At 31.6% G+C, this 69902-nt stretch overlaps 10 protein-coding genes, 1 non-coding gene and 1 pseudogene across 14 annotated transcripts in view; 4 read left to right on the plus strand and 8 right to left on the minus strand.

Annotated features, from left to right (window-relative positions):
* Positions 1–3208: 3208 nt before the first annotated feature.
* LOC137813006 (1-aminocyclopropane-1-carboxylate oxidase) lies at positions 3209–4864 on the minus strand. The gene is given in 5 exon segments (XM_068615283.2): positions 3209–3384; positions 3386–3639; positions 3744–4077; positions 4362–4588; positions 4682–4864. Coding segments are annotated over 5 exon segments (957 nt in total). The 5' UTR covers positions 4787–4864; the 3' UTR covers positions 3209–3347.
* A 4476-nt stretch (positions 4865–9340) lies between these two features.
* On the plus strand, positions 9341–12421 carry LOC137813007 (protein DETOXIFICATION 16). The gene is made up of 8 exons (XM_068615284.2): positions 9341–9684; positions 9927–10471; positions 10570–10656; positions 10995–11051; positions 11311–11549; positions 11801–11919; positions 12006–12092; positions 12201–12421. Exons 1-8 carry the CDS (start codon positions 9388–9390, stop codon positions 12270–12272), a joined length of 1503 nt encoding a protein of 500 aa, XP_068471385.2. The 5' UTR covers positions 9341–9387; the 3' UTR covers positions 12273–12421.
* A 1231-nt stretch (positions 12422–13652) lies between these two features.
* Positions 13653–18060, minus strand: LOC137813008 (cyclin-dependent kinase D-3-like; annotated as a pseudogene). Its single transcript, XR_016518968.1, has 7 exons — positions 17670–18060; positions 16805–17103; positions 16612–16720; positions 15668–15793; positions 15053–15292; positions 14666–14975; positions 13653–14097 (listed from the first exon to the last, which is right to left on the minus strand). The product of XR_016518968.1 is annotated as a cyclin-dependent kinase D-3-like (transcript).
* A 1540-nt stretch (positions 18061–19600) lies between these two features.
* Positions 19601–22734, plus strand: LOC137813009 (protein PLASTID MOVEMENT IMPAIRED 1). The gene has a single exon (XM_068615285.2). It carries the CDS (start codon positions 19802–19804, stop codon positions 22349–22351), a length of 2550 nt encoding a protein of 849 aa, XP_068471386.2. The 5' UTR covers positions 19601–19801; the 3' UTR covers positions 22352–22734.
* Positions 22735–24228: 1494 nt separating this feature from the next.
* LOC137813010 (microbial collagenase) lies at positions 24229–27083 on the minus strand. Its single transcript, XM_068615286.2, has 4 exons — positions 26781–27083; positions 26158–26340; positions 25968–26027; positions 24229–24664 (listed from the first exon to the last, which is right to left on the minus strand). The coding sequence occupies exons 1-4, from the start codon at positions 27030–27032 to the stop codon at positions 24377–24379; spliced, it is 783 nt and encodes a 260-aa protein (XP_068471387.2). The 5' UTR covers positions 27033–27083; the 3' UTR covers positions 24229–24376.
* Positions 27084–30009: 2926 nt separating this feature from the next.
* On the minus strand, positions 30010–39636 carry LOC137813011 (Translation elongation factor EF1A/initiation factor IF2gamma family protein). 2 transcript variants are annotated; one of them, XR_016518970.1, is made up of 19 exons: positions 39463–39636; positions 38937–38978; positions 38759–38833; positions 37821–37868; positions 37584–37679; positions 36751–36862; positions 35540–35585; positions 35345–35416; positions 34788–34850; positions 34532–34686; positions 34376–34440; positions 33631–33781; positions 33421–33526; positions 33195–33330; positions 31700–31764; positions 31289–31600; positions 30970–31042; positions 30828–30887; positions 30010–30387 (listed from the first exon to the last, which is right to left on the minus strand). XR_016518970.1 is itself a non-coding variant. In XM_068615287.2 (19 exons), exons 1-18 carry the CDS (start codon positions 39464–39466, stop codon positions 30850–30852), a joined length of 1512 nt encoding a protein of 503 aa, XP_068471388.2. In that variant the 5' UTR covers positions 39467–39636; the 3' UTR covers positions 30010–30387; positions 30828–30849. The 2 variants fall into 2 exon arrangements, 1 of the variants encoding a protein (XP_068471388.2); XM_068615287.2 differs by having other exon boundaries at positions 31436–31600.
* A 3045-nt stretch (positions 39637–42681) lies between these two features.
* On the plus strand, positions 42682–46963 carry LOC137813012 (Glycosyltransferase family 29 (sialyltransferase) family protein). Its single transcript, XM_068615288.2, has 12 exons — positions 42682–42916; positions 43016–43089; positions 43640–43729; positions 43864–43941; positions 44156–44256; positions 44636–44828; positions 44918–45008; positions 45091–45155; positions 45266–45420; positions 45514–45595; positions 45846–45955; positions 46493–46963. Exons 1-12 carry the CDS (start codon positions 42823–42825, stop codon positions 46686–46688), a joined length of 1329 nt encoding a protein of 442 aa, XP_068471389.1. The 5' UTR covers positions 42682–42822; the 3' UTR covers positions 46689–46963.
* A 2128-nt stretch (positions 46964–49091) lies between these two features.
* MOS4 (modifier of snc1,4) lies at positions 49092–52205 on the minus strand. Its single transcript, XM_068615289.1, has 6 exons — positions 51749–52205; positions 51336–51511; positions 50675–50758; positions 49649–49718; positions 49434–49567; positions 49092–49359 (listed from the first exon to the last, which is right to left on the minus strand). Exons 1-6 carry the CDS (start codon positions 51983–51985, stop codon positions 49302–49304), a joined length of 759 nt encoding a protein of 252 aa, XP_068471390.1. The 5' UTR covers positions 51986–52205; the 3' UTR covers positions 49092–49301.
* A 1239-nt stretch (positions 52206–53444) lies between these two features.
* TRNAQ-UUG (transfer RNA glutamine (anticodon UUG)) lies at positions 53445–53516 on the minus strand. Its single transcript has one exon. It is a non-coding gene; the product is annotated as a tRNA-Gln (tRNA).
* A 1325-nt stretch (positions 53517–54841) lies between these two features.
* Positions 54842–59768, minus strand: LOC137813014 (peroxisome biogenesis protein 3-2). Of its 2 annotated transcripts, none has more exons than XR_016518969.1 (7): positions 59439–59741; positions 58978–59139; positions 58630–58826; positions 58379–58509; positions 57511–57638; positions 56766–57004; positions 54842–55453 (listed from the first exon to the last, which is right to left on the minus strand). XR_016518969.1 is itself a non-coding variant. In XM_068615290.2 (7 exons), exons 1-7 carry the CDS (start codon positions 59450–59452, stop codon positions 55198–55200), a joined length of 1110 nt encoding a protein of 369 aa, XP_068471391.1. In that variant the 5' UTR covers positions 59453–59768; the 3' UTR covers positions 54842–55197. The 2 variants fall into 2 exon arrangements, 1 of the variants encoding a protein (XP_068471391.1); XM_068615290.2 differs by having other exon boundaries at positions 56766–56987; positions 59439–59768.
* Positions 59769–64623: 4855 nt separating this feature from the next.
* On the plus strand, positions 64624–66500 carry LOC137813019 (small ribosomal subunit protein RACK1). Its single transcript, XM_068615294.2, has 2 exons — positions 64624–65643; positions 66194–66500. Exons 1-2 carry the CDS (start codon positions 64771–64773, stop codon positions 66293–66295), a joined length of 975 nt encoding a protein of 324 aa, XP_068471395.1. The 5' UTR covers positions 64624–64770; the 3' UTR covers positions 66296–66500.
* Positions 66501–68395: 1895 nt separating this feature from the next.
* LOC137813015 (actin-interacting protein 1-2) overlaps positions 68396–69902 on the minus strand; it is a 5008-nt gene continuing 3501 nt past the window's right edge. Inside the window, exons 5-6 of the mRNA XM_068615291.2 lie at positions 69217–69624; positions 68396–69073 (exon numbers count right to left, since the gene is read on the minus strand). Of these exons, the coding sequence (XP_068471392.2) occupies positions 68816–69073; positions 69217–69624 (666 nt within the window). The 3' untranslated portion in view covers positions 68396–68815. The remainder of the gene's footprint in view (positions 69074–69216; positions 69625–69902) is intronic.

Raw genomic sequence — 69902 nt, forward strand, 5'->3', positions numbered from 1 at the left:
ATTAGTCGATGATTTAAATCTCTAACACGTCACTTTTAAGTTCAACAAAATCTTATTATAATAAACTTTAATAAAAAGTGAAATTAGGATATACTCTGATTTTATCTAAAAAAGTAAATTTTTAAATTTAACTTAAGCTAACAAAATCGATTTAAAAAGTGAGGTTTACATTTACTTATATATTATAAAATATTATTCTTATCTACAGTCGGAAACTAATATATTCTTTTAAGTTTTAACTCACTTTATTCTTTTATGTTTTAACTCACATTTAAAGGTATTTGATTATTATTTTTTTATATTTTTTAAAAAATAAGTTTTTTTATAATTAAATTTAAACATATTAATGATTAGAACTCACCACCATAAACTATAATAATCCTTTCTAATTGTTAAGATAAAACATGCTGCATTAGTTAAATCCCACATGCTTTATTTTGTTAATTCCCAATATTTCATGTACCTAAAAAGAATTAAATTAAGGATATTTGAGTATCTAATAAATAAACACAATCGTAACATTTACGTATTCGCAACAAAATGTAAAATTTGTATAGATTGTAATTTAGAAATACATTTTTTTGGTGTGATGTTAATTAATTAAGAAATGTAGTACCTAACACGTTATTCACAATGTTGGTTTTAAAATTATTTAGTTAAATTAAACACGAGTGTACCTCATGAACTCCAATTCTATAATATGTCAGCGTGGTATAAGGAATTTTTAATCACACTTACTTTTTTTGTTTGGTGGTTTTTTTCTACAAATAGTGTAATTTCATTTTATATTTTTTTAAATGAGTAAAAAATTATTTTGAAATTGGATTATTGTATTTATATTATACAATTTCAGTTTTTATTTTAATTTGTATATTAAATTGGAGTTGTATTTTATATGTATGACTTCAGTTATATTAAATTTCAATAAATATCCTACATGTAATACTGGAGCAATTTTTTTTTATTTTACAAAATATCAAATGAAACTATACCATTTAAAAAAATTAAAAATTAAAAATGGATAAAAAATAAAATACGAAAGTTGTCTATTCAGTACTTTGATTTAGTTCCTGTGTATGTGGTAATTGCATTCTATTGTTAAAGTTTAAGAACATTTTGTTGTTGAAAATTTTCAAGGTTAAATTGATTCTAAATAAAAATAGTTATTTTGTTTTTGGAATTTATGAAATAAATATATATTTTTTGTTTTAATTCTTTTTTTTATATTTTTATCAATCCAAAAAATTGAAATTGTTTGAAGTTTCTAACTCTTTTTTAGACATATTAATAACATATATATTTTTGCATATTTTAAAATTTTCTTTGATTGCGTCATGTGTCAAAATTAAATGAAAAACCAAGTTATATAGATAAAGTGATTTTCAACTTTAAAAAGATAAAAACGAAAAAAACAAAAACTTTTAGCAAGATATTTCATTTTAATTATGTTTTTTATTCATTTAAAAGGTTAAGACTCAAAACCTTATTTAGAGAAATTAAATATAATAGGTTTTTATTTAAAAGAATCCTTATTTAGAGAAATTAAATCTAATAGGTTTTTATTTAAAAGAATCCTTATTTAGAGAAATTAAATCTAATAATAGCATTCTGACCAATAACTTGTGAATAAATTCAATGTAATATAACTGTATTTTACTACATTAGAAAAATAATTTTCAGAACATAAATTTATTTCTATATAAAGAGAACTAATTTCATGAATGTGAAATTGTATATTTTCTGGAAAAAAATACATTATGGATAATTTTTTAATTTAAAAAATTGTACTAAGAAAATTAATTCTGGAACACAATATATTTTCAAAATGTATTATTTTTAATGCTGGATTTTAATTTTCAGAATTAAGGACCTTTTCGGAAATTTGAAACCATGTAGGTGCTGGTTCAAAAAATTGGGTGTAGGAAGAACTTGGCAAGTTTAGAATAGCTTGGCTATTACGGGCCCAACTACATAGCCCATATTGTTTGGGTTCTCTCTACTCTGTAATATGACTTTTTTATGAATACAATCACATGCATTACACACACTTTCTCTCTGAAATTTTTCTGATGCATTAATCACAACCTTGTTCTTGCTTTGTAAACAATACTTAATTTGTCAAGAATAAACTCAAAGTAATTTGTGGCATGAACGTTTTGGCCACTGTAATGTTGGTACGCTTAAACAAATATTTCTGCAATGTAACATTCACTGCTCAAATGATATTCAATTCTGTTCTGCATGTGTTCTTGGTAAACCACCATCATGGATAAGACATCTCACTCGATCTTGGTGACTGACCGACCAAGTTAGAATACATTTTAAAAAGTTATAATAAATAACAGTTAAGATAATTGCAGAAACTCTCTAAGAATCAAGAATACATCCACCAAATCCAGGTAACCTCCAAAGAAATTAAGGAACCTTTTTAGAAATAAGTTAACACGATATTTGATAGATTTGGTCCATCATAATAGAGGGTTTATGACTAAATATTATAAATAAACTCTCTACAAATGAGTAAGGTATACTTTTATCAGTTTTACTTTACACTCTTTTAACACATAATACTTACTTGATCGGAGTTTTTTCAACCCCAACTAACTGAGCACTGAGAAATTAAGGAGATAGAGTCTTAAAGTCGGAAGGAAGGAGTAAAGTATTGTGGAACAATGGAGCGACACCTCTACAATTGTTACATCTAATATCGGATATTATTTAGAACCACTTTCTCTGTACAAATACAGTTTCATATTCAGAGAAGCAAGGCTACAACAGAGTCTATGAATCAATAACACCAGAGAACATAGTCTGATAAATATTTAGATGAAAGTTGGCAAGTTTTGTTACCACTAATTCTTTTGGTTGAAACATGTCTCAAAATACTGTTTCAATAATTTTTGTGATGAATTAAATACTGTTGTAATCTGATCTTGAGCATTATTAAGTTGGTGGACCAATATAAAAAATGCAGTTCTAGTAGTTACCATTTCTATTTTTGATGTGCTGGTGGTGAACTATCATATATTGAGTTAATGTTTACTGTACTTAGCTTTAAATTTTAAAGGAACATAGATACTATTATGAACTTCTGGGAATTCCTGTATTACATTCGAAATGAGTTATTTAATCATTTCTTTGAGTGCTCATGTCATAATCAATATTTACAAATTTAGTGAAGTGGACCCAGCAAGGTTAAGATAGAACGTGTAGAAAATGTTGCATATTATTTGAAATTGAATTGAATAATTAAACAACCAATATTTCCTGCTTAATAGCAGGTTATTTCCCCAATTTTTTCAAATCAATAAAATTTCTTCTAGCAGTATAGTATATCACAGCTCCAATTAAGCTGTTTGAGTTGGAACAAAACTAATATGTGTTCACACTTTTCATAGCTTCAAATCTTGGCTCCTTTGGTTGGAACTTCAGTGTAGTGTAGAGCCTCATGTAATCCTCAAACACAAATTTTGGGTACACTTTGTCTATCACTTCTGTTTTTGTCTCCAACAATGGTGGTGCAGGATAGATAACAGCATCACCTGCAGGGTTGTAGAATGAGGCTATGGACATTCTAGTCCCATCACTTTTAGCAATCACACGGTGCTCCACACTTTTGTATTTTCCATTGGTGATTACCTGTTACACCAAAAATGTTTTTAGATACGTGTATTTGACACGGACATACTATTTAAGAGGAGTGTCCGAGTCTCGTAACATATTACAGTAGTGAAAGAATGTACCTCAAGTTGGTCACCAAGGTTAACAACAATGGAGTGGCGCATTGGAGGCACATCCACCCACTGACCATCTTTGAGAAGCTGCAGGCCACTGACCTTGTCATCTTGCAAGAGAAGGATAATCCCACCTGCATCTGTGTGAGCACGAAGACCCTTCACCAGCTCTGGCTTTGGACATGGAGGGTAGTTTGCTACCTTTGTGCCAAAATTTGGACCCTTTGATCCATGGAAGGCTTTCTTCAGGTACCCCTTCTCTAATCCAAGATTTTCACACAAAAGGTCTAGCAACTCCTCTGCAAGTTTCTCTAATTTTTGTGCAAATTCCTTCATTGCCTTCCTGTATCATACCTCATCTAGTTAAAACCATGTCTTTGTGTTTTATGTAGACAGCATGAGTTATCACATTATCAATTTCGTCAGCCAAATCACACATTTACAAGCAGCATGGTTTTGTTACTTATGTTAGTTAAAATATTCTTATGCAGCACAAACACTGAAACAAACACTGATACGAGTGTCATATGAGTGTCGGTGTCTTACGAGTATCTGACACGGACACGTTACTAAGAAGAGTGTCCTGGCTTCATGCATGCATATATCTTAGTTTTGAATTTTCCTTACCTGTAATCTTCACTGAGATCAGGAATTTCAGAGATGTTGGAATCTGGAAGATGGCGCAAGAAGAAGGTGCTCTCCCAGTCCATGTCCTTCATTTCACCTTTGATACCCTCCAACCCCTTGCTTGCCACTGCCTCCTTGAACCTTTGCTCCATGCTTTTCCTATAATGCTCTTTTGTTAACTTTTCCACACTATCCAAAAGCTCAAGGGGTATTCCATGATTTACCAACTACAATCAGAAAAGCAACATCATTAGTTTGGTTAAAATGAACATGAAGAAAACTTCAGGCTGCAAATGTAGAGATATATTTTTGTGGGGTACCTCAAAAAATCCCCAGTTTTCACAAGCATCTTCAATCTTCTCTAGGGTAGCCTTTCTCTTCTCACCATTGATATTCTCAAAGTTGATCACTGGGAAGTTTGCCATCTCTTACTTCTTTCTCTTGTCCCTTTGAGTATATCTTACTGTTTGCAGTGTGAGTGTGTGTGTTTATGCATATTGAGAAGGTAGGTGTGTGGTATTTATAGTGGAAAGCAAAGAGTAGTAGGAGAAGTAAACTTTGGTGTGAGAATCATGAATCATGAGATGCTTGTTTTGTTTATTAGTTAGTAAGACCAATCATTATATTCCAAGAACAAAGAACAGTTTACGTGGTTGAATTGTCTACTTTGGTATACGTTGGACACTTGTGGTGGCTAATGCAAACCCAACTTTCCTAGCATTTTCCCATGACTTTTTTTGGAGTTATGCTGCTACTTTCTTAGAAGCTAGTGCAAGCTAATTAACCCCATGCACCACTTTTTCTCCTTTCAGTAAACACAAGTCAATCTCAAACACAGACTTTAGGTGAACTATGTCTAATCTGCAGTAACTAATGCACCTCTGAAGATTAAACATGACTGTTTCTGTAATATGAATTTATGTACAAAACATAAACTCCTAACCCTCTATAGTGAGTGTAGCAGTCAGTCCGTACGACCGAATCGAAGTCCAGCGTCCGGTCTAAGTCGACCAAGACCATCACACCCAAACAGAAAACTTATGAACTAATCATTAAATACTGCATTCTTAATTACATATTAAATCCTTAACCAGACTTAATAATGAAGGGTCCATAATAATTATATAAATAAACAAAGATCCCAAAGGATCAGGTACGTAATCATCTAGTACTAAACACTGAGGGCTGGAGTTTGACTTGAACGTTAGAGTGTCTTTTGTAGGTACCATCTGAGCCGGTAGTTCACGGAGACAAGAAGAAAAAGAAACGAGAATTTTAGAAGTTCGTTCGTGAGAAATGAGTGAGGTGCAAGCGGACCGACGGAAAAGAGTTTCAATAGTTCTCTTATTCCTAACCAATAGTGAGTTTAAAAGTATGGTTTCTTCTGTAATTAAATTTTAACAGTACCACAAATAAATTTGTTTCAACAATTTTTAAAAAAGGTGAGAAAATAGAAACATGTTAGTTTTGCATATGGAAAACATTCTGTTCAAAAAAATTCATTCAACTCTCTCCTAATTAGTTTTTCTTTTCATATTACATCATTCGTGAAAAACGTGAAAATAGATGTTATGCCTATACTATTCAATTTTAGTACTCGTTCATCATCAATTTAATAGTGCAGAATGATGAATTATTATTTTCTTAACAGTAATCATTAATACAAATTTAATGTACTAATACGACTTTCAGAAGTGACATTAAGATAAGCCAACTTAATGAGAGAATTAGTCAAATTAATCTGTTTAAGACATTTTTAACCATTAAAATTTGTTTTTTTTTATAAAATTCTGTTTTTCCATCTTAACTAATACAATTGATTAATAATAGGAGCCACTTGACTAATGACTAATAAATATCAAATCGTACAGTTGCAGATTGAATTATTGTGTGTATTCTTTGGTATAAGCCTTCAACAACTCAAAGTTTGTTGTTCTTCCATTAACTTTGAAGTCAAATATTTGTATATTTTTTGTGAGATGGCTGAAGAAAAATGTTGGATTGAGACTAGAAAATTTCATAATCTGCCAAATGTGCAGTATTATGATAATAAATCCATGACTATGTGTTTTAATTATGTTGAATCTGAGGTTGAATTTGGTTTTAGAGGAAGAAGAAAAATGAAGAAACTGTAATGAAAGTTGGTGCTTAGTTTGGTTTAAAAGAAAGAAAAAGAGCATATTGGAAAAGAAAAAGTTGTTTAACACTTGGTTTTGCATGAAAAATGAAGAAAAGGAGAAAGAAATTATAAATAATATATCACTACAAGAAAATCATGTAATAGAAACTAATTTTTAGAGGCCAACTAAATTAGAAACTATTTTAGAAACTAAAAACAAAATTGGTTTCTAAATCAGTTTCTATTATTGTTAAATAGTTTCTAAATTAGTATTTAATTAGCAACCAAATTTTAGAGACCAAATTTAGAAAATATTTAACAATAATAGAAACTAATTTATAAATCAATTTTTTTTAGTTTTTAAAATAGTCTCTAATTTAGTTACTATAGCAACTAATTATTTTGGTCTCTAAAAATTTGTTTCTATTTCATGATTTTATTGTAGTATATTAGTATGAAGTTATATCTATTTTACAATTATATCACTTCTCCCATTTCCATTTGAATTAAATCTTACAATATCAAATAGTTTATGAATTAAATAAGTGTAAATAGAGACAAGAATTATTAATAATTTAAAACAAATATTTTTTTTTAAAAATAAAAATATATCATATCATCTCATAAAATAATAAAATACTTGGGGTATATCAAAATTTTCCCAAAAATGTTCAACACAAAAAAGATATATCATATAATCAAATGACTCTATCTCCTAACAAAAATAATGAAAGTAAATGTCCTACTAAAAAACAAAAATATACTACTATCTTAATTTTAACAAATAAAATAATTTTATAATCACATACAGTATATATTAATTGTTATTAGATAGAACGTTTATTATTAGACCAAAAGATAACACAATTAATATAAAAAAAATTTCAAGGTTTATAAATGTTAAAATATAAATTTAGAATCTTATCATGAATAGCAAATTTGACCAAAAAAATGGACTCATTTCTTCTTATCCCTAACGTAAGTTATGGGTCATGGGCTTGGACCATTCTGGTTCATGCTTTTCATTTTTTTAAGTTAATGAAAATCCGAAGAAATAACTACATAATTTTAATTACTTACGCTAAAATTATAGTTAATGAAAAAATATTCGAAAGCTAAATTTTAATTAAAACATTTTCTCAAAATGTATTAATTTCATGCATTACAACATTTAAATCACAACTCAAAATAACTAAATAAAAATTTGCAAAAAAAAAACTAGTGAATTCATAAATGTAAGTAGATTAATTAAATTAAATAGTTGTAGATTAAGTAATAAACTATATATATTACTAACCTAACGAAAAATAAAATAATTAATTCACATTAAAATAGTACCATCTAGAAATAGCTTTGGTAATGTGAAGAAATGAGTGATGTTGGTTGAATTAGGTAGGACAATAGAAACTTTTTACCTTAAAGGAAAAAAAAGAACATGTTACATCTTCTCCTCCTTTGAATTGAAAAATAGGAAACAATAATGCCTCATATTGTAGCATTCATCATCAGCCTCAAGAAAAAACACATTATTTACTCAATGTTCTTTTCTACCATTCAAACCATTGGAAAAGAAAAAGTTTTTTAACACTTGGTTTTGCATGAAAAGACATTTTTTAGTATATAAATGGGTGCAAACCTCGTCTTATAAAACAGTTTTACAAGATTGAGTTAGACTTAAAGTACATTTTTTAATATGTATTTTAGTGATTTCTCCCTCACACCATTTTTCGAGAAGTTACTGTTGTATTTTGGGGAACTTACTGATAATGATCATTCACGTCTCAAAAAATCAACTTTGTTAATGTGTTTAAGCTTTATTTACTACATCTCTCAATAGTTTGAAGATGGAAAAGTAATGCGAATGGCAACACCAAATTCACAAGTGAGAGTCTAGCTGCAAATGGCAAGAGCTTCTGTTTCCTTGAGGCTAACCGTTTAGACAAATTAGTAAGCACATATTTCCATAGCACACAAATAGGTTGGCCAAGGTGAATGAAAGGCAGTTTTAAAAGTTTGCAGTTTAACTGGTTTGCATACCTTTCAACTACACTACTTCCCCACTCCAGGGAACCAAATGAGATTTTAGAGAAATTTTACCTTTAAACCTACACGAGCAATGTTGTGAAACTCATAACTCGAAAGAAGATCAGAAAAGAAATGAAAACTGGTAATTAAAGCTCATCAGCATACTCTAATCACATTAAAGGTTCTTCCCTCAAAAACATTGTATCATCCACATATTTTATAAGGTTTATTTGAGTCTACTTCAACTCACTACGAAAGCTAGTGAAAATACTCTTCTCTATTACTTCTCTCATCATCCTACTCAAACTTTTCACTATTGTTTAACTTTTCACACCAAATATCACCCTATCCACATGGTCCATTTCTATGGAAACTTCAATCTCCAAGCATGTTTACTAAAAAATTAAACTCAGTCAGCCATACCCTTTCTAATAATCTACTTTGAAGATTAAAGGATGCAGTAAACGTGTCACAGGACAAGAACACCTTAACTAGTTATTCTGTTTTTTCTGTTGGTAGTTGTTCAACTAGCAACAAAAAAACAGAATAACTAGCTGTCTTATCCAGTAACAAAATCTCTTCCTTTCAAGAAATCACTGTGCCTATTATCGATCACACTTGCAATCACCTCCTTTAGCCTGTTAGAAGAAAATAAAAAATAAAGTTCTTTGAAATTTAAACTTGTTCCATTTCTTTAACTTATTTTTCTTTTCTGAGACAAAAGGAATTTATCGAAAGAGACTGAAGTTAAATATCTAAAAGCATGACAAAAGTGTACTACTCTATCTGTGTCATTCTTATAAATATCTTTTTTAACTCTTTCTGTATCATGTTTACTATTTGTGGTGTCTTTACCTGGTCTCTGTTCTTCACAACCAAGCAATGGATGGAGAAGATCAAAAGTCATCTATACAATCTCCATTGATACATATCACGGTAGAAGATAGGCTCAAAGTTGATAGTATACAACTAAACAAGGATAAGGCAATAGAGAGAGCTGAACTCTATGAAGAAGTGAGGAAACAGTTATGGCTAGCAGGGCCTTTAGTATCTGTTTCTATATTAAATTATTCCCTACAAATTATATCTGTAATGTTTGTGGGGCATCTCGGCCAATTGCAACTCTCTGCTGCTTCAATGGCTACTTCTTTTGCCTCTGTCACTGGTTTTAGCTTATTGGTGAGTTGTGCTTTCATTGGTTTTGTGTGTGTTGTATTGGTTATAGCATGTGTAGCTGAACAAGTTGTATAATACTCTATGAAACAAAACAAAAATGCAAGTGAGTTTAACTCCAAGCAATATTGAATAACTAAGCCGAGTCTAAAATTATTATTTATTATCATTGTGCTAAACAACCTCAAATACTAATTTGTAAGTATTTGTTTCTCTGAGATATGTTTGTCTTTTTTTTGTTCAAATAGGTGGGGGTGGCTAGTGCTTTAGATACCTTGTGTGGCCAATCATATGGAGCAAAGCAGCACCATATGTTAGGCATACACATGCAGAGGGCTATGCTTGTTCTTATGATTGTTAGCATACACCTTGCATTTTTTTGGGCAAACACAAGTTCCATTCTAACTGCCCTTGGCCAAGATCCTGAAATATCTGCAGAAGCTGGACAATATGCTCGGCTAATGATTCCCAGCCTTTTTGCCTATGGCCTTCTTCAGTGCCTGAACAAATTTTTGCAGACCCAAAATATAGTATTTCCAATGGTGTTCAGCTCTGGAGTCACTACTTTACTGCATATTGCTATATGTTGGACTATGGTATTCAAATTTGGATTAGGGAACAGAGGAGCTGCCATAGCAAATGCTATATCCTACTGGATAAATGTCTTGATCCTGATACTCTATGTCAAGTTTTCTCCTTCATGTTCAAAAACATGGACTGGATTCTCAAAAGAGGCATTGCATGGCATCCCTTCTTTTCTTAGACTTGCAATTCCTTCAGCTGTTATGGTTTGGTATATTCTCTTCATACATTTTTATCAACACTCTTACAATTATTTGCTTTAGATATTGATTTTCTTTTTCCAATTTTTGTTTATACTATCCCGAACAGCTTGGAAATGTGGTCATTTGAAATGATGGTTCTCCTCTCTGGCCTTCTTCCAAATCCAAAATTAGAAGCATCAGTGCTTTCTATCTGGTTAGTCAGTATCACTGTATCATATTTAACATTTCTTTCGCTACAATATTTTTATGTTGAGGATAAAACTAGAAATGCAGTTTCTAATACACTCTAACATTGGTTTATTTTTTAAAATTGCAAAATCACAAGTAAAACATATTAAATAAGAAGTGATATTCACAAAAGTTTGCAATATCTAATATATTTCAGCCAACAATAATAAGTGTTCTAAAAGAGTATGTTAAAAGAGTGTGATGCATGTTTTACTATTTTCTCTTCTGTGTTTTGAGTTGCTACACATACATGAAAGTTGACATTGTTTTTGGCTCTTAACGTTCCAATTTCTGCTTAATCAGTCTGAATACTTCGACAACTGCTTGGATGATCCCCTTTGGACTCAGTGGAGCTGTAAGGTGAGTAGCTATTGCAATTTTTTCAAGAGGACTGATATGTTGACAACCATGCATTAGATTATAACTAGAAAGACCAACATCTTTTACTGAAATGGAACAATTTTGAGATTGTATTGATTAAATCACAGTTGTAAACTGGTGTCTTCCAAGTTGCAGTTGTCAAAGTTTTATTTTTCTTCGTACTTTTCCTATTAGTATTTGTGTTTTGCTTCTGTATAGGTGTGGTTGTTGAAGTTATACTTTGCATGATTGTTTGCAGCACTCGTGTCTCAAATGAACTAGGAGCTGGTCACCCACGGGCAGCACGGTTAGCTGTGTACTTTGTCTTTGTAATGGCCATTATCGAGGGAACATTAATTGGAGCAGTGATGATACTAATGCGCAACATTTGGGGCTATGCATATAGTAATGAAGTGGAGGTGGTTCAATATGTAGCTATCATGTTGCCAATTCTTGCGTTATCCATTTTCCTGGATGCACTACAGTGTGTTCTTTCAGGTTTTTCTTGTTTATATCAGTTTCTTTTATTTATTGTCTTAGCAGAGGCATGTCTGAATAGTAAATCTTCCAACACAAAATTCTGTAACATGTTGGAAAGTATGAGATCAATACAAATAAATATCTGTTATGGGCTGGAACAATGTTGCTTGTAACTCATTTTCTTGAAAAATAAGAATGTAGAATGTTGTATTGTATGTAGCTAATAATTTAGATTTTACACTGAACATCTTTGTGTTTCAATAACTCAGGCACAGCTAGAGGATGTGGTTGGCAAAAGAAAGGGGCTCTGATTAATCTAGGATCATACTATTTAGTTGGGATTCCATCAGCTATCTATTTTTCTTTTGTCATGCACATTGGGGGGAAGGTAAACAAGTCAAAAAAAAATTCTGAATCAGTCTTCTCACTTAGGTGATTTTCATAAAAAAAAAATTGTGATTCTGCTTTTTATAGGGGCTTTGGCTGGGGATCATATGTGCACTGGTTGTTCAGGTGTCATGTCTTTTTGTAATTACAGCACGCACTGACTGGGAGCAAGAGGTAAACTTCAGTCTTTCTGATATATCTGCTGCATCTTCCTTTAAATTTATTAGATGAGGTGAAGGGTGATGTGGTTGTATTTTTCTGGAATCTCCTTTCTTTTTTCAGGCAAGGAAGGCTAAAGAAAGAGTCTACAATTCAATGACAGCAGGGCATGAGGGAGAGAGTTTCTGCACATGACAAGAAAATCTAACTTTGCATTAAGTTTCTTTACTATGTAACATCTTTGTCTTCTTTGAAAATTGTCAGTTTGGTGATGTTCTTCTCGGATTATGAAAGGATATGGATACAAGGCTTATAAAAGGAAGTTAATATAAATTTCGTCTTTTCTAATTCTTAGTTATTTCACTTTGTATAGATGTTTAACTTTTATTTTCTCTTTTCTGATTCTAATATTTATTGCCTCTTTATTTTACATTCTCTTTCTTTAGTTAGACATAAAATGGGTGTACGGTTTATATATATTCAAGTTATCTGTTTTGATTTTAATATATAGACAAATAGAATAAATATTTATTCTTATATCCTTTACATTCTTCTTTCTCTTTTGTTCATCTATGTTGGTTTTTGAAATAAATATGAGAGTTTTACTTGTTACATTTACCTACGGATGAAATTATTGATCCCTTACAATATATTTGCTCACCTTACCATGTTAGTTCATACGTTAATCATTCATGCACAAAATACTATAACCAAGCATGACCCAATCCTTAACCAATTTATGGTTAAAGGTTTTATCATACCTGCAGCCATAGAACTGATCACAACACTTGCATTTAAATTACTTTTGAACATTGTAATTACAATGGAAGAGCCAATAACCACTCAAAATGACTACTTAATTCAGAATGAATTTCATCATCATTTCAACAAAGAGAATTGTTAACATACTCTTTTTAAACACACTATTTTCAATTATTGTTTTCTTTTTGAAAATCGTGAAATCGTAAGTGTAACTAATGAAGTGATGAATAAATCTCACCTGTTTTTCACAAGTTACTATATTAACTAAATTAAATACTAATTTAGAGACTAAAAAATTATTGATATCTAAAGTGATTTCTATTATTAATAAAAATTTTAAATTGATATCTAAATTAACTACCTAGATTTTAATTACTAATATTTTAGATTCTAAATTGGTCTCTAAAAGACTAATAAAGACTAATTTAGGATATAAAGTAATTAGTAGTTAAAACCTTGGTAACTAAGGGTTAGATACTCATTTATAAGTTATTTTATAAATTTTATTAATAATAGAAACTAATTTAGATACCAATAAATTTTTTAGTTTATAAAATAGTGTCTAATTTACTCAAATAGTAACTAATTATTTTGGTATGTATAATCAGTTTTCATTTAATGATTTTCTTGTAGTGTATAGTCGTCATCATCATCATTGAATCATCAGAGTTGACCGTTATAATAAATATAAAAAAAAACACCAAAAAGAAAAAGTAAAAGTCATTCAACAAATTAAAATTGGACTTCAACAGTCTGAACACCCAGTAAAGTACACACCATACATACTCCTCCACATGCATAAGAAATTTCATATGTTCAATAACAAACTTATGTTTAAATTAAGTTTCCTCAAAATTTATTGTTTCTCAAGCGCCACATACAGCAACAGCTCAAGAAAATGCCCTCACACTCAATGTTTTCCATGAACTCAAGTATACAAGTTCTCTGAGAATGTAAAGAACAAAACTGTACAAGAAAAACAGAATTGGTGTGTGATATTAAAAGTATTTTTTTTTTCTATAGCAGTTATTTTTAGGTATCTGAACTACAACTAATCTTCAGTGACTTCTTCAGTTACATATTTGTTGTCGCGGCACACAGAGAAACAGAGACAAAGAATGACATACTAACAAGCCTTTGAGAATTCACCACTTTTCTTCAAATGTATTTTATCCTCCATAAGCTTCTCTGACTTAGCTGGCCACAGAGTATTCATTCTGGCTGTTGAAATTTTCTTTTTAAATATGTTCTGTCAGCACTGCAGAACAAAACGAAGGAACTAAAGTTAAATAACACCATTTACATGTAGAAACTAAAAGATAACAAACAACTGATACATTCTTCCACTACTTGGGGATTACAACATGTTGTGTTAGCATTAAACATATAGTCTTGTAGCATATTACAATCTTATCATTGTTAATCAGCAACTTCGCCAGAAAAAAATTCTAACATACGAAATTTTCTTGAATGATATTAAAGAAAAGAGTATTCTAAAAATTGATAGAATTGGAGGAACTGTTTTTCTTAGATGACATGTTAAAGGAATATCCGAAAACATATCTACAAAACATTTGTACTGGAATCTATAAAGAAACAATCCAATTAATCAAACGCTAACCGAAGATCGTATGAATACGATTTTGCACTTTTCCACAAATATAATTTGTTTCTTTAATATGGTTCTATATAAGCCTCGCCATTTTGTCTTCCAATACAAATGAACTCAGGCCATTTTGAATTTGTTAACATTTTATTTTCGACTCGGTTAAAATTTAAAACTATTAGGCCATTTTGAATTGATTGGGTGATCAATACTATTATACCTGTTAATTGTAGGTCTATTTGGAGGTTTTATCCAAAGATAGAAAAATCTACAGACATTGGAGCTGATTCATTCTTGCCTGAATTATCATCAGTTGTCTGCCTGAAATCACCAAAACTGCCATCAACCTTGTCTGCTTGCTGGGAATTTCCTTCAAACCCATCACGTCCTGGCATCACTCTCCTAGACTTCCTTGGAGGTGATAACACAGTAGGACCCTCCTGTAAATTGAAATCAGAAGCCTTAGATTCCTTCTTAGGAGCAGGTCTAGGGAGCTTGTCTGGATCTGAAGGCAGAGGAGCAGAAGAGAAGTACCTAAAGTGGAAGAAGAGAGATTAATTATGGAGAAAAGAAATTTATTGGTGTCGTAATGGGATGCTGAAGGCAGGTACCTATGCTCTAGTGCCTGCTGCAATGAAATTCTAGCTTTGGGATCATATGTAAACATCTTTGACAACAGATCTAAAGCATCATCAGTTGCCATAGGAAATAAAGAACGCAGAGGGGGTGCAGGAACATATTGATATTCGACATAATCAGGCAGGAATACCATATCAGGCCACTGAGAAGATGTTGGAGTGCCAAATGCCAAAAAAATCTTTCCTAATTGATCGATGTCACTTGTACCCTACCAAGTGATAGTAACAAACTAGTGAAAAAAACAATAAGAAACATGATTAATTATTTAAATACAAAATGAAAATGAAGAAATACAATCAATGCAATGAACTATCTTGGAAATTGTATTAACACAAGCTAGTTATAGAGCAGGAATAATGGAAGCTCAAATAAAAATAATGAATACAAAAATCTTAGCCCACAGACAGCTCCAGACCTTATTCAAGCTCGGTTGAAACAGTTTGAATGATTTAGGGATTTCAGACATAAAACTTAATTTCAACTATTTGATAAAGTTAAATGAATGGCATGTCCAAATAAATGGACTACACTTTATGTCAAAGCCCATCTACTTAAGAACATCAATCATGTAAAAAAAAATTACCTGCAAAAAGGGTCGACGGAGAAGAAGTTCAGCAAATATACAACCTAAAGCCCAGACATCAACCCCGGAACCATATTGCTTGGCACCAAATAATAGCTCAGGAGCTCTATACCACCGAGCGAAAACCTATTCATGCATATATAATAAGCACAAGTGTTATGTAATGTAGAAACTAGAAACCCTCTCCACCAATAAAAAGTGAAAAATACACAACATGAGATGAAACATGTTCAATACAATGCAGGTAGCACTTTTACACCATGAATGTCAGCACAATATTCAGTTACCATAGAGAACCACAGTCCTAGAAAAGATTCAGCAGAATTTAGTATACTTCCAGTTCAATGCTCAAATGTTTAGGTCTTCAATTATCTTCCCTCGTTTCATAAATGTAAAAGCAAAGAAAGAGTATCCCAATTCATGAGTTCCTACCATTAGGTGTGTAGAGGGTTTGATTAGATATATCATATATGTATATGAATTCTTAATCCTGTGTGCAAAGAGGCTGTCTCCATGGCTAGAACCTGCCACTACCAAATCACAAGGCAACAACCTAACCATTTTGTCCCAGGCTTCACCTTTTATGCAGGCAATAATAATAAAGATTCCAAGGTAAGATATCTGCTCAATTACGGTCCAAGGATTGCATACAAATTCAAACTAAATCATCATATAAGTCATGCCTGACTATAAGGTATATTCCTTTCCAATTCTGCAAAACTCTACTCCATATTATAGGAAACTTCACTACTTAATGCAAAATAATTGGGGGCAAGTAGGAACATCAACAGAATGATTTGACTTTCAAGCTCACAGTTTATTGGAAAACCTGAGTTTGTTCAAAAGAAATGAGCTCCTAGATAAAGAACCTAAATTCAAATTACTGACTGCTGCTAAAAACTCACATACTTAATGGGATCCACATGCCATATAAAGAAGCAAACCTGATGAGTGAACCTTCTATCTGGGCTTCCAAACATTCGTGCTAAACCAAAATCTGCAAGTTTCAGTTGTCCATTAGATCCTATCAATAAATTATTTGGCTTCATATCCCTGAAAATGTGAAAGCAAACTTTTGAGCTCAGCACTTAAGTCAAATAACAACTTTGTAACGAGCAAACACGCATCATACTCTACCTATGCAAAACCCATTTCTTGTGGCAAAAAGCAAGACCTTTTAGAGTCATTTGAAGGTAGGATTTTGTATCAGCCGGTGAAAGAAAAATATTTCGGTCTCGTATGACAGCTTCAAGGTCCGTCTCCATGAATTCAAACACAAGATGCAAATTCCCTTTATGTGGGAATGCATCTATCAATTCAACAATATTAGGATCCTTAAGCTCTTTAAGAAGCTTTATTTCTCTAAGAGCTGTAAAATTTACCCCTTCTTTCTGCTTGCCAAGCCGAATTTTCTTGATTGCAACCGTCTGTCCTGTCTGTCAACACAATGAATTCGAATAAGAATACCACATCATAATAGTACTATCATTTTCATTATTGAACATCGAACCATGAAAGTAAGCATACCTATCTCATGGATACATTTTTGCAAGTTACACAAAGAATAAGTCATAACTCTACAAAACTTATACTGAAACTAATTAAGAATTTTCCAGCTCTCAAGCTTCCCTCCGCTTGTATTCATATGATCACTAAACAAAAGTTAAGAACTACGACTTCCTCGTACCCAATGACACACAGCATACCCTTCTTCATAAATAATTGCTTGAAGCAGACATGATAAAGTAACAAACCCCAAAAGCAAATTGTTAAAATAAACACCTTGAATTAAAGTCAGAAACCCAAAGCAAATAAATGCATCTTCCCTTCCTACATCTCTAAGGCCATGCACCAATATCTATTTTACTCCGATTCAGCAATTTTCTTTGCACCAAGTGAAAATAACGATCCAATTCTCACAACCCACAAAAGAGAATAGGGGAAAAATTGACTCTTCAATCTCGAATTCGCATAATTGAAGAAGAAAGTTTGGGGGGATTACGTGGGTATCAATGGCTTTGTACACAACTCCATAGGTACCTTCACCAAGAACTTCACGCTTCAGATATCTATCAGCCACTTTTTTGGACGGATCCGAGCCTGCCATTTTCTGTTCCAGACTTGGGAGTTGAGGTTCTTACAATTAGAAGAAAAAAAATTGAGAATTTAGAAGTGGGTCATTTGGATCAAATTGAGGTTTTATCAGAAAAGGGTTAAAATCTATGATTTAATTTAACTAGAAAGCGGTTGAAACATGAAGATTGAAGAAGTGAAAACAGCTGCAGTGGCTGAAACCTGAAAGTAAAAGCGAATACGGAGAGTTTGAGAGATAGAGGGAGGTTTAGTATTAAATCATGATTATATTGCTTAATTAATTTCAGAATGTGACCACTTTAATTAATTTGACAATTCTATTCTCCAACATTATATTGTTTTGTTGCTTACAATTAATTGAGAAAACTCTGCAGACAAAGTGTGGTCCATGTCCATATCTGTAATAGGCAAGAGAAATTTCATAAATACAAATGAAATTTTTGTATACATGAAAATTAATTTGGACTTTCATGTGTACATCTCGAACACACGTATCCCGACACTTGTAGGACATGTATCAGTTAAGTGTCTAATTCAAAAAAAAATGGTTGAATTTCTGATAATTCTATCATGATTCTAACTTAATTCTAAAAAAGAAAAATACATTAATTTTTTAAAAATTCAAATTTATTGTATAAATTTTTATTATAATTATAAAAATAAGAAAAAAATACTTTTGAATCATTGAGAAACATCTTCTGTTTCAAAAAAAACTAAAACATATGTTATCTCGTGTGTTCATGTCGTATCAGTGTCCGTGTATCACTTTAATAACTTTTCTCTTAACATTTTTTCAACTAAAATGTAATATATATTTTTGTCTCACAAATATGAGTGAAAATTATATAAAGGTGATAAATATATGCAGCCTTAATTACTTGGCTTTAAATATCGGTTTGGAAAATGAAAGGAAATATCTACCACTTTCGCTTTTTAGCAATCTCTAGGAATCAAATTTATTATGCTTACCTCTTTTATTATTATTAATCTATTTTTAGAAAAGATGCTCGAGTTAGTGATGATTTTCTCACAGAGTAATGAGAAATGAATCATTAAATAGACGAACCTAGAAGCAAAAGATAAAGAAACATCAAGAAAATCTGCATATTAGTGAACTGATTATGGCTACTTAGGAAGATAAAAGAAAGAAAGAAAGAATTTTAATTTTCTGAGTTCAGATGAGTATTTGCTGTTTAATGAGAAGATAGAAGTGTTTATCTTCATAAAGTATTAAGAGGTATATAGGAATGTCTTTAGTGCTTACATTCTATGTGTTATGTGCCTGAGACCAAAAGAACCAGGAAGCTTGACATCAGAATCTCAGACACAAACAATCTAAAATCTTTTGTTTCTCACATGGAAGTGTTTGAAAGTGAGGATAAAGGCCAACAAAAACACCTAATTCCATAGAATCTACACCACTTTTTTCTTACACTCTTCACTTTGTTTTCAGATAATTCATTCAAAAATAAAAATATAGAAGCATCCAATCCATATGACAGATGAAAGAGACATGTGGAAATTGATTCTAGTTAGGCTTGTGAAGATAGCTAAGAAAAAGAACCAAGGTAAAAAACAAAAGTAATGGCAATCTCAGAAGAAACAATTAGCATTGAGTTCTTCTTCCTGAAAGAAATGAAAAGATAGCAGAAAATGATCCTTATCTGCATGCTGCAATGTTTTTTGTTTTTAATTGAGCATATTTCCTCAACTCCCTTACGAAATTGCCGGGTAAGTTTCACTTTCTAAGCAATAAGCATGTCACTTACCACTTGGCACTTGCAAACAATGAGGAAAAAGCAACATTAAATTCTTTGGGACCATTTTGTCTATTAGATGGCCTTTTGTTAGAATTGTCTTACCCTTCAAGCCACAATGCAACGCCACCTTTCACCCTATATCCTCCACAAACAATTCATCCTATTTTCTTGGATCAGAAAGAAGTATCCATCATCATCATCATCCTGCATGTAGGCATCTTATCTTATTAAACATCATCGTCACCATTCATTTGAACAACTCTTTCTTCACTCACTAGTAATGGCTGCTGCCAAGAGCAACCCCAATGCACAACTTCTTGAAGAACTAGAGGCTTTTAGTGAATCCCTTTACAAACAACACACCACCACAACCAGAAGAACAGCCTCCCTTGTACTGCCAAGAAATTCAGCTCCACCTGTTGAAGATGCCAAAGAGGATGATGGAAGCAGCAACAAAGCTCGGGTGCGGCGCATGTCCATGTCCCCATGGGGATCAAGACCAAAGCCTGAGGATGCTGCTGCTGCCAAGGCAGAAACCAAAAAGATCGATGACTTATCAACAACTTCTTCTGACAGTGATAAGAAAGGGATTTGGAAGTGGAAGCCTATGAGGGCTTTATCTCACATTGGAATGCAGAAACTAAGCTGTTTGTTTTCTGTTGAAGTGGTCACGGCTCAAGGCCTTCCTTCTTCCATGAATGGACTTCGACTATCCGTTTGTGTTAGGAAAAAGGAAACAAAGGATGGTGCTGTTAAGACAATGCCATCAAGGGTTGCACAAGGAGCTGCAGATTTTGAAGAGACCCTTTTCATCAGGTGCCATGTTTATCACACCTCCAATCAAGGCACTGCAAAGCAGATCAAATTTGAGCCACGACCCTTTTCGATATACCTTTTTGCTGTTGATGCTAAGGAGCTAGATTTTGGAAGAAGCTCAGTGGACTTGAGTGAGTTGATAAGAGAGTCCATTGAGAAGAACCATCAAGGCACCAGGGTGAAGCAATGGGACACAAGCTTTGGCCTTTCTGGGAAAGCAAAAGGAGGAGAACTTGTTCTCAAACTGGGTTTTCAGATCATGGAGAAAGATGGAGGAATTGATATATACAATAACCAAGTGGACAATTCAAAGCCCAGCTCTGGCAAGCTTGGTAGTTTCTCTACTTTTGCTCGTAAACAATCCAAGACATCATTCAGCATGTCTAGTCCTAGAATGACAAATAGAAATGATGCATGGACTCCTTCACAATCCAGAATAGGAGAGGATATTCAAGGAATGGATGATTTGAACCTTGATGATCCAAACCCGGTTCAGGATTCCTCTGCCTCTACCCAGAAAGTTGATGAAGGTGGTAAGGAACAGGTGGAGGATTTTGAACTTCCGGATTTCGAGGTTGTGGATAAAGGAGTAGAGGTTCAAGACAAGGGAGGAAATGAAGAAGAGGAATCTGAGGAACCTGTGCAAGAGGAATCAGCTTCCAGTGAAGTTGTCAAGGAAGTAGTACTTGATCATGTACACCTGAGTAGATTGAGTGAGCTTGATTCAATTGCTCAGCAGATAAAAGCTCTTGAGTCTATGATGGCAGAAGATGATAAGTTTATGAAAATAGAAGAAGAGACAGAACCACAGAGGCTAGATGCAGATGAAGAAACTGTGACCAGGGAGTTTCTTCATATGCTTGAGAATCAAGACAACAGTGATTACTTGTTCGATCAACCTGAAATTCCTCCTCTTCATCTTGAAGGACACCATGATGCTGAAGATGGAGACGGAGAATCCAAAGTGTATCTTCCTGACCTTGGAAAGGGGTTGGGTTGTGTAGTGAGAACAAAGGATGGAGGCTACTTGACTTCCATGAACCCTCTGGACATTGCTGTGGCTAGAAAAGATACTCCAAAGCTAGCCATGCAGATGTCAAGGCCTTTTGTGCTAGCATCACATCAATCCTTGACAGGATTTGAGTTGTTTCAGAAATTGGCTGGGATTGGCTTTGAAGAACTCAGCTCCAAGGTTTTGGCCTTAATGCCAATAGATGAAATGATAGGCAAAACTGCAGAACAGGTTGCTTTTGAAGGCATTGCTAATGCCATCATACAAGGAAGAAACAAGGAAGGAGCCAGCTCAAGTGCTGCTAGAATAGTTTCTTCCTTGAGAAGCATGGGAAGTGCCTTGAGTTCAGGAAGGAAAGAGAGAATAGCCACAGGACTTTGGAATGTAGAAGAGGAGCCACTCACTGCAGAGAAGCTTCTGGCGTTTGCAACGCAGAAGATTGAGTCCATGACAATTGAAGCTTTGAAAATTCAAGCTGAAATGGCTGATGAAGAAGCCCCATTTGATATTTCTGCAAAAAAAGATGATGGAAATGATCTTTTGGCTTCAGTTACTCCACTTGAAGAATGGATCATCGACCAAAGTCACAACAAAAGTCCTGCAGGTTCTGGTGGTGAACCAGAAAAAGTGACTCTCTTATTGGTTGTCCAATTGAGGGATCCAATTAGACGCTATGAAGCAGTTGGGGGACCTGTGATTGTGCTGATCCATGCAACAAGTACTGACACAAATGGGAATGAGGAGGAGAAAAGGTTCAAGGTGATTAGCATGCATGTGGGGGGTTTCAAGTTGGTGAGTACCATAAAGAAGAATGCATGGGACAGTGGGAAGCAAAGACTTACTGCAATGCAATGGTTGGTTGCATATGGGTTGGGAAAGGCAGGCAAGAAAGGGAAGCAAGCATCATCAAAGGACCAAGAGCTCTTGTGGAGCATTTCCTCACGTATAGTTGCTGACATGTGGCTCAAAACTATGAGAAATCCAGATATCAATCTTAAGTAAACAGCACCTCCATTCTATTGTTGTTTGTTATGCCAAGGATCATCTCTTGCATTCATGTCTCTTACAAAAATTCAACTTGATGTGCAAGTGAAAGCTCATTCTCCACACACCTAAGCCACTCACTGCAGCTACCTACACAATTTGTGCAGATTTGTGAATACAAGATTGTGTAAATGTCGTCTCAAGATGTTCTGTTTTTTGTAAAAGCCAATAAAACTTGTCAGTCATATATGGCACATATGCATTTGAACCTTAAAAGGGTAGCTTAACTCTACTGAGTCCCATTAAGCCTGTCTCTATTTTCTTTTCTTTTTGTTTACTTTTCAGCCTGTATGTGCATATTTGTTGATTTGGTTGGAGGAGAAATGTTATCATCATCAAAACACTGTGCCAATTCTTCCTGTATCTCTATAAGTTATTCCTTATGTAACATAGACATTGACACGGACACGGAGTGTCCGTATAATCTTTAAAGTGTAGGATACGGAGACACGAATCTATATATTATATAATTATGAATTATATAAATTGACAATAAAGATTTATGTTCACAAGTATCAGTTTTTTTTTAGCAGAAAGATGTTTCTCATGACTTCAAAATGATTTGTTTCTTATTTTTATAGTCATAAAAAAATTTATACAATAAATTTGAGTTTTTAAAAAATTAATATATTTCATTTTTTTAATTATGTTAGAACCATGCTAGAATTTTCCGAATCTTTCCCTATCTTTACATATTCTTTTATAGAAGAAAACAATCTTTTAAATTTTTTATATTTTGAGAAAATATAATACAAAATATATAAGTATTATAAATTTTGCAAGTATTATGAAGAATATATTTTAAAACTAGAATTCTTGAAGTACATTTAACTGTGATTGGTTTTAAAACTGTTTCAGAATTCTTCATCCGAAAACATAAAATTTAAAACCTTTCAAAATGAGTAACAAAGATCTTTAAAACCTTTCAGAATATTGACTTAAGAAAACTTGATCAAAATCTGGTGCAGAACAATCACTTCTAAACTTGAAGAAGCTGCCACTTGGGAATCTTGTGGAAGATTTTGGTTGCACTAATAGTCCTTGTTGGTCTTGCAGTCCTCATATTCTGGATGGTCGTTCAACCCCAATTCAAGTACAACAACAACATGATTCTCAAGGTTTAGGCTCAAGTTAATATTTATTAAGAATGTGTAATCCGACAGATTGTGTTTTGATGAAAATGTGAGGATTTTAGAAGTTGTTTTTGTGATTGCATTACAATGGAAAGGTACGGGAATAAACTACATAGATATTAGAAGCAATTGTCATACATTGCTTTATTTTAATAATGTTTTTCAATAAACATTTTATTATTGTGCGAATTCAACTTTAGCCAAAGTTTTATTAAGACTCACATAAAATTATTTCATGGTGAATATTTGATGCTTAAATGCTATAAACTAATTAGTGGTAATTCATTATTGTGTATATTAAGAGGTGTAACTTTTACTTTTACTTCCATAAAAAGAAACATTTCCTTTCTCATGAAGAGTTTATACCTTCATAAATGAAGACATATTCTTTCATACCCCATTAATAGAAAACTCATAAAGTGGGGAAGTATTTCCTTTCATTTGTTCAAGAACTTATCTTTGAAAGAAAGTGAGTGGAAGAGCTTTTATATTCCACTTTGAAAGAAAGATGACAGAAATACAGCAGAATTCTTTGAATGAAACACATTCTGTAGCATACAATTCAGATGGACCTATTCAATTATGTAACCAGACCTGGTGATGGGTGAATCTTCCTTTTTCATTCTCTTACTTCTCAAAGTCCTTTTTTCTTTCTTTAGTTGTTGAATAATGCTTTCTTCACAAATGCCCCAACATCAGTAATATCATGAAACAAAAACTTCAATATAACTAAACAAAATACAAGTACAGTACAGTTATGTTTACCTCCAACTGAAGTTAAATGCTTACATATATACATGAATCTTTCCATCCAAAGTCAAAAGTTAAAAAGAAAGAAAGTTAGAAAGAATCAGTTATTGACACGACTACACCGACACCAGAATGCAGTTCCTCCACTCCTGCCTCGAGCAACTGCAATTTCCTCATCAACATAAAACCAGATGAAGAAAGGATCCTTGGTATCTGGTTCCCTGTCTTCCTTTTTTCCTAGACTGATTTCTAGAGGTTCAAAGGGTCCAAGTTTTACTCTTATGTTCTCAAAAACAAAAGCCAGTATTCTCTTTTTCCATGAAAGTCTGCCTTCAAATGTTAACTGTCCAATGGGTCCAAGATATACTCCATTCTCGATCCTCTTTGCCTAATAATTTATCAACATTTTTTTTTATCAGCAAATAATAAATAAAATAAAATGAGACACTTCAGGAGTGTCTCAACCCTTATACAAATTGGGGATCCCACAGACATTACAAAACATCAGTCACATTAACATATCATAACAAAATACAAGAACACATCAATATACAATTCCATGCCCTTCAAAGAAACACATTCTCAAGACAAGACACAAAAATCCAAATTAATATACCAAATTAGACAGAAGCACCAAGTTTTTATTCAAAGACATTGAAAATATACAAACAATGAAACTGACAACAGGAATACAACTTTTCCTGTATGAAAAGGTCTAAAGAGGCAATCAAAAAACAATTTTAGAGAGGCCTTATTAGCTCATACATGTACAATAGTCATCTTCCTGAATAAAGTGCACATGCACAGGGTCCTCATAGCAACATTTGATTTTCAGTTTTTCACCTAAGACTGCTTGACAAGATATTTCAGCTCTTCTCCAAGAAGACAGACAAGTTATTTCAGTTAACATAGCTACTGAAATTGTTTGACCAAAATAGAGGTATTAAATCAATTAAGTTTTCAAGGTATAAATTGAATTAGATCCAACACTGAGAGAAAGGATGGGAATTGGCTCCTCTGCAAAAAATTCAATTCCAAAATGTCTTCTCCCCATGTGACTCGTGTGTGTTTTCAGAGATAGGAAACCAAATGGTGATATGATTGACATCATATACGGATTCAAAAACTGAGAAAGATAATACAAACATACTTGACATCAGGTACAGACTAATAGTTTCAAAAGTCAGCAATGAAGACTGAATGTTGGTCAGAGAATAAGGTAATGGACAAGAAAACAATACCATAATGGCTAAAGACTAAAACAACATTTTTTCTTTAGCACATTTTCTTAACACCCATCAAACGTTTCTTGTGTCAAGATTTCCCATGCTTTTCCATCTAGAAACAACATCAGTTGAAAACTCAATAACTCACAAAAAATGTAAAGCTAGCAGCACATCTTCTAACATTCATTAGGTCGAAATTTATTGAAAGTGACATAGATCCCACACTTTCTTTAAAGAATCACACTCATAACTTTGTAACTTTCGAAAAAAATGTAACTAATAATAGAGTGTGTTAGAAAGAGTGTATTAGAAAATGTATTACCTGCACTCTTAATAACATGAAAATTTGAAAATTTGAAAATTTATCAACAGACAGATAAAAGTAAACTTGATATTTTGCTACAAACACTGCACATGTATGCAACAAGAACGAAATAAAGATTGGTTCATGGGAAAGAGACTTACAGTGGCATCAAACCTCTGAACTGCTGTGAGAGGAAAATACCGACCACCACTTAATTTTTTCTAAAGTTCAGCAAAAAAGCATTGTTTAGTGTAGACATGCATTATAAAAAACACAATTAACTACAAGAAAATCATTAAATAGTAACTAAATTTATAGCCAAATGAAGAGCTACCAAAAAATTATGTTAACCTCAGCAGTAAAAACCAGCATCCAGGTCCTCCCAGGAGATTTATTGCCACCAAGGGTTTCAAAAAAGCCAGAAGGATCAAGTTTTGCTTTCTCAATGATAGACAGTGCAGAAAGAACATCCTCTGCTGCAACCTTTCTTGTCTTAGCTGCATCTTTTAACACTTTCACACTTTCATCTACATCCTAAGCAAATACTGAAATTAAATTAAAACCAACACAGAATCCAAATAGTAATTCAAAATGAAAAAAGAATAATCTAAAGCACCCAACAAAATGGATCAAATTTTCATAATGAAAGACTAAAAGGTGCCCTAAAGATTAAGAATTTAGCCTAGTATGTATGTATTTGGATGAACGTTTCAAAATTGGTTTTATTCTTACAACTTTGGCAAAACTCAAATTCTTATATCCCCGGAAAAGCTACTAAAGTTGTTTTAACTAAAACATCATTTCTAGCCCCAAAATCAGTTTTTTTAACACAAAACAAAACATGCGAGTTGAATTCCAACCTGAACCTTGGAGAATTCAAAGTGAATCCAAAGACTTTCCAACATTATCTAAGAAACCAAACAAACAAACAAAGCTTGAAACATTGATGGGCACCCCAAAGGATAAGATTATACCTTTTTGGCTTTCTCATTCTCAACAAGGGGTGTTGAGGAAAGTTGGTCTGTTTCAACATCATCAAGGGTTGCTCTGGTTCTTGTTCTTTCTCTGGGAAATCTAACAACTTTGCAGTGTTTTCTTCCACTGAGAGGAGTGGAATTCAGAGGTTTAAATTGTGGTGAGAGCTTTGAAAGTTGAAAGGAAGATGAATTCGGGAAACACAAACTGAAGGAAGAAACATACAACATGTGCATTGAGTTCGTTGCCATTTACAATTGCAAGTGATGCTATAATAACATGTCTCACACTTCTCAACCATTTTTGTTTATTATATTATACCAGTTTTGAGCATATTTTGGTGGCCATGAGTATTTCACTGTCTTTATTCTACTGTTCTTTTTCTTATGTGGTTCTCAAATCTCTATTAAATAGTTTATCTAATCAAGCAATTTCACTTGCTATAACACCCTGTTTTCTTTCTAATAAGTGTAATATAATAACATCTTTTAGTTTCCATAAAAAAGTATAATAATATAAAAAATAAGAATTATCCTAAATTTAATATTTGTATATAATTACGTAAATATAGAATTTTTAAGCTCAAATAATAATATTTAATTATTTTTATTCAAAATATTAGTTTTTCTTGTTAAAATAAATCCAAATTTGTATGGGCAGTTGAAGGGAGCACATTTTATCAAGTAAAATAATATTTATCGTTATTTAAACTTGTGCTTACAGTTTTAACTTAATGAAAACAAATATATATTTTAAATAATTTTTTTGTCGAATATAATATAATACCTTAAAATTTTCAACTAAATAATTAAATAATATTTATATTAATTATCTACATAATTAAATCAATGTTTTGTATTAACTATCTTAAGTGAATGAATGTGAAATCAAAATGATGGATTAATTTGTTTAATAATTAATTAATTTTGTTTATTTTGAATTTGTGAAAGTTGCATGGAATATAAATTTTGTATTATGAGATGTATAAATAAAAAAATAAAAAATATATTTTAAATTATACATTTTATAATAGAAATTTTGTATTTTGAATTATATATTCTAAAATACAATATATATTATAGAATACACAATTTAAAATACAAAATATAATTTTTAATGTTATGGAAGGTACAATTCAGAAAGTCACAAGGTTGCAAAGTCCATAACTTAAACTAAAAAAAGAGAAACACACTCATAATTTATCTTCATAAAGATAGATTTGGAATTTCAAATTTTATTCGGGTATAAAATGTAATAGTCTTTAGTGACACTATTTTTTTTTATGTATTCTTTCACTCCATATAAAATATGAAAATATTTTTTTATCAAAATATTTTTTTATCCTTCTTTATGTTATTTTTCTGATTTGAGAGTATCTTTAGGATTATGTAGTCCAGAAATTAATTATGCATCTGAAAAAAGACTTCTAAATTATATAATTCGAAAATTAATTATGAATTTAAAAAATGACTTTCAAATTACATAATCCAAAATATTATAGAGATATTTTTTTAAATAAAAAATTTATAGAAATAAGAGAAGAACATATAGAGGTGCGTGCAGAAAGAAAAAATCCTCTTTAGTTCATTCCCTTTTTACATACAAACTTGTTGAGTAGGAAAAAATGAAACTTCAATCATATTTTAACTTGGGTCATTTTGTTTTGCATCCCCATAAAGTGGTTAAAAGATTAAAATGTCACCTTGTTGTCGTAGAATTTTTATATACACATGAACCGAACATAAATATAATAAAAAACATAATTTTTAGTATGACAATTTTGTTGTGATAGACTTCAAAAATACATTTGTTGTAAATTTCTTGTCCTGAAACCACCATATCACCTAATTCATTTCTTTTTTTTCACATACGACAAAGAAAACACTTGTGTTGTATCCTATTCTAGATAAAGTGAAGAAATAAAATAATTATTATTCATGCTCTTTACATAAATCTTCACATGTAAAAACCAATGTTATATTGTTATTAATTCTAAAATAGATTTCTAAATTATCTCTTTCTAAATCATGTCAAGACACTAGACAATTTAGTTTTAAATATTATAATACCTAGTATCTTTTAATAAGAAAGTTTATAAGATTTTAATAATAACAAACACTATAAAATAAATACTATAAGATGTATTAAGGATATAAAATGTTTTTTTATATGGAGATGTTAAAGCATAACAGATAGACAACATACATTATTAACTTATTGTCAATATGCTAGAAGATCTAATCTTCGTATTAGACGGTCTAGTCTCATAAATGAAGAGTTTCTTAAAATCTCAAGTTATTTGTATTTATGATTCTATTTCAATTAAAATAATCTAGACTTTGCTATGCATCAACATTCTAAAATCATACAAGTACAAGGTTTTCCAAAACGTAAATAGGAAGGGTTTTTTTTGTTAACATAAGGATTTCTAATTTAAACGTTTTAAATTTGTACATAGATGAAAAGTTAATGGAATGATCTTACTAGTATAGTTTATGAAATAGAAGTTTTAAGAATTAATAAAAATCTTAATCTCTTTAATTATTTCTCAATGCTAATTGACTTATTTTTATTAGTATATATTTCAATCCAAGACACAAAAGATTTCAAAAAAAAAAATTGCTTATGGAACATCTAATGACAAAAAAGCTACCTGCGTAATTAGGGTAGTCTTCAAGTCTTCCAAAATTCAAGCCTCAACGTTCATATTTTTTAAGGATATATGAAAGACTCGAAGTTTAAAAAGACTAGAAAGGTATGTGTACTCAAATAACTTAAAGTGGGTTAGTATACTCATTTGTACTTATTTGTGATTAGTGGAATCTTTTAAACAATTTGCTTAAGAAAGAACTAACCGTTACTCAAAACTTAGGATGAACCACTATAAAATTGTCTTGTTTCTCTCTTCTCTTAAGCTTGTTAGACTTTGCATTTTGTGCACAGTGTCTCCCCCTTCTGAAGCCAGCTATTCCTATAAATCAAATATTATAGGCCACTCTATTTCCCTAGCTCTCTTATATGAAACTTCTCCCAATTTAAGTTCGTGGTGTCTACCAAGGCAAGCTCCAACGCCAATTAATAAAAGATCCAACAACCTCTGTATTTCAATAGCTTCATCCTACAACGATTAATTAGGAACAAAATTACATTCTCCATCACATGCATGGCATTAAAGTGTCTTCATATATAAATTCATTATCAAGTCATAAAAACAAAATTCCATCAATATGACTCACTAAAAGAAATCATATATCACTATCAAAATTAAATGTTACGCAACTGCGACTACAAAGTTTGTTTAACTGCTGTTGGGATAAATTATCATCAGATTCCACAGCTAATAAGGCAGATTTGTTTAAAACCATCCATTTCAAATTATATCTCAAGAGTGGCGGTTGGCAGTAGCCAGCCAACCGCAAAATACTGGAGCAGACAGGCCTTGTTAGGCCGTATACAAGTACATGGGCACAGCAGCAACAAATAACTCTTCAATGAATACTACCAAGTAAAAGCAAAATAAATACCAAACTGAATATATGGTAAACTTGATGCTGTCAACCATGCCTCAAAGCTGCCACTCCATTCATTTGTGCCGGAATTCCCGTCCTGTCCAAATAAAACAACTGTTACAATACAGAAAAAGTGAAAAAGGCAATAACAAAATGGAAAGTGTCTGTTAGCAAACACTCGATTCAGTGGCCATAACAAATTGACTAGTTATCTTATAAAAATAATTACTAAGCAATATCTAGATAGAATGATTAAAACATAATGGTAAAAAATTATACATCAGTTCAACTCTTTACTAGTCAGTTTCCAAAATCAAATTCCACTTCAATTTTATTTATACACAAGAAAAAAGACTACAAAGATTACTCTAGAATAGATAACTGGAGTGGCAAGCATAAAAAACATATCAAGGATAATCACAAGTCACACAAGCAAAAGAAGCAGCAGAATATGAAAGTTTTAACAGTATTACATAGTTGGCAGCAGAAAGCAAGAGCAGCTTAGGAAGAAGCAAAATGCATATAAACACTACTTGCCTCAGTCAAAATTGTTACAAACTCACAGACCAGTGACTTTTCCCACGGCAACAGTTTTTCCTGTAAGATAGAGTACATCATAAGGATTAAACAAAAATTTATATCAGAAACAAAATCACAAGACAAATTTTCTAACTGTTACCTTCCGTGCGAAGAGTGAACCTCCCAAGTTGTGGGAAATCAGAGAACTTCTCAATGCAAATAGAGTTATTAACCTGCAAATACATTTCCAATGACAAAATGAAACTAATCTTGATGTTTCAGGGGGAACTCAAACCACCATCAGTAATGAACTTATCCTCTCTATTTAAGACTTTGAGAATCAGTTAAAAACATTTCATATCCATATGAAGCACATATACAGCAACACAATAAGCACAGTCCAGCACCATAAGATTCCTGCCATGCACAGGGCTCAGAAATGGTAAACCACCAAGTAGGTCTGTAGCAGGCAGCCTCACCTTTAAGAGGCTGATTCCAGTTCCACAAAAACCTTTGACCTCCAGGTCCAATGATGAGACACCTCCCACCATTGCAATTTTTTAGTAATGTAAAGAAATAATACAAAAGAAATTAGCTTCTAAATTCGTAATGCAAAAAAAATGCACCTGAACACGGCACACTACAACAGCACCATTCTTCACAAAGAGAATTTTCTTCTTCAAAGGCTTCTTTGTCTTTGTATCAATTTGCTGTATAAGTTCAACAATCTCACATTCCTCAACCACAGAGTGGATATGCAGAACAGCCTTGTACCCAGCAGTAAAAATAGCCTAAAGATTTTATAGAAAGACGTGTCATTGGTCAATACAATGAAACTAAAGTTAACATCCAAATGCCGAGGATGAGAAGAAAAAAAAAAGGATGCATACATTGTCTAGCAATTCAAGGATCACCAACTGAGCAACAAACTCAGTAACTGCTGGTATTGGTTTAGCTGCAAAAGGGAAAAAACAGACCACATAAAAACACCAACCAGTAAATGTGTAACCACATGAAAACACCACAATATAATAAATGTAAAGAATCTAAATTTAATAAAATAAGGTCATATCTGACACCATTTTTTAGTCTATAATTATGCATAGGTGTCATGTCCAGCTTAAAACAATACAATTAGTTTATGCCTTATAAAAGCCACAATAAATAGGACATTGGTATGACAAATCTCATGGCATAATACATTTAACATGGCTAAACTCGTCATATGAGAATCAGATATAAAAAATGAAATATGAGACAAACTAGTTTTTAAACATTGCCTGAAATTGTGGGTTAACATGCTAAACTCGTCATATCAGAATCAGATATAAAAATGAAAAAACATTGCCTGCAATTGTGGGTTAATTATGCTTTCTAGCCCCTTTAAGAAAATATCTATAAAAATAAATAATTAAGAACATAGTAGTTAATCATGCTCTGTAGCAGCATGATTGTGCAAGAGCAAAATATGTAGTGTCTTATGTGCTAATGCAGTCAGAGCGGTAGCAAATCTTGGTCGTGGAGCCATTTCTATTTCCCCTTCCAGACTCTGCTTATTTTGTCATTATTATCTCTCAGACACATGATGATGGTGTGATTTAATTAAAAGTATATATATTAATAACCATACCCTTGAAAGTATTTATGAGAAAAAAATCAAATAATATATTAATATATATGCATATTTCTGACTTATATGCATTACTATAATATTTTATACAAAAAAACTACTATCAAAGTTTTTATAACAAATCGATGGTCTAATAATTATCATATTAATTTTTCAAAAGTTGACACTATAACTAAAATAGATGATGTTATAGGTTTTTATCAAACTCATTTAATATAAATTAGATTGGGAAACTATTTTGCTGATAAAAAAATTATTAAGAGACTAAAATAGTGAAAGTTTGGAAAAAACTAGTTTATTATCTTGAAAGACCAATATACTTGTAACATTAAAAAATTAACTTGAGAGTTTGCAAAAAATATTATGTAACATTTCTTTAAATATATAATTGAAAGATTCTAATAAATATTAAATACTTTACAAAAAGAATCTTGAAAATATTTTTTGACTTTAAGAGGCTTTAAGCACTTATTTCCTTGATTTTTATTGCTATATGCTTGATGTTTTGTTTACATACTATGAATTACTTTGCTATTAACAATTAGTACATGAAACTTTGAGTAATCTTTTTTTAGGCAAGTGCACAAGCACACATATAATCAAATATATATATTGGAATAGCAGTTATCCTGTTATCTCCTATCATGTTTTTGAGACTAACAGGATTGACTGCTATAATTAAAAAATATATTCCAAATTGTATTGCCACAACACATTTCCTAAAAGTTTCAAGAGGAGGGAACAATAAACCTTACCAACACTAGACAGGACAAACCCAGCTAAAATGTCTTCATCTTCAACACCAGATAATCTAATCCGTAAATTTTCACCAGGTCCAGCACGTTTAACACGATCCTCATCAATGAATATGGCAACAACTTTTACGTGATCCTGCAGTTATTACCCATTTCATGCTCAAGAAAGAATAAGGCAAAAGAAAGAAAGCTCACAACAACCCAAAAAGAAAACAAATAAAACTACCTTATTCGGCATGACCAGCATGGAATCTCCCTCGCGAACAGAACCGGATTCAACTTTGCCCATAACAACAGTTCCCATGTCTTTGAATTTGTCAATAATGGGCATCCTATGCAAGTCAGAACCTCCTTAGCAAAGGGGGTAAACTTCAAAAATAAAAGAAAAAATATATTATGAAGGACTTAAAGAGCAAGATGGTCAGAAATTTAATACCGGAAAGGACCTTTGGGATCCCGTAGTGGAACTTCAATAGCATCAAGGGCCTCGAACAAGCAAGGCCCACTCCACCATGGGCAGACACTTTTGTCCACCCTTGTTTTCATGTTTGCACCCACTAGGCCAGATATTGGCAAAAACAAGACATCTGTTGAATAAACAATCAGTGAAATAACTTTATTTACACAATTCATTAAACTAGTTGAGATCTACACAAAATATGAAATTTTCACTAAGCATAGCAAGCAATGTCTTCCAAAACACAGGGCTTTCAAAGTCCATTTTCACAGGCTTTTCAAATCCTACACCATGGAGATAAAGTGTGGAACAGAGAGTGTACAACCTAAAAGCCCTTGAATCTCAATTCTTTCAATAAAAAGAAATGTCGCTCACTCCATGTACTAGGTTCAAAATCATCCTTTTAGAACTTAATACCTAGAATCTCAAACCTTGTCAACATGTTGCGCAAAGAAACTATCAGGAATCTTCAAATTGTCCCAAGCTCAAGAAGTTATTAAGCAAGACATAACTCTCTAGAAGTGAATATGACCAAGTGTCCCCTCCCCATCACATTTCTTATTATACACAGCATGTTCTCCATGTAAAAGCTACACAACCCATCTATTATAAATATCACATTCACATTCACACCAGCATCCAACAATTAAAAAGCAGATGAATTAAAACAAAAGAAAACAGAATTTTCAACATTTTCTCAAACAAAAGAATAAAGGCACTTTACCTTTCTTTACATTGTATCCAGATTGCTTTAGAAATGGAACCATCTTTGACTCAATTTCGTCATACCTAATGGTACACCAGAAGCAAGGACTCTTACTATAATTGCATATAAGCACAGAAAGGATGTGCGTGAATACAGTGAAAAAGTAAATAGAACCTTTCTTTTGACCACTGCACTGTAGGTTCGTCCATTTTATTAACAACAACAAGCAACTTAGACACACCCAGCGTTTTAGCAAGCTGGACATGCTCACGAGTCTGTCCACCTCTCTCATATCCAGTTTCAAACTCTCCCTTCCGTGCAGAAATGACCTGATTGATGGGGGATAAAACACAGATAGATCTATCATCAAATGGTTGTGAAGCACAGCTTATAATCAAGGACAAAATCACACATAGATAGATCAACTAACCAACACTCCAATATCAGCTTGAGATGCACCACTAATCATGTTAGGAACATAGCTTTTGTGGCCCTGCAAAAGCATTATCGTTCAAAACTAATTGTTACAACAGAGTAGGCATATAATGCTTGAATTGTCATAAATATATGTAAAGAAAATTCTTAGAAAATGAGAAGTCTAACTCAAAATCAACTTATAAAATGAGAGTTGCACCACACTTATAATTTGACCATATCTCTATTAGATGTAGGATCTCCAACACCACCCTCCCCCAATGACTAGACATCTCGAGCATGGTTTAGATATTTGTAAGTTGTCTAATAGCAAACCACTATAGGATAGACTTGAATATCATCTTAAAATGAGGGTTTAGATCTAACTCAACCTTAACATAATTTGGACATAACTCATACTAATGTGGGATCTTCAAGAGAAACAATTAAATCAGTGGAGGGATATCTGTCAGAAAATCCTCGAGGTTCAAAACAGAAGAGTATTACTTTGGGAATATGCAAGTACACAACAAAGAAAACTAATCTGAGGAGAATCACAATGCAGATACTCACAGGTGCATCCAAAATAGTAAACCTTGTTGTCTCAGTTTCAAAATGTGCTCTTCCAACTTCAACCGTCTTTCCCTGCAATTGTCACCACATTACCCTAATTATAAATGCTAATCAGATCCATACAATTAAGAGAAGACAAAAAAAAACATCAAATACAATAAACCATTTAGCTTTTATCAGCAAATTTACTCATACCTTTACCCTCTCCTCCTCATTTGTGTCCATTATATAAGCCATGTACCTAGCATATAATTTTAAATAATTAATTTGATATAGATTAGTATCAGGTATATTCATTAGGCCGGAAGATCCCTCAACCCTATGCAATCAAAGTGAAATATACATAATACATAAATAAAAAGTAGAAGCTAACAAAACACCCAGGCTTCATTTAAGATACCAAATAGATAAAACACAGAATAACATTTCAAACTTGAATTACTAGTACGGCTAGTATACAGTTATGGACTACTGGAAGAACACGCAAAATAAATGATGAAAAAAATTTCACCCACTATATTAGAGAAGCATAAAAACATATTTAGTAATGGACAATTACCAACTGTAAAAGCATTCAACTGGCTTAGAAGAAATTTAAATTAGCATGCAACAAATTTCATCAGGAGAGAGAAAGAAACATCATTTCCAAATGGTATGCACATTACAGACCTCATATAGATGCGACAGTGTGAGACGACCATAAGACAAAAAGTCTCATAACATAATTGGAAAAGTCAAATACAAAAAAGAAACAAAAATCCACATAAGTCCTAATTTAATGTTATGTTTGGATTACTTTACCCATCATAGAATTTGTTCTGAGCAAAGCAAACTGCAGGACAGACTACATTTTTATTTACTATTTAGTGACAGAGTGAGACTACCATAAGACAAACAGTCTCATGACATAATTGGAAAAGTCAAAATACAAAAGAAACATAAATCCACACAAGTCCTAATTGAATGTTCTGTTTGGATTATATAACGGTCCAGTCCATTAATAATTGTAATAATTGCTTGATTACTTTATAAAGGACAAAGTAGCTTGATCTCAGCTAAATTAGTACAAGAGAGCTTGAAGCACTAAGAAAAATCATCCAAATCCAAATAAGCTACCTCAGTTTTATTTATCCTCTCATTGCACAAACCCAATTCTTTTTACACAATCACCCAAAAATTAAATAGCTGAAATTTATTGTACTTGCTGAAAAAGAACTATCACTCAAACACTGAAGTATTAATATAGAATAGGTCAATAAGGCAAGCCAATTCAAACATGTCTTAGTGAATTATTCTGAAAACCAAGCGTTTAAGACCTTAGGACCTAAGTTGCAATAAATAGATTAGGAGACAGCAATGCCAACTTTCTCGACTTTTAATCAAAAATACAAAGTGAATGAGCTTACCAACTTTCTCGACTTTTGTCCTTGGCCTCTTTCTCGTATTTTTGGATAGTCCGTTCGTCCACTTGACCACTGAGGAAAAGTATTTGGCCTCCAGTTGTAGACTTACCAGCATCTAAAATATAATAGACAGCAATAAATTACTTGTATAACAATATTATATCCTGAATGCAAATCTCTAACTGAATCCATGCCTTCCTCACATCACTCCTCACTCCACTCTGCTAACAAATCTTTAGGCAGTTACAAAAAAAAATCTCATGCATATTCCCTACCATCCAATCTTTATGGCTCATGTGATGTGGGTCAATAAGCCCTGACTTTCCCTACATTTTCCTCATGGACTATAGTAATATGAATGTACTCTATATTTATCATCTTGAAAATTTAGTATGTGTTCAGATTAGCCTCTTTTCTGTTCAAACCAGCTTATAAACAAAAAGTTTACCTGCCTAGAAAGCATTAAAAAATTATTCTCCCAATTTAGTCCAACTCTGCAAAGGTCACATGAGACTAACGAATTATAGATCAATAACCATATAAACCCAAGCAGAAGTGAAAGCATGCAATCCAAGTCTAGAGGACGTTCTTTATTCTACTTCTTCCGCGAAAAGCAAAAAAAAAAAAAAGTTGATAACCAGCAAACAGAGGCAACAAATGTCCTCTAGTCCATGGTCAACATCTAAATGGCTATTTAATTCTATAATGCAAAAGGTAGATATGATGCCTGATACTCTTACGCAGGTGATGGTTGTCAAAGGTTTAAAGCTGAACAGACCACAAAAAGAAAACATGGTTACTCTTACTGAAGAATCATGTGGAAATATTTAACTCACCAACATGGCCAATGAACACCACATTCAAGTGCCTTTTTGTCGTCTCTGGCTCCTCTTCTTCTTCTTCTTGAACGGGAGGAATCTCCTTATCTTTCACTACAAATCAATGTCATGGAGTGATCACACAAAAATAGATGTTTGCATCTTTATTGACAATGAGCCGTCAAACTCTGAATGAGCAATCAAATGCAAATTATATATAATTGCATACTTGAAAACTAAATAACTTTCCTATACCTTTTGGCTCAACCTCAGCAGCCTGTGCCTGAACCTCCTGCTTAGGATCTGAAATCACCAATATGAAATTATTATATGGTGCCCTCCCATCTCCATCATTAACGTATAAAGGCAGCAAGCAAGTGAAACAACCAATACAACAATCAATGAAAAACAGAGCTTTACTGGTAAATGTGAAATTGCTCAATCATCATTTTTTAATGGTCAGAATATAACCAGATGACAACAATCACAGGGTAGGGCAAGTAATTAATTGCATATAATTCAAAATAATATCCACAACGGATAAGACAAAGTAGAGCTTATTTGATATGAAACTATGTTGTGACATTATGTGTATTACAGCTACCCAGTGTTGTTAAATGGCAGCACCAAGGTGAAATGGTGTGGCATATTTTTTGCCAACGACTATAGGCAATCTGTAATTGGAGGCCCACTATGGCTGTGCCATAGGCTGCAATGACAAGCTTATACGGTGGAACCTTGGGCATCCACCACAGATACCACTGCAGATACCAATCGTACACCATTCATTCAAAGAAATAAGCTAATATAACCAAAATACTAGTATTCACCATAAGTAAAGGAGTATAACAGGGACCAGACGAAAAGGGAGGAAAAGAGGAACACAAACTCCTCTTCCATATTCTACAATACTTTTTACGAGCATCATTATGATAATAACATTCTATATCAAAACAACTTTTTCAAAGAAATGAGAGTTCATACACGATAGTATAAGGGGGAATGGAAGGTGCTGTGGTGCATAACTTTTACAACCGTAAGTAGAAACAGGTTGATCTCAGGAAAAAAAAATGACCATACTTTTTTACAACCACAAAGAATCATGAAGTATAATTATGCAAGAGTTTAACATGAATAAGATTTATTTTCCCATAAAATATAAACACAGAATCAACTACTTTCTTACAACAAACCTTCATCCATCTTATCAGAATTCTCAACTTCTCCCGGCTTTCCATCCTCTGGATTTACCACCCCATTATTGTCATCTGCTTATCACAAATTCACAACCAATATTGAAAAAAAAAGATTAAAATAAAATAGTATAAATACAGTTAAAAGATTAAAAAAAATCAGTAGTCCATATATTACCCGCTGATTCGAGCTGTAAAGAACGGATGTCCTCCTCGATATCTACCATTCAAACAAAAGAGACTTAAAGATTCCCTCCAACCCCCAATTCCTTATAACCTCGAAGCAGAAAGCTTATGTTTCATTCAAGAAAAACAATAATCCACTTGTTTCTTTAAATTATTCTTCAGTGTGAACGAAAACCAAAACAATTATAAATCAAGCTACTAACACATTGCATGCAACTCAGCTTACTGCAACAAAAATTAACTCACAGGCAAGAGAAGTTAACAAGATTGAGATAGAAACAAAGTACTACACAGTAAGTAAAATAGAACATCGCAAGCAAGCTCAATCAATTGAAGTTGAAAAGAAACAAAAGCAGAAAAGCATAAGAAAATCGCGGTGATTGTCGCCGATCGGTAGAGTTAACGGAAAAAGATCTATGAAAAAGCGGGAACATGCAGATCTAAAGGAGAGAAAGGAGGGATTGAGGAAAGAGAGGGGAAAAGGAATTGACATCGGAAATTGGATGAAGAGAACGTACCCATGGCGATAGGGATTGAACAGAGGCTGCAAGGGTTTCGGCGAAACTGTGAAGAAGCGAAGAGAGTAAAAAATCGAAAGGAGAAAGGAGGCGTGAGGTTTTGTAGTGGCGCTACCTTTTATCTTTTCTTTCTCTCTCTTCTTTTGTTTTCTCTTTCCCTTTTATAATTGCCCTATTTGCTGCACCTTAATTCTTAATTTCATTTACATTTACGCTATTCTACACTATTTACAGTTGTACTTGTTCTTTGAATCAAAATTTTAATTACTACATGTTTTTTTAATCAAGATTTTAATTACTGCGTGTTTTACTGTTTATTAATTTCATGTTTATTTTTAGGGTATTTCTTTGTGCACCCCTGCATTCTTTAAAATACCAGAATTATCCTTTATAGTTTTGGGTAATTTTGGGATTAGAGCTTCATAAGTAAAAGGTGTTTCGGATAAGGGTTTTGTAAGCTAAAGGTGTTTTCAGAATAAGAGTTCTATAACCAAATATGTTTCTGGAATCCAAAATTTGGAAGGTAAATAATCATTTTGAAATATATTTAAATCTGAAATTCGTGTTCTAAAAAATATATTCCAGAAATATTCTAAAAAGAGAAAGACAATTTTTAAAGGGGTAAAATAGTCTTTTTAAAAAATAATGGAGTGCAAAAAACCATTTGTTGGAATAGAAATACCCTTATTTATAGAAAAGACTTATTCTTCTTGCATTCCTGCGTTTTTCTTCCTGCACCCCACAATTTTGTAAATCCTAAAACTGACTTTCACCTTTTATTTTAAAAAACTAGAGTTTTTTAGGTTATCAGATATTGGAATCCGGGAGTGTGCAACGAATTCATCAATCCGGAGGTGATTCGTGTTCTTTTTCAAATAAAGGGGTCTTTCGAAAGCAACTTGTTGATTTCTGGATTGCTGAATCCAGAAGTCTAATTTTTGTTACGGATTGATGGATCCGAAAGATTACCAAATTCACCAATCCGGAAGATTTATGAATTTCTCAATCTAAAATGCAAAAAAATAAATGTGGATTTTCTATTCCATAAAATACCAAATTGCATTGTCCATAAGAAGAAAGAGTATGGTGGGTCTTATGTGTATTTTGGATTTTTTTAAAAATAATAGGGATAATTTTGTCTTTACATTACATTGTGGGGCGTGCAGGAAAAAAAACGTAGGGGTGCAGGAAGAAACTGCCTCTAGAAAATTATCTGAGGCCCACTAATATTTGAGGCCCATTTTCCTTTTTCTTTCTTTATAGTTTTATAATCTTTGTAAACACAATAAAAACTGTGTAGAGTATGTGTAGAGTAGTGCGTATTTTACGCATAGATAGATATTTTCATGTTTAAAATTTAGTCATTGATCTTTAATATCATTTATTCGAATATTTTTAAAATAATTGATTCTAAATTGAAGTAGCTTTTGTGTTGGATAAAAAATGTATTAGCAAATATGAGCAAAGAAACTATGAGTGTAGAGTTTTAAAAATATTTTTTGCAAAATTGTAAAAGATTAAGATTTATGCGTAATTTAAGAGAACATTAACAAAATTTAGTGTAATTTAGTCTAATAAAACTGTTGTTATTGTAAAATTGATATTATCACTTTTATTACCACCCTAAGGAATATTTGTAAGGGTGGTTTTTAACCCTTAGCTTTTATACAGAGAGAGATATTTTAATGCTATTTTTTAATATAGATTAATATTTTTCTATTAATATTTCCATACACACATGGACATGGACGATTGTAGTAGTAAAGTAAAAAACATATATATAATTATGTTCACGACTTTATACTTAAGAAGTTGTAAATGACTTAGTACTATCACACAAATTATGTAAGAATAATAATTTTAGTTTGGATTTTTTTTCTATTGAAACCACTTAAATTTGACTAACTTTTTGTTAAATATTAAAGTCATGTTGTCGAAGACAAGTTCTGGTATTTTTAAATGAATTTGTGTTTGTGATATACGACTTCATTTAAAAAAATTATAAATTTTTATTCTCATACACAACTTTATTAAAAAAAATTTAATAAAATTAAAGTTATTGTTAAGTGCATAACTTTTTTATGAGAAATAAAAAATAATGTTTTCCTTAAATTGTTGTTGGTTACTTATTTATTGTCGTGAGTTATTTGATATTGAAATTCTGTTATGTTATTTATCTTAAATTTGAATATATTTTAATACATATAATAATTATTTTATGTTCACAACGTGTATGAAATTAACTGTTGTCACTTATTTAATATTTTAGTGTAATAGGTAGACAAATGTGACTATTACGTGATGTATTTGATGAAAACCATTATCTAGACGGATATCATTAACTCCTAGATAAATATAACTCCTAGATAAATATAACATATCTAAAGATAAGATGTTTTATATTTTACCTTTATGATCACGACATAATCACACAAGTAAAATGTTTCAAATAATTAATTATTAATCTCTTGTATCATGATGACATTCAAAAGTTTAGAGAATAATTGACTACTTTCCTTTTCTAATATAATTAGTTTAGTTTTATTTTGTTGTTGATATTTCTAGATTAAAAAACATTATAGATTTTCTAGTCGAATATTTAATTATTTTATTGAGATTTTTTATTTTTTAGTTTAGTTTACAGTAAAAATTAATATTATTTAAAAAAATAACGTCATCAAAGTCGAACCATCTACTCTTTGATCTAAATTTTGGACTATTTTGAAAATACAATTTTACGTGGAATTATGTTAACACTATATGTTTTTCTATAATTTAATAAGATTATAATTTTTTGTAATTTGTAATTTTGTTAAAACTATACATATTTTAATGAAAATGACAATTTAAACCTAATTTAAATTATATCTTATAATTTATTTAAAAAATAAATAAATCCTCACCACCTTAATAAACAAAGGTTCGAATGATCTATGGAAATGCTCACATATTTTAAAATATAAAAAATAAATTTAATAACACTAAAAACATACACTTCCCACTTTAATAAATTAGTATTTTATTTTATTTTATAATTTTCAAATTTATTATATTATTATAAACAATATCAAATATATATTATAAAACTTTTCTGTTTACTTATATAAAAGTGCGAAATTCAACACACACACACACATATATATATATATATATATATATATATATATATATATATATATATATATATATATATATATATATATATATATATATATATATATATATAAAATCCATGAAAACCAACTCAATTACCTTGATGTAAGATTTGAGGTGTGAATTGGAGAAAATGTTGATGCTACTTCCAGAATAATCAATCCATTGATAAACCCCAATTCGATTTGTCGGTAACTGAATAATCCGATGAGGGTTCTGCAACTCGGTTTGTTTCTCGCATTGGCATCTGGATTTGCAGCCATTTCCATCTACATCACCGGACTCTCTGATCCCTTTGTATGTATGTATGTATTTACCTCTATCTTCTTCAAATGCTCACTGTTTTGTTCAACTGCGCTAAATCTAATAATAGTAATAATAATAATGCAACCACACGCAGATCCCGGTTATCGCCTCACCGATGAAGACACCGAAGCATTGCTTTCGCTGCACAACACTTTCCAGAAGTGTGTGGTGAGGTTTTCCTCCCTTTCTTTGCTTTTTGTTTCCTTCCGAAGCAAAGCTAGTTTTGGTTTTTGGTTTCTCTGCTGCTGCGTTTGTCTTTAAATTAGGATTATTGGCGTGTGTTGTTTTCCGTGTACAACACACAATGCTGTTGCGTTATGTATGAATGTCATGAATAGGGAATTGGGTAGAGTTTGTAAATCTGACTTTTAGTTTGTTTTCAAATGGATGCAATAACATAGAACAAGATCTCTGCTCATTTAGTTCGATACTGAATGCACTGATGTTGAGTATTGGACTTTTGAGAGTGGAATATAAACTTCTCTACTAAGTTTCAGATGACTAATTTTTAATGCTAAAATTTGTTATATTTTCTTTTGAAGGACTTTTATTAGTTTTAACTGCCCCTCTGTGTGGTATTTATGTTGGAGTAATTTGTAGTTGTTTTGTTTCAATATGTTTTCTTACAGTTTCAACACTTTATGCATCTTTTAGATATCTTCTCAGTGTTGGTTCTTTGAATGATTCAACTGAGTTGCTACTTTTGAGTTATATGCAGAGTACAAATGGACTTGGCCTAAAAGCTACAAGGGGCACAGATTATTGCCAAACCACAATACATTTCCCCAGTGACACCATCCCTAAATGGGTAAATATTCCTACCAGTTGGGGGGAAATAACGTCCTCCAATTCAGAACTATGTGTAGTTATACAATCACATGGTTTAATAGAAGTTAAACAGTTAACCAATTCGTTGACATCTGGAGTTTTCTGTGTTAACAGAAAGATCCAAAAACTGGAGAACTTGAAGCTCTGTCTTTTGATTTTAATCTATGTGAAGCTGTGGCTTCATGGGAACATGTAAGCGACTTAGTCTCTGTTTTTGTGATTGTGATTTGTCAGAAATCTATCATTTCTTTGTTATTATATACATTCTAATTTTTTGATATCCTGTTTGATTAATATGCGGCAGCTTTAACTACCCTTGCCAGTCTAGACATTAATGTCAACTTCCTTTCATTAGTTTTTTTTAATTGTAATGTAAAAGGAATAATGCCCTGAAATGATTTCTCAGGTGCGGAACAGTACCACTATCCTCACCAAGGAATTCATTGATTCTTTACCAAATGGATGGGAGGAATATGCATGGCGTAGGATCAATAAAGGAATACAGCTGTAAGTAATGTGCAACTCAATTTTACTGAATAGTTAAGTAATTATGAAAGAATGGTATCCTATAAAATGGCCGCCAAACTAAATTTCATTTTAATTCATTTAGGATACTGTCAATTTGTCAGTCCTAAGACATTTATAATTGGCTTTTAAGAAGCAAACATATGCTCTTGTTGAGGTGATTCAACTTTGTCGGAGTTATCTATTTCATTCTACTCGATTGCTAAATACAACATAAGTTTCTCAATATAAAGCATATACAATGTTTCATGTTTAATATATATAATTCATATTTAGTCATGGAATTAAAGTCAGAGGTTCTTGTTTAGAAGGGAAGTAAAATTAGTGTGAAGTCTCAGAATAGGACCTTTCTGTGTTGCAGCAACCGCTGTGAGAACAAGACCTTGTGCATGGAGAAACTTTCACTGGTTCTCCCTGAAACACCACCATACTTCCCTAGACAGTTTGGGCGCTGTGCTGTTATTGGTAATTCAGGAGACCTCTTGAAAACAAAATTTGGAAAGGAGATAGATGGTTATGAAGTTGTCATTAGAGAAAATGGTGCTCCAATACAGGTTTGTAATTCAACAGGATGCTTTTATGTTCTTTTTATTATATCCCAAAAATTAAGACCTCCACCACTTAGTATTGTTTATGACTACAGAATTACACTGATTATGTGGGTAGGAAAAGCACATTTCGCCTTCTAAACCGAGGATCTGCCAAAGCGCTGGATAAAGTTGTAGAGTTAGATGGTATTGCCATTTGTTATCATGAACTCCACTTGCTGCAATGCGATTATGAGTCTATCCTTACTATTAATTGCTTTTTCTGCAGAACAAAGAAAAGAAGCGCTGATAGTAAAAACAACAATTCATGATATCATGAACAAAATGATTCAGGTATATTTCCTTGTCAAAGGAAACCACCTTCCAAAACAACTACTTTGTATTTCTTTGTCGCACATTCTATGTTCCACTTGCAAAGCAATTGTTTTTTTTGTCTTCTGCAGGATGTTCCTATAAGAAATCCTGTGTACCTCATGCTAGGTGCATCCTTTGGCTCAGCAGCAAAAGGAACTGGACTTAAGGCTCTTGAATTTGCTCTCTCTATGTGCGATTCAGTGGATATGTATGGTTTCACTGTAGATCCTGGTTATAAAGAATGGTATTATATTTTCTTATAGCAATTAGTATCACTGGTTAAATACGTCTTTCTTTGGTTTACGATTACCTGATCAATAATCCTTATTTCTCGTAGGACAAGATATTTCTCTGAATCCCGTCAAGGCCATACCCCATTGCATGGTAGAGCTTACTACCAGATGATGGAATGCTTGGGGGTAAGTAAGCCATACTTGTGGATGTCATACGTTGAAGTCATACTAATAACTTCCCTTTAGAACCAAGAGGAAAATAGATTTTCCACATCATTGGCTGATAATTATGTTAAATGTTGAAGTTTCACACTTACGTATAAATCATAAGCAAGAATGTATATTCATTGTTGAATTTATTCTCTATAATTCAAGTATAATCACGTTTCTTATTTTTCAAATCATTGATTTTTTTCTATCTGGTCCCATTTTCAAGCTTATCAAAATTCATTCTCCCATGCGAGCTGATCCTAATCGTGTTGTAAAATGGGTACCAAGCCACCATATTATAAGAGCTGCTAGAATTGCATCAGAGAAATTACTGAGGTAAATGATTTTCCCCCATTCCTCCATCCCCCTTTTTTTGTTTTTCTAATTACTGTTTGCAAGTCTCTTAATATCTCATGGCTTGTGCTCTATTAGGACAAATATAAAGTTGTGATTAATTAATAGAATATTTATTTAGTTGTTTGTTGTTACCTTTTTGGTAGTGTTCATTAGCAGAAGGGTATTATTGGTCTTTGATATGTTCTATCTGGAGACCCAAAAAATATTGGAAGGTCATGACCCTTTAGTATTAACTTCATTTGGCATCGGTCATACGGCCCTGCTAGTTCACTATTCTGAATGCCGTACTGATTCACTATTCTACCTTCAATTCATCCGTTCAATTGTAAAGACCAGTTTATCAAATAGTTCACTATTTTATGGGCATATAATATCGACACTTAATGCACTATCCACAATTGTGTTTCTGCACACGGAACATGACATGATATTTATGTTGTTCAATACTAATTGAGCTTAATATGAGTACAGAAATCTGAAACTATTTGGAGACTCTCAAATTTATGATTTTTACAGGAGAGTTGGAGCAGGATCTGAAGATCCACTGGCTGCATGTTCCATAATTAGGAAGCAAGTAAAAAGAAATCTAAATGCAGTTTCAAAGCTCAGAAAGGCAGCACTTGATCATTTAAGGTATGTGAAGAGAACAACAATGTATCCCCTAGAGCATAGTCCTGGACATGGGTCGCTTTGCACTGTGCCAACTGATTAAACTGTACTGAGATTCTATTCGTTTAGATTGTGCTGGAAAATCAAGGAAATTTATTTAGTTTTTCTCATTCTTTTCTTCTTTCTGTTTTGAAACCTTTAAAGGACATAGATTGGTTAGGGAGAGGGATTACAGAAGAACTAGGACAAAATGTTGGGGCATCTGTAATGCTTTGCTGAATTATAACAATTTTTTAGCTGTAATGTAATGAATAACTTTTGTTTTTTTAAACAATTAAATTTCCATAGTAGTTAATAAACTTGACATGTTCGTGTTTATGCCTTGCTTTTGGTTTACAGACTTGAGTTGTTTGTAACCAATTTGAGTTTATAGTCTTGATTTTGGTTAGATCTGAGTTTGAAAGTAACATGATTTATGTTCGGATACTTAGATTAGATTACTGCGATTTTCACAAAATAAGTAAGTAATGTTTGGATGATATAAATTGAAATATCTTTCAATGTATAATTTAATAGACATGATTTAGTTTTATAATTACGGTTTTTCCTTTGAATGTCGAATAAATAATTAAATGATGCATATGCAGTGAAGTAATGAGAGTACTTAATTTTATATGTCAATTAACTAATATAATAACAAATTGGTAATCTGCATGTTATTCAACCTATGCTATTTTTTTTTTGTGCACCCCTGCATCCACATACTAACAAAAAGATTAAAATACCCTCCTTCGGCTGTCACGCAACTTTTTGTACCTTATAATCACACTTTTTGTAGGTTTAGGAGTATCGTCATCCTTGTGTACTTAGTTAATTATTTGCAAAATAATAATAATCCATTTAACTTTATAGATAATAAGTGATCCATTAATTATTTAAAAAAACATTGGTTTACATTAAATATAAAATAGTATCTACTAGATAAAAACATTTTATTATGTATAACCGTACAATGAAGAATATACAATTTTTGAAAAATAGTGTGTTGTTTTTAATTTACTTTTTTTTTATAAAAATGCTTTCATTTGTTTTTAATTTACTTACTCTTATTTTCCCACTAGTGTTTATAAAGCTTATTCCAAAACAATAATATTTATTGATTCCCCAAGAGACAGTTTCCTACTTATTTGTAGATAATAATTTTGTTATCTTGTCTTATTTGACATTTAAATAAAATATATAAATTATTTTTTCACATTTTGTTCATATACACCTATTTAGTCTAAATTACAATTATGATAATTATTTAATTCTTGATTCAAGATTTCAGTAATCCTATTTTGTTAGGATTTATTCTTTATATTTCAAGAAAATGAATCACGGCTTTGATACAACCCTTACTTGTCTAAATGTTTATTTCATTTATTTTACATTTTAAATAATAATAATTGATATGTTAAATCGTGTGTTCAAATGACAAAGAAGTATGAAATTTATACAAAAGAAATTTAAATTACAATTTTTCTAAACTAAAAAATAAGATAACATAAAAAGGACAATTATAATAGCAAATCAAGGATTTATTTAAAAGTATTTTTACCACTGGGTGAATGAAAGGTTTTTCCCTTTCATAAGTGTGACAATGCCGTGGAAATCAATTCTATGCAAAATCTGTATTGAGCTGACAAACCATACATAATCAGAACTTCAAATATGTGATGTATCGATGCTACTAGGCACTAATATCCCCCCGTAGGGACAATTTGCTCCCAAAAAGTACCCGATAATGACACATTTACACGAAATCAAGAGGCTAATCAGAACTACAACGATAATTAACCACTGAATCACCACAGAAAAACACGGGCCTTGAAATATTTAGACCTACAGAAGGCCCACAGGTAAAAGTCTACCTCAAAGTAGGGAGTTTCTTCCTGCACCCTACATTCTTTGAAATACAAAAATTATTCTTTCACAGTTTTAAGTGATTCCAGAATGGGTTCCGTAAGAAAAATGTTTCCAAAATAGGGATCCAATAAGAAAAAAGATTTCCAGAATAGGAAATCCGAAAGACAAAATCATTCCAGAATATGTTCTAAAAAATATTTGACAATGAACAATCTGAAAGTCATTTTTAAAAGGAGTAAAATAATCTTCTTCGAAAATGATGGGGTGCAGGAAGAAACAGCCCTCAAAGTATTGAGTATAAATATAGGTTATAACCCAAGGACTTTTCTTGAACCTTCTATAGAAAACAGCTTGTAAAACACACTAAGACTAAATACTCAGAAGAGGGGACAACTTAAGAGACCTAGGGAGCTACAGCCCACCAGAGCGAGTGATCTTACTAAGGATGTGAAGACCACAAATTCGTATTTGACCTCAAGAACAAGAATTATCCCAATATGTCAGATTGATGGAATTAAATTTGTATATCACCAAAATAATCAGGCTACGTGTGATTGGATAATGTCATAAAGGTGGGAAGGGAAAAGTACTATTTAGATTGAATTGGAATAAAAATTTCACTACTCGCATCCCCCAAAAAAGACAATGTTTCCTCTGCAAAAACATTTCATCATATCGTTTTGGAGTGACAAATGCGTAACTTTCATGACATCGAACTAGACATTAAGAGGTACAATAACATTTAAAGTCAAGTTTAGAGCTGAACAAATTCCTTACAGATACAAAACTATATGAGAACATCCCAATCTCATAATTCGGAATTCGCCAATTGACCATTTTCTGTAACAGCTTCCAAGTTCCAGCCGCTGAAAAAAATAAACTAATTAACACCAAAACTAGAGGAAATAAGCCGAGAAACCAAAATATGAATAGCAGTCACCTCTCTGCTGCTTCACTTTTCAGTTCATTTATGCGATTTTCAACTGAAGCACAGGCAGCATTGATATCTATATTCTTCTGACATAGCTCCTTCCATTGCATGGACAATGCATTAAGCTCATATGCAGTGTTTTGCTGACAATAATTTTCATAATAAAAAGGTTAGAAGAAATTTAACAAGTCAAAACGGAGAATAGAGTGGTAAATGATAATTACCTGATGATATTTCCTTTCACGATTTACTTTTTCAATCTTTTCATTTTGTTCTTGAGCTAATTTCTGCATTCTAGAAATCGATAACACAGCTAAAACCAGTTGCGTGAGAAATATGAAATATGCAGGCAAAGAACAGTGTTATTAAGCTCAGCTGCTCCGGCAACATCTTTTTGATCTATTATTTACACAGGTAAATGTGAATTGTGCATGTGTTGAGGGAGTGCATCGTGATAGATGGGAGGAACAGCTGTAAAGTCGACTAATCAGTTTTACATGAAGGGTTAAGATTGATGTTTTACTTTAATCTTTATATTGATTAGTCCAGATTAGCTCCCCAACCCTCACTTGGATGCCTTTCCATGTGTGTGCCTGTGTCTTGTAAAAATATACCAGTAACAATCTAAAGAACTGGCCAGTCCAAATTAAAGTTAATGAAGATAATCTCGTGCAGATCAAGTTGAACAAATATCATGAAAACATAAATGTATGCATGACAAAAACAAGGTTACTAATTCTATGAAGCACATAACTAAGAAATGCTTTAAACCAGAGTTTACTAAATCTGTAAAAAATATACATTTATATCAAACATGCAAAAGGCTTCTAGAAATACCAAACTGAATTTTTTTAACTAGTAACCTTAATCATAGGAATGAAAAATTATTGTCTGAAGGAACTTAGGGGATATCCTCAAGCAAATCTGAGGCTTTTCTGTATCGTTATCATCTAACGAAACATCCATTTTGCAGAATCTAATCGCAAGAATCAAATCAATATAAAAGTTAGGTCCCTCTGATGAAGGCAAGGAATTTAAGTTGAAAATTACAAGTGCCAAGCCATATGGAGCAAGGCAGGCCTGTCTTGTTGACATCAGCTAGATTTGCAAACAATAGGAGGTAAGCAAAAAATGCCGAAGCACTGGTGTTACATGCCAGTAACAAGAAAATAGATTGATGCCAGAGAGGTAGCAACTGTATAATTCAAAACAAAATCTAAACATGAACCACGTTTATTCAATAAACAAACCTTGACAAGTATACTTCTAATCGCTGGTTGTGTAGTTTCCATGTATCAGGACCATATTTTAACATCAAATCCAAATTTTCCATCCTGCATCCAATAAAACAATTATAAACAACTTCCTACCAGTAAGCTTTTTAAATTATTTCATGCTGCATAATAGACCTAACTTGAGATAGAAAATACAATAGTTATTTCCTCTCCTAAAGAATTGATAAAACCTCCCTTGTGAAATCCAGATTTTCTAAGTATAGATAACCATAATCTTTCATAATTTCTGGAAGAAATTAGACCTCCCAATAGTACTAGATTGAACAGCTAATGTCACTATTATCAGTGTTATTGATATCGTATAGTGGAAAAGATTAGTTCAAGCTAAATACAACTACACTCCTTATCAGTTAGAAGGTCATTAAGTTAAAACTGGGACACCTACGGCAGTGAACTCCGTTTTGTATCCTTTGTGTTATTGAAACAATTAGATACATAATAGAGTGAAAGCTATCTCTTGTCCGAACATATAGCACGGAACACTAAGTGCCAGAACAAAGCGCTAGAAAACACTATTTATCAGCAATTAAAAAAATGTTCAAAATAAAGAACGCTAAGGTTTGAGAATAACAACATGTAGTCTAGGGTATTTATTTAACATTGAATTCTAACACACCTCATCATCTGGTACTGCAGTAGGCGTTGAGCCCTATGAAGAGACTGCTTCCAAGCAGTTTCATCGTTCCTTTTATTCGCCGGCGGCATTTCCAATTCGTAGCGCGATCTATCAAGAGCAACGGGAGGCCTTCCAGCTCTCACCCGTTCGTACTCTCTCGCAATCATCGGGTAGTTCTGCAATAGCACAATCACACTCACAAAAAGAACTAGGGCAATGACATTCTATACCAACACCAACTTCAGCTCACATGTATTTCAACAGCGATTAACTTATCTCATGCGGACAATATGATAAATTAAATTGCGCAGAAAACACTAAAAGATAAATAAAAATTAGGTCAGGAATCGAAATTGCGAGAGTTATATTTCATCTTAAACTTCCAAAAAATAAAGTGATGAGAAAAAGAGAACCTCGAAATTGGAGCTGGGAAGAGGAGGGAAATCCTTGAGGAAATCTGTAGGTTTCTTAAAGCTGCGGCGCATTTCATCCTCGACGAGACGGTCAACCTCGAGTTTGACCCTGGGGTCGGCGTAGTCGTCGTCGATGTAAGGCAATGCGTCGATGATTTCGGCGTCGGAGCTCGTAGGTCTGCCGTAAGATGGTGGCGCTTCCAGCATTAGAACTTCCCCGTTGCTTCGTTCCGCCATGGTTCCTTTCGCTGTTTTCTGTAAACCACACAAACAGAGAGAGAAAGAGAGAAGGTTTTCCTCTGCGCGCGCCTCTGATAAGTAGTGACACTGTGTCGAGAGAAAAGAAGGATTGTTTCTCCCTGCACTCCCAACAAATGACTTCCCGCACCCCCATCATTTCTTGAAAATACCATTTTACCCCTTTTAAAAATGAATTTCAAATTACTCTTTTCGACATATTTCTGAAATATACTTTTCCGACAGATTTTATAAATTCTGAATTTACATTTTGTAAATTAAAAAAAATATGTTACAGAAAGGATATTCTGAAATAGTTTTTATCAAGGATTTTCTATTTCGAAAATATATTTACTTATAGAATCTTTATTCCATAAATATTTTCTTCTGAATTTTCTATTCCGAAAATACATTTACTTATAGAATACTTATTCCAGAAATATCTTTTTTTTACGAAATCTTTATTCCAAAATCAGAAAAATATAGTGGTGCAGGAAGAAATACCGGAAAAGAAGTTGTATTGGACTGGGCCAGTTTATAGTTGTGTGTTCAGCTACCTTCTTTCTTGGCAATTTCTTCCTCCACCATATCAATTTCAACATGCACCCAATCAACTCTAGAAAATGACAAAAATACCCCTCCTAAATAACGAAAATAACCTTACATAAAAATGGAAAAAATTATTTTTGAAACTTTTGTCTGAAATATTTTGGATTTCAATTTTCGGAACATATTTTTAATTCTGAAATTTTTTATCCAGAATGTATTTTTAGTTGTGTTCAGAATTTTTTTTCCAGCATGTATTTTTTTATTTCTCAATTATAATTATTATTTTTGATTTTTTAATTTAGAATAAGGGTAGTTTTGGAAATTTAAAAAATTGATATGGTGGAGGTTAAAATTGATATGGTACAGAAAGAACTTCATAATTCACATTCATATATTCATAAATATGAAAACTTTTACTCTACTCTCATGATTAATGAAAACAAAATTACCGTATAATTTAACAGCTACTTTTTATATGAAAGGATTTTAGGATTTCACCACCCAAAAATAAATTTTGCATTGGTTTTTATTGAATTATACAATTCAAAAAATTATTAATCTAAAAGTTTTTTTTGAATTTTAATATTTAGAATTTAGGATGTAATGTTTACATTTTATACAATATATAATTTATTTTTTCATAAAACAAACTTTTTGAATTACATATTTCAAAACTCATCTTTTAAGAGTTTTTAAGATTACACAAAAAGTATGTGATGCAATAAATGATTTCTAAATTACATAATAGAAAATATATATTAAATTATACAATTCCAAATCTTTTTTTTTCACCAAAAAAATTAAAATTGAATAAAATCATGAACTGGGACCAAATATTCTGGAATAAAATTTAAAAATTCATCACTTGTCTATATGTTATTCAAAATCTTTAAAATTTGAAAACAGAAAAAGGTCCTACCGGGAGTCGAACCCAGGTCGCTGGATTCAAAGTCCAGAGTGCTAACCACTACACCATAGAACCATTTGTTTTGTATCATATATTTAGCGTTAATGAATATTGAGCATGCTCTTATTTTTATGATTAATATATCTTTTCTCCATCAAAATGCACCTAAATAATCCATTTAATCTTTATAGTTTGAAGCATTCACTGGTTTAACTGATAATTTAATAAATTAAATCTACTTTTGCTTAACTTATAAAAGAAAATTAGAATAATTATGGCAATATTATTAAACTCAAAGCTAATTCATCGGTTAGATTTATTTGACTAGAAAATGAATTTACATTTCATTTGATCCAAAAGAATTTTTTATCAATAGTTACAAAGTAAAGTCATTCTCAACCTAACACACTTATTGGTGACATGTGAAAAGACTCACAATTTGAAATTTACACCAACACACTTTCAACAACAATAAATTTTCATGCAATAACAAATTGCAAAGAGATGGTTATATGAAAGGACAAAAATACTCTTAAATAAAATACTGCAGAAGATAAAATTTGAAAGTCCAGACACATAATTATATAAAATAACAAAAAATACTCAGGTTTCACAAGATGAAATTTGAAGGTGCAAACAGATGTTTATATGAAATCATGAAAACACTCTTAAATAAAAGAGGGTGTGGATCAAAATTCATTATGAAATATGTTTTCAAATTTTGCATTATGAAAATAGGTTTTCAAATTTTGTTTTCCATAATTCATTTTGAAAATGTATTTTTTATTTTATTCCATAAATACTTTCCAGATTAGAATTTTGATTTTTCAATTCTATTCCATAATTTCATTTCCAGAACACAAAAAATTATTCCGAATTTACTTTTCCATAATATACTTTTTGTTACCCAAATTTTTCAATTCCAGAATGAAATGTAATTTATAAATTTAAAAGTAGATAGGGTGCAGATCACCATTAATCAGTTGCAGGAAGAATTAGCCAATTTTCATCAAATTTTGCATGATTTGAAATCTCTGGCTCGGCCCTATATACAATATATCCTATAAATTCCTATATACAATATATCCTATAAATTTAATATATACAGTTGAATTCATTACAGTTTTTTATATAGAAGAAAGAACATAGTAAAAAATCGATCAATTTCACAGTTCTAGTTGCTAATACAAATCATAAATATATATATATGAACAATTTTCCTAAGCTTGACCTCTTCAATCACTTACCATCTTGAATCAAATGTTAGAATTGTTCTACTGCTTTACTTTTGAGTTTTTCAGATTTCTTAGTCAATTCATTCATTTATATTTTCATATGTTCCCAAGGGTATTTCAAAATATGAAGGACCAATCTGGAAAGCACTGCAAGAACAAAGTAAATAGATGAAATGATGATAGAAGTCATTTCCATGTGTACAGCAGTGATAACAAAGCAAGTTGTAGTCCTAAAAAAAGGGTTCCCCCAAACAAGTTAGAGCCAAGAGCATTATGCATCACTAATTACAACAAATGGGAAATGTGACCTTGAAAAGATTGTTGGAGATCACACATCGACTAAATATTATGATATTTCATAGTATATAAATGTGTGCAAACTTCACCAACAAAGATGAAAGCTAATCATTTAGCTCCTATATCTCTCTCTCTCGAACCTCGTCTAATCTTTTGTACATTGTCCGATGCCTTCCATGCAATAAATTTAATCATTTTGGTTTCTTTCATTTGAAACATAAACATTAATCACTAGGCATGTTTGCATAGAGGAGGGTGAAAAAAAGTTCAACCTCCTGTATATTTTTAATGATTTGGATGAACTGGTTTTTGCTGGGTTCTTCAAGGAGCAAAGGACACATCTGTGCAACCTGAGGCAATACTCTGGCCAGTGGCAGGCCTGCAGTTATACTTCCTCCACTAAATTTAACCCCCATCAGCTCCACCAGTTTATCCACCACTGCTTGCAGAGATACCTCTACAATGCTTCCAAATTCAGCACTGCAAAAGAATGAGAATTATCCATTTGCCATCCTTTGAAAATAATATGTATGACCTCAATAAATTATATCAATACACTTTTTTAACATATTCACTACAAAAAAATCATTAAATAACAACTAAATTTAGATAGGAAAATAATTAGTTGTTATATTAACAATATTACTAATTTAGAAATTAAAAAATTATTTGTATCTAAAGTAATTTTTATTATTAATAAAAATTTATAAAATAGTTTTTAAATTGTTATCTAAATTAGTTATCTAGGTTTTAGTTACTAATATTTCAGATTCTAAATTGATCTCTAAAACACTAATAGAGACTAATTTAGAATATAAAAGAGCAAGTAACTAAAACTTTGGTAGCTAAAGGTTAGATATCAATTTAGAAACTATTTTATAAATTTTCATTAATAATAGAAACTACTCTAGAAACCAAAAATTTATTTAGTATATAAAATGGTTTCTAATTTAGTCAAACAGTAACTAATTGTTTTAGTCTTCAAAATTAGTTTTTATTTAATAATTTTCTTGTAGTGATTATTTACCACTGTCCGAAATTTACTGACAAACACAATTTTGTGGATCTCTATTCGGATGTAATGACTCAACTTATGATCTTATGATTTCTATTAAACTTTAATCATTAATAGAATTTGTTAGAAAGTATGTTAAAGACTACAACAGCTACCCCACAATGACTGCAGTTTAAGATTTTTTCAAACAGAATAAAAATAACAACAAATATGCAACTTTTTTAAACAGTTTTACTAAAACAATGTCACTCTATCAATGAATGCATTACTTTTATTGATTCGTAGAGAGTAATTAACTTGAGGACAAATTAGAAAGAAAAAAAAATTGATGCTTCATTGAAAGTTAAGAATATCAATCAATTTGAAATTTTCCTTAATAGACTACAACTACATTCATTATAAAATGGGGTGGAAGATGTATGTTGTTAACACTCCTCTAATCTCAAATAAGGAATGTTATATACAGAATTTTTTATACAAAATTGCTTAACAGAAACGCATGTCTTAGTGGAACGGACCAGGCATAACAACAAAAGGGGATCCTAGCCATATAGAAGACCATGTGATTCATTAAATATTATAGAGTAGATTTTGTTTCACACAAATTTCTGTAAAACTTACTGTACACTTAAGATTTTATTCTCATATATTTTCTCAGTGTATCAACTAGGCATCCCTCACATAACAAGAAAGAAACAGTGTGCTCTCATGGACAACAGGTCTACTGAGTGTTCAGGAAGACGTAATTAACAAATGCATCGAAAACAAAATACTTACCTCGACAATACGGCCTGTGCTTCCATCATAAGTTGTTCATATTCAGTCACATCAGATAGCATTCGGTCATCACTACTCGAATTTGAGGAATATGGTTTGACATGTTCAGGTATCATATACTTTATCCAGTAATTTGGACTCCCCATGCTCATGAAGTTGTTGAGTATCTGCATGAAAGTTTCATGGAGTGTTGTGCTGCTGAAGAAAGTACTCAACTGCTTTCTGCACATCGAAATTATCTATAACCAATTTAAAAAGAGTCTTATCATTAATTTATAATATGCATATCTAGATTATATAAATAATGTCAATACTTTAGTTCCAACTCAATGATTACCTCTAATATTTTACTACTCCCTTTTTCACGCTCTATTCACAACAAATGAGATCAAGTCATGCACAATTTTCGGTGAACTATTTGATTATATATATTAACTGCTAACTTCAAAATGTACTTTTGTAGCTAAACTTGGAATTCACCTAGTTAGTTAATAACTATTCCAGTTGGTATTATTATCAATATAGATGGCACTTAATCAAAAAATGGAAACTCTGGGTCTCAAATCAGAAAATTAATCAGGAACAGATTGACAGCTTGGGAAGTTTTAAAACATAGAGTTAGATACTAACAAATCCTATGCATTGATAGAAAAATTATCTGAGAAAAGATTTGTAGTGAATGATTGATTGATTCAATTCACAAATTGTTGACCTTCAGAGTTCAAATTAATGTAAGAAGCATCACCCTTTGAGAACTTCTTTTGTTGCAGCCTCCATATCAGAAATCAAGGCAGGCATACCATGCTGAGAGAGAAAATCAACACTATCTAGAAATTTCTTGTGGTCTTCCCTATCAACAACATCTACACTTTCCTGTATATAGAGAAACAGTGAAGAAAATAAAATTACTTTCAGACTCAATGAGCCATGTCGTGTGTCAAATTGGAATAGAAGTTGAATTATAGCTCTTTTGTTGTGATTAAAGTTTATCACAGAGATAACAAACACGTTTTGCCAAAGAATTTGACAGTAAATATTTGAAATTATGATTTAATCTGAGATTTAACCCATGTGTTGTTTCAATCAATTGACCAAAAGCCTCCAAATTGTAACAAAAGAACCTAGTTCCAAATCCCTCTTTTTCCCCTCTGTTCCAGAAATAAATCCATTGTTCAAACACAATCTTAAGATAAGAAAAGAGAACCCACAGCACAAAAAATAAACAACAGTAGATAATACCCTAAGATATTTAGTACTAAGGTGTCACAAAGCATGTTAACTCAATTTTGGATAAGAGAAACTGGTAAAAAGGTGTTGTGTTTCACTTCTCACTCATTCTACGAGCACACAGACAGTGAGAAATCAATTCCATCACGAAAAAACCCTTAGGAAATCCAAAATGATCTAAGGTCAGGCAATCTGTTGGATACCATCTACATATTATGTGTGATGCAACAAATCCTTTAACAGAGAATGGCATGGCATGACATGGGTTCCTTCATACCACATATATTCACAAAGCATCCAAATAATACTCAACACCAATCAATCTTTAATAAGAGCCTGAAAAACTCATCATGTATAAAAAAAATATGAAACACGGTTGTTCTTACCAATGAATCAGAGATTCCAAGGCTTCGTGCCGTATCAATGTATAGATGCCTTCCTAGTATATTGACTTGAACTTTTGTATATAAGCTAAGCATTGTTGTAGCCCATACTGACAATGCCATTCTCGTAAAACCTATGAAAAAAAGAAAACACACAGATGTTCATTTTTACTCAGTTTATTATTGCATCCAGGTTACTTAACACCACAAAGCTGTAGATATGACAATCATGGAATCCAAGACCAGATTCTTACTTAGAATTTTGAGTCTACTCCATAAATCTAGTTTCTCTGATTGTGTTAAACTGTTTGGCTGACCCTTTCCTTGTATTAGCCTTTCAAGAAGATGAGAAAGATCCAACTCTTCTGTGATCCGACAACTTAAATCATGCATAGCATGAGGCAATGTTACATCAGAAATCCTCTGAATATTCTCAAAGTGAGCTTGCATCCTATCATTGTCAATCAAAAAAACAAAAGGGCACGCCATCAGCATTTCTTTTCTCTAGCCAGGGGTAGAAATTCATTATCACACAAAAACATATCTAAATATCAAATATACGCAAAAGGCATGAAACACTGAAGGTAGAAATTTCACTCAACTGAGCCTTCATAAGCTCCTCAGTTTCCCTCTGAGCTGCGAGTTCTCTTTCAAGTTCCTGAATCCCATGTCTGTGAGCACCATAGAGCTTGTACAAAAGATACCCACTTCCAAAAACTCCAACACTGAAGAAAACCTTCCTCCTATGCCGTCTCCAAAAATCCCTAAATCACAGTAATCAAAATAGTTGACAGAGAAACCCCCAGAATAATGCAGAAAAACGCATAGAGGACAATCACGAAGATGCAGCCAATTAAAGACACCCTCACCATTTTGATCACAGTCGAATAACAAAAACAACACATGTCAAATAGTCTCTCCAAGTTTACAATTTCAGTCTCAAAAATCAAATTGTGGGTCAAACATTAAGCCAGAAAAAATGTCACACAGAAAGCAAAGTTTGCAAAAGGGAATTAGAAAGACAGACCCAGATAAGGGATTGCATCAAAGTCGGAGACTTTACCTCACAGAAAGCATTATGAAGATACTGGGTAGACCGAAAATCTATGGCCAGTCTCAAAACCCAGGTCAGGGAAGTGGTTAAGAAGGAATAAGCATGAAAATACAACACAGAGGCCAAGAAAATAAATAAAAAATTGAAGAAAAAAGTAGGCACTGTGGCATAAACAGTGAGAAAGAAAAAGGGCTAAAAACTGAAAGGAATTAACTTGAGAGAGGATTGTAGCATAGGTAGCTAGCTCAACCTCGAACACTCAGAAACGAATTAGGGGAAAAAAATGGATGTGGGTTTCTCCGATTTGGTGCTGGAAACAATCAAAATCAAATTAATATTAGAAATAACATTGGAAAATCTAAAACAAAAAATAAAATATTTTTTTCAACAACCATTCTTTTTTCATCTTTTGAGATTAATTGAAAAAAAAAGTTATAAATTATGATTTCAAATAACCTTTTTACATAAATAAATGAGGATGCTAAAAGATTTTGTAAAATGTAGTATTTTTAAAAAATTATGATTAGGTTTTCGTAACTGAATTTACAAATTTATGGAATTACAATAATTTAAAGGATTTCATGTTTTTTTTAATATATCAAACAGAAGTAAAGGTCAATAACAAAAATATAATGTATTAATTGAAAAAATTATATAGTTGTAATTTATAATGAAGCTAACAATGCCTTTCGAGTTTTTTCTTCCCCAAAATGGTACAATTTGAATTCATATTTTTTTAAATGGACAAATCCAAATTTAAGAAAATCGTTACTCATGATTTTTAAAATTTAAAAACAATCTATATGAATTTTTTGATATTTTAGATGTCAGTCTTCTTTAATAATGTTTAACATGAAAACTTGTTATAAAAAAAATATACGATTTTCTTAATTAACATAAAAAAATAATTATAAATAATTTATGTAAAAGGCTATACTAACTTAAGTTATATCATATTATTCTTAAACTTGTACTTATCGTGTACAAGTTGAAGTGGATGTACACAGTTATAGTTATATGATAATAAAAAATTCAAATAATTGGAATAAGAAAGAATGCCAAAAAACAATGAATTCTAAATGTACTAGATTAGGAGAAAGATACGAGGAATTATAAATTGAGTATGATCTGAAAAACAACCTTACAATATATTTTTATAGCTACAAAAATGGTCAACAGAAAAAACAGAGTAACTAGTTGTAAGGTTTTGTCCTATAACAAAGTTCAGTTCAATGATTTTTTTTTTACTTCGGATAAAACTTGTTAGTTTTTTTAATGTTGGAATAATTTAAGAAAAATTTAGTTGAGTTATTTGATTGAAAATAATGTATGAAAATAATAATAATGGTAAAATCATAAATTTATATAAATCGAAAACTTAAGCTCAAAATGTTAAGCAATAAACTAGGGTGGCAAAGCGATAATTCTCAATCTGCCCCGCATAAGAGTCGACTTGTGGGTTTACAGTCCAGCCCGCGTTCTTTTTTAAAAAAAAATTAAATATTTTTTTTTTTACATTTTGTTCTTAAAAAATTGTCAAATTAAACCTATATATTTGTTATTATCAAACCTATATTTTTTTATTCCTTTTCAAACATCAAAACATTAAACATTAAGATAAATATCAAATATCACTATTATTACACTTCCAAAACATTAAAAATACCTAATTCTAAAACATTAAACATAAACATTATTGATTGTGTTGTGTTTCTTTCTTTAAAATTTTACTGCTGGCCCGCGCAGGTTACGGACTAATGCAGGACGGATTAATGTGGGTTAGCGGGTTGAAAAGGTCAATACACCCAGTATTTTTTACCAGCGGACCACGGACCGACCTACACGGCCACCTCGCTTAGTCATCACTACAATAAACCCTGAAATCGCAGTTAGTAAGTGTAAAATGTAACCCTAAAATTATAGTTTTACGGTTATGAGTTACAATTTCAGGGTGAATATTAAGCAATAAATCCTGAAATCGTAGCTAGTAATCATAAGACGTAATCCTGAAAATGATAGTATTACGGTTATGAGTTTCAATGCCAGTGTTACATTTTTAGGTTTTTGATTTATTTTGAGCGTCTTTTATTTATTTTGAACATCTCAGATTTAGGGTTATATCACCATTATTATTTTTCATACATCATTTTCAACAAAAACAGCACAACTATTTTTTTCTTAAATTATTTAATCATTTCAAAAAACTTAACAAATTTTCTTATAAAACAAAAACAAAAATCACTAAACTAAATGTATTTATACAGGTTTAGTATAATATAATATAACTAAAGTTGTAAATAAGTACGAATTCAGTTAGAGAACATTTTACCTAAATCATTTTCACATGTATGATTTAAACATAATTAGTTTTTATATGCTGATTAAAATAATATACATCAAATACGATTTATTCAGAGATATTATTTTTACATAATTCAGTCAGAACTCATATTTGTCATATGTTTTTTCTTAAATTTCATAAATCATATATGATTTACCAATTCTTTAAAATTGTTTCGTAATTTCCATATACGATTTATCTAATTCTATAATAAAATTTTATTTATTTATTTTATAAGTTATAATATGAAGTCAATTTATACCATTTAAAAAGAAGCATGTCTTTGGATTAATTTAAAAACTGTTTAGACGGATAAAGAATAAAGCGTGAAATCAATAAAAAATAATTAGATTCAACATTCTATATTACAATAGTGGATTTGATTTTTTTTTAAAACCATTATGGTTAATTAGGTTCATAAATAAAAATAAAATAGTTATAATATAATTGATTATAATTCATTGTTTGTAAATATTTTATTAATAGTTAAGTTTGCGTAATCTGTTGTTGTTAATTAGATTCTTGATATGAGTTTCTATAGTATAATAAAACAAATAACTAAAATAAATAAATTTAATATTAATTAATAAGTGTTTTATATCATAAAAATAAATAGTTAGAAAAATTATGAATAAAATTAAATATTTAATATTTTATTAATATATATATATATATATGTTTTTATAGTGTAATAAAATAAATAAATAAAATCAATTCATTTAAACTTTGTTATTTTATTAAGTAATTTTTTAATATTATTATTTTGAAATATAATTGTTTATTTTTTAATATTTAATACTTCTTTATTTTAATTTATTTTTTAAACTCTAATCTGTATTTTAACATTACTTTTATATCAAATTGTTTTAAATTTTTATTTCATAAATTATTTTGAAATATATATTAAAAACAAATTTTTACTCTCCTTTTCTTTATTGAAATAACTTATTTTTTATTTATTTCCCCTCCTTTTCTCCAAATCATTATCAATTAGAAAATTTATAGGCTACTACAAAGTATTTATCTGAAAAATTTATTCTGAAAGAAAGTGTCCATATTAGTCATTTATTTCTATACATTTAGGATTTAGGGTTTATAAAGAAATAAATAAATAAAAGTTTAATTTTTTAATCCTCACCTGATAATTGAGAAAGAAACTTTTAGGGCACCAAATTTAATGGTTTATTTTTTTCAATTTTTTAATCTGATTTGGAATTTTAATTAATGCAATGAATGATTTATTTATCTTACTCATTTGATTATGTGTCTGTATAGATAAAATTCAATATTAAAATATTAATCACATATATAACAATATGACTCACATATAAAATTATATATGCTACATCTAATATTAAAATACTTTATAATATAGAGAACAAAGCAGTAACTACAAAATTATTACACATTGAAACACATGTTTTCCACATTTTTATGGACATTATAATTCCAACATGCACATCTTGCAAATATTTAAAAGTCCTATAAAAATATAAGTTTATGTTTTCTATCTTTAATAAAATCCTAGTTTTCATTTACAAATTTGTTATTATTTTATTTTTTTCAAAAACTGGCATGTTGAAAAGATTAGAACATGATTTGCAATTAATTGTTGCAGTCATGCAATGAAAAGAATATGCAGTAACAAACTTAAATAAATCTTTTAAATTTTGTATCTTAACATGTCAATATCTTAAAATTGAAATGGAATTTGTAAAATTTTGATATAATTATAATCTGAAAATTAATCATTATATTGTAAGAATAAGTGTATTTAAGTTATATTGTAAGAATAAGTGTATAATTGATTATGTTTTAAGATATGACTGATTATTTCAGGAGAAATAATTGATTAAATATAAAATTAGGAAGGATTACGTATATATATTTTATATTATTAATAAATATAATTAATGGATGTAATGTTTATGATTTAAAACTATGTCACATTAAAATATATTAATACTAGCAGAAAACATGGTTGTATATCTGTATTTTTCTCTTTTACTCGATTTTTATTATAATAGAAATTTAACATATATAAAAAAATAATTTTAAATAAGTAGAAATTGAAAATAAAAAATAATATGCAAAATAAAAATATTAATTAATTAATCAATTTTTTTGTCTTATTATTTGGTTTGAGTTTCTCTTATTTTTTTTACCTTTTTGTCTAATAGTTTTGAGATTGAAGTGTGTGATAATATTCACGTTAATGTTATAATTCAGGTGATTCTAGATACAAACAAATAATAATTTTATCAAAAAATAGAGTTGCTCGAAATTGAGTGAAGAACGTGATTAAAAATTAAAGTTATTTTTATTTGATATGTGAGATTTGGTAGGACCGATTGGTGATGAAAGTATGTTTTTTTTGTTGCCTTAAAATAAAGAATTAAGGAAAGAGTGAAGAATTTAATTTACATATAAAAACTGTCAATTGATATTAATTTTTAAAAAATATTTTAAAAAAAAAGTAATTTATATAAAATGATAAAATACTCTATTGTATTAATAAAATAAGATATGTTAATAAAAGAAAAATCCGAAAAATTTTGTGTATAAAAAATAATTATTTAAATGAATCCTATTTGTGTATATATATATGTATAGGTATACATAAATAATTGATTGACCAATATAAATTAAATATCTTAATGTGCCATGTATGAGAGGAGATTGAAAAGTCTAATTAATATACTGAAACTTTGATTGGGCCTGAAAGAAGTTTGGGAATGTTGGGCCTAAAAGAAGTTGGGGCGTATTGGGCCTGAAAGAAGTTGGGAATAGTGGGCCTGAAGTAAACTGAAACCGCAACACTTGAGGAAAAGAAAAAAAGGATCTGAAAACCCTAATGAGGTTGTGTGTACCCGCTATATATTCTTTCGCGAGAGGCAAAGCGTGGCTTAGAAACACAAAAGCCTCTCACAGAGTAAGGGAACTCGAAAACCCTAGTAATCTCTCATCTCTGTGTTCTTTGTCTTCCTGTTAGAAGCAAAAATGGCAGAGGGTCTCGTTCTCCGCGGCACCATGCGCGCCCACACCGACGTCGTAACGGCGATTGCCACTCCCATTGACAACTCCGACATGATTGTCACGGCGTCGCGCGACAAATCCATCATCCTGTGGCAACTCACCAAGGAGGACAAGACCTACGGTGTCCCCCGCCGCCGTTTGACCGGCCACTCCCACTTCGTTCAGGACGTCGTTCTCTCTTCCGACGGTCAGTTTGCGCTCTCCGGCTCCTGGGACGGCGAACTCCGCCTCTGGGACCTTGCCGCCGGCACTTCCGCGCGCCGCTTTGTCGGCCACACCAAGGACGTGCTCTCCGTGGCGTTCTCCATCGACAACCGTCAGATCGTGTCGGCGTCACGTGACCGCACGATCAAGCTGTGGAACACCCTTGGTGAATGCAAGTACACCATTCAAGACAGCGACGCTCATTCTGATTGGGTTAGCTGCGTGCGTTTCAGCCCCAGCACGCTTCAGCCGACTATTGTGTCTGCATCTTGGGACCGTACTGTGAAGGTATGGAATCTCACGAACTGCAAACTGAGAAACACTCTTGCTGGACACAGTGGGTATGTGAACACTGTTGCTGTTTCTCCCGATGGTTCTCTTTGCGCCAGTGGTGGGAAAGATGGAGTTATTTTGCTGTGGGATTTGGCTGAGGGTAAGCGTCTTTACTCTCTTGATGCTGGCTCTATTATCCATGCCCTCTGCTTCAGTCCCAACAGGTACTGGCTGTGCGCCGCCACCGAGCAGAGCATCAAGATCTGGGATTTGGAGAGTAAGAGTATCGTTGAGGATTTGAAGGTAGACCTCAAGACTGAGGCTGATGGTACCACTGGTGGAAACACAAACAAAAAGAAGGTACTTTTTGATTTCATTGTTTTTTGTATAAGATTTTTTATTTTTTATTTGACTTTTACATTGTAAGTAAAGAAATGTTATTGATTATACTCATGAACCTCTAAATGATAGCTGAATTTTACAATTCATATAACCATGTGTTTTTGTTGTGGATTGAATTGAATTTTAATTTGCTTTTGAATTTTTATGTGTGCTTTCTTTATCCTATTAGTTTGCACTTTATGGTATCTTTAAATTTGTTTGCCTACAAGATATGTTGTACCCATGGAGATGTTTTCCATGTAGTTTTAGTAAAGAATTGTTTTTGAAGAGAAAGTTTAGTCAACCATTTATTTAGCAGTATGTAATTACATAAACTCTGAAATGTTGGAACAATTTTTATTACAAAACATATCTTATCAATTAGATTTACGTAAGTAGCAGCTACAGTTATGTTCTTTCTGAGACTTTGTATACTAAGATATGCTTGAGATTCTGTTTACTAAGATTTGTTTAATGGTGTATTGGTTGAGTTTTTGTGATGTTCTTAATTGGGATGAGTATTGTGCAGGTTATCTATTGTACGAGTTTGAACTGGAGTGCAGATGGAAGCACTTTGTTTAGTGGTTATACCGATGGCGTGGTCAGAGTTTGGGCAATTGGACGTTATTAGGTTAAGGTTTTAGTGTTTTCAGATGCAAATCAGCTTTGAGTTTTGGGACAAAGTTACTGCTTTACTGTAGAATTGATTTTTATGTTCAAGACCGTGGCTTTGAGGCCTTCTATTTATTTTTGAAACGTTCGTTTTGGTTATTACTTTACATGGATATTTCAACATCTTGGTTTCTATCAACTAATATTATCTTTACTTTGGAAAATTTTCGAGATATTCCAATTAAAAGAGCTGCCCCACTGTTCATTCACTAACAATTTACTATTACTTCCAATTGTAACGCTAATTAGGTAATTTTTCTTTTTTTTAATGAGCCTTTTTTTATTTATTTATTTAGTAAGAAAAGTTTCTTTTGCATGGTAGTTCTTTAGGCTTCTGTTTTATGGGTTTTGGCTGCGAAGCTTGTTAGTTTCTAAGTTGAGCCTTCTGAAGTTCTTTATTTTGGAGTTGTTAATTATTTCTGGTGATTAAAGATCGATGTTTAGTTTTGTATTTAGATTCGGTGTTTTTTACTCCTTTAGTGTGACTTAGGTCTAAATTTGTTCAATACGAGTGTTTATGCGTTTTTTGGTAACGTGTACATTTATTAAGGTTTGAGAGGGTAAATAAAATTATTTGTTTTATTCAATTTTGCTCATGTTTTCTACTTTCAATAAAGAAGATTTTAGTTAGAAAAATGTAGTTTTAATTAAAAATAATAAATTTCTTCACTCATTTAGTTTTATTGCTCTACGTTAATAATTTGTTGATTTTTCAAATGTATGATGAGTGTAGTTTTGACCAACCAACGTTAATTTTTACTGTTTTTATGGGGATTTAACCCTTTCGGAATGATTTAACCTTTTATACTTAAAAGGTATGTATAATTTAGTCTTTTAATAACGAAAAATACCAGCTTTATGAAGTAGGTTAATATAATATATAAAAGAGCATCATCAAGTAATTTTATCGAAATATCATATTTAAGAAAAGGTTAAAACCAGCTCAAAATTATATTATATTGTGTGTGTATATATGTATATATAATAAAATAGTTTAAAACGAAAAGATTGTGTAGAAGTCCAAAAAATATATTTCTGAGGGTATAGAAATTATGTTTACAAATATTACTTGCATAATTAAAAAATTTAGCAAAAATTTTATAAGAAAAGGAAGAAGAGAGATAGTGATTTACGAGGCAAGCGAAGAAAGTTGAAAAGAATAAACTAACGGGCTGAAAGGCAAGGTAAACACTTCAACAGAATGTAAAAAAACCCAAGATTCTAAAATAGTAATGTTATAACAAAAATATTGTAAATGATATTCCAATATATTGTATACATAAATTAAAAGTAGAATTATCTCTGATAAATATTTTTTTGAAGAATACTCATCAAAATTAAATAATAGTTTTATATTTAATAAGTAATTACATTGACGTTGCTCAGTGAAATACTTAAAAGTAAAATAAGGTTAATAAATTATATTATGATAATCTAAGTTGATGTTTAGTGAAAATTAAGTAGCGAAAGGGGTAAATTGGAAAAGGAGAAGATTTAAAAAAGTTAAAACTAATAAATATTTCGTAATATATTAACAGTCTGCATATTAAAAGCAAGAGAACAAAAAATAAATAAAAATTATCTATTTTTAATGTGGCAAAACACCATTTGAGAACTTTATGGCTAAGTCTCAAAAACTTAACCTATGCTTAATAGAACAATGCAACCTTCCTACATCACACACACAGCAATAATAGAGTGAGAACAAACGAAAATAACTGCAGAATGCATGGAATTCACCAAGATTCAAATATTTTGTAATCCAAAAACCACTAACAAATTAATGAAGAAACATGATTGAGTTTTTCTGCTACTGTAAAATAGTCATTCAATTTAGATATTCTTTAAAAAAAGTTATTCAATATTATAGCAATCTAATCCACCTATTACTTTCCTTCATATCTAGATAGTTCAATTCTGAATCACAAACAGAGGTTTTGTGTACTTTTTCTTTGGTGATCACATTAAATAGATTAACAAACATTACAATCAATCTGGCCTCAAACAGTGAGGTTTTGAATGGGGAAAATTCGTTGTCTGTGCTCTCTAATCTAAACACTTTTAACACAAAAACTCAGTATCCATATTGATTCCCTGTAATAATGTACACAAGAAGATTCTTTTGACAATTGTGGCAATGGCAACTATTAAAAATCTTTGGTATCATAAACTGGTTTTATCCAGAGCAAACCAAGACAAATAGTGATGTACACTGGTACCATCAAAGTCTAGAGATCGAAACTCATACAAAACAGTTACTTATAAAAGGCAACAAGAAAATGGCCTCAACTTCAAACCAAAGATGTCAAGCAGGGTGATTACCAAACCGAGACTTGAAATTTGAAAGAGGAATGTGATAAGACCAACTTATGATGATAAGCATATTCTCATCAGTTTTGAATTTTAGAAGCCTTCTAAAGCAGGAAATTTCAAATCCAACAAATATTTTCCCACATTTACTTCTCTTGCAAATTGACCTTCAAGGAGGGGTTATCTTCCAAACACGGATAAAAGCATCCTCACCTGAGCTAACCAAACTATACTCATCACTGAATGTTAACCCATAAACCCCACCTAAATGAGCACCCTTTATGGTAATTCTACTAGATGCAGGCTGATCAACTTCATATATGATCACACACATGTCAAGAGATCCTGTGGCAATCCTACTGCTATCAGGTGACCATGCAAGACAGTTTATCCTAGCACTATGATACAACATGTTCTTAAGCTTCACCTGAAAACAAACAAAAAAAATGTGTTGAAAAAGTTACACAAGTAATGCCAGAAAAAATTATTTCCTACACATCCAAAAGCAAAATAAGCACATTAGAGAGAAAGCCTTGAATGTAATACTTTGGCTATCAAAGTTGCACTTACCTCATGGGAGGCGCGGTCCCACACTATAGCTTCTCGGTTGACATCCCCTGATGCAAACATTGAAACATCTGGAGAATATCGTATGACACTAATAGCACCCCTATGTTTCTCAAGGACAGCCTCTTCTACAAGAGTATCACCAGAAATAGAATAAATGTGTAATTTACCATCCTGTCCACCGATAATGGCTTCACTTCCATCGGGTGAGACAGTAGATGCAGTCACAACAAACCCCAGATTAATGGTTGAGACAATTTTTGTACCACGCAGCATGACAACTCCAGAATCAATTGAGACTAGAGCTAGTTCAGGAGCAAGAAGTGCAACACTCAAGTCCTTTGGTTGACTTCCTATATCAATGGCCTCAGCATCTCCACACTGATCCCCATGTAAAGAAACTCGCCTTATCTGGTTGTCAAAAGAGAAAGAAAGAGGGGCAATTAGAGGAAGAAACCCATACTTCTCCATAATATTCATATACTTCTTCATGCCATGAAATTTCGTATCCCCAAAAAGACTATGAAGAAGAACTATGTCACAGTTGCTGCACGGCTTTCTAACAACACTAAAACAGGTATGAAGATATCATGTAAAGAATAAACAATGATTTCATAAATCTCTTTCCAGGAACAATAGATAGACAGCACAATAGATGATCAGTAAGCAAAATTCATCGTTCCAGGTAA

Source organism: Phaseolus vulgaris, chromosome 2 (genome assembly GCF_051622355.1).
Source record: "Phaseolus vulgaris cultivar YP4 chromosome 2, ASM5162235v1, whole genome shotgun sequence".
NCBI classification, from domain to species: Eukaryota; Viridiplantae; Streptophyta; class Magnoliopsida; order Fabales; family Fabaceae; genus Phaseolus; species Phaseolus vulgaris.

What these genes read in the sequence shown, in the direction of transcription:
- LOC137813011 (XM_068615287.2), bottom strand. An exon ending in TGCTGGTCATGCCGAATAAG is followed by an intron (nt 33,331 to 33,420) that starts GTAGTTTTATTT and finishes TAATAACTGCAG; the next exon opens with GATCACGTAAAAGTTGTTGC. An exon ending in TTGTAGTGTGCCGTGTTCAG is followed by an intron (nt 31,043 to 31,435) that starts GTGCATTTTTTT and finishes ATGTATTTGCAG; the next exon opens with GTTAATAACTCTATTTGCAT.
- LOC137813009 (XM_068615285.2), top strand. Translation starts at nt 19,802, where the DNA reads ATGGCTGCTGCCAAGAGCAACCCCAATGCACAACTTCTTGAAGAACTA.
- MOS4 (XM_068615289.1), bottom strand. Translation starts at nt 51,985, where the DNA reads ATGGCGGAACGAAGCAACGGGGAAGTTCTAATGCTGGAAGCGCCACCA. An exon ending in TTCCCAGCTCCAATTTCGAG is followed by an intron (nt 51,512 to 51,748) that starts GTTCTCTTTTTC and finishes GTGCTATTGCAG; the next exon opens with AACTACCCGATGATTGCGAG. An exon ending in TTAGAAGTATACTTGTCAAG is followed by an intron (nt 49,719 to 50,674) that starts GTTTGTTTATTG and finishes ATCGATTTCTAG; the next exon opens with AATGCAGAAATTAGCTCAAG.
- LOC137813019 (XM_068615294.2), top strand. Translation starts at nt 64,771, where the DNA reads ATGGCAGAGGGTCTCGTTCTCCGCGGCACCATGCGCGCCCACACCGAC. An exon ending in GAAACACAAACAAAAAGAAG is followed by an intron (nt 65,644 to 66,193) that starts GTACTTTTTGAT and finishes AGTATTGTGCAG; the next exon opens with GTTATCTATTGTACGAGTTT.
- LOC137813014 (XM_068615290.2), bottom strand. An exon ending in GAGGAGCTTATGAAGGCTCA is followed by an intron (nt 58,827 to 58,977) that starts GTTGAGTGAAAT and finishes TGACAATGATAG; the next exon opens with GATGCAAGCTCACTTTGAGA. An exon ending in GCACAGGCCGTATTGTCGAG is followed by an intron (nt 55,454 to 56,765) that starts GTAAGTATTTTG and finishes ATTCTTTTGCAG; the next exon opens with TGCTGAATTTGGAAGCATTG.
- LOC137813010 (XM_068615286.2), bottom strand. Translation starts at nt 27,032, where the DNA reads ATGGCAACGAACTCAATGCACATGTTGTATGTTTCTTCCTTCAGTTTG. An exon ending in TGCTGGTTTTTACTGCTGAG is followed by an intron (nt 26,028 to 26,157) that starts GTTAACATAATT and finishes GCTGAACTTTAG; the next exon opens with AAAAAATTAAGTGGTGGTCG. An exon ending in TTCAGAGGTTTGATGCCACT is followed by an intron (nt 24,665 to 25,967) that starts GTAAGTCTCTTT and finishes ATAAATTATTAG; the next exon opens with GCAAAGAGGATCGAGAATGG.
- LOC137813007 (XM_068615284.2), top strand. Translation starts at nt 9,388, where the DNA reads ATGGATGGAGAAGATCAAAAGTCATCTATACAATCTCCATTGATACAT. An exon ending in CCTTCAGCTGTTATGGTTTG is followed by an intron (nt 10,472 to 10,569) that starts GTATATTCTCTT and finishes TATCCCGAACAG; the next exon opens with CTTGGAAATGTGGTCATTTG. An exon ending in GGACTCAGTGGAGCTGTAAG is followed by an intron (nt 11,052 to 11,310) that starts GTGAGTAGCTAT and finishes GATTGTTTGCAG; the next exon opens with CACTCGTGTCTCAAATGAAC.
- LOC137813012 (XM_068615288.2), top strand. Translation starts at nt 42,823, where the DNA reads ATGAGGGTTCTGCAACTCGGTTTGTTTCTCGCATTGGCATCTGGATTT. An exon ending in ACTCTCTGATCCCTTTGTAT is followed by an intron (nt 42,917 to 43,015) that starts GTATGTATGTAT and finishes AACCACACGCAG; the next exon opens with ATCCCGGTTATCGCCTCACC. An exon ending in AAAATGGTGCTCCAATACAG is followed by an intron (nt 44,829 to 44,917) that starts GTTTGTAATTCA and finishes TTATGACTACAG; the next exon opens with AATTACACTGATTATGTGGG.